This window comes from Salvelinus namaycush, chromosome 5 (genome assembly GCF_016432855.1).
Source record: "Salvelinus namaycush isolate Seneca chromosome 5, SaNama_1.0, whole genome shotgun sequence".
Classification (NCBI taxonomy): domain Eukaryota; kingdom Metazoa; phylum Chordata; class Actinopteri; order Salmoniformes; family Salmonidae; genus Salvelinus; species Salvelinus namaycush.
In genome coordinates, this window is record NC_052311.1 from 610,932 (window position 1) to 683,020 (window position 72,089).

Genomic DNA, 72,089 nt, shown 5'->3' on the forward strand with positions numbered 1-72,089 from the left:
CAGTGCCTATGGGGCTCTGGTTAAAAGTAGTACACTATATAGGGAATAGGGCTCTGGTCTAAAGTAGTACACTATATAGGGAATAGGGCTCTGGTTAAAAGTAGTACACTATTAGGGAATAGGGCTCTGGTCTAAAGTAGTACACTATAATAGGGAATAGGGCTCTGGTCTAAAGTAGTGCACTATATAGGGAATAGGGCTCTGGTCTAAAGTAGTGCCCTATATAGGGAGGGAATAAGGTGCCATTTGGGAGGGAATGGTGGGTAGGCCGACAGGTCTAGGATCAGCTTCTCCCTCCCCCCAATCCTAACCGTAGACGTTAGTGGGGGGAAATGCTAAACTGACCCAAGATCAGCGTCTATGGACAGCTTCACCCAACTGTGTGGAACTCCATCATGGTGTTAAGACTTTTTAAGACTACGAAAGTATCGGTCACAAAAACAGCCAGATGGAAACCATAACGAGTCATTTCTGGAGACATGGACCAGTCTCTTGTACTAGCTCCCGATTAAAAAGGACAAGACCCGAGCGACACCGACCGTGCACAGTAGACCACCTGCTGGGTGGGACTGGTGTTGTCCTGTCCTTATTGCTGCCGCATGCCTCCAACAATAACAGTTACTCAGTTGACGCTCTGTGACGTACGATACAACATCTGTAGTGGCCGTACAGCGTCTACTGCAGAAGTCAAGAGCAAAACGTACTTTTTTTTTTTTTGCGTTTCGCAGAGCTGCTGTGAAGGAAGTGAGTTTGTGTTAATACAGGACCCCCCCCCCCCGCTTACCGTCAACCAATCATGTCAACGCGGAGCTATACAGAGCTCTCTGCATTGTTACAACATTTGAGAGGCGCATGGCGATGCGTTACAGAGTTTGATTTAGACTGCATGCCTCCGGAAGCGCCGTAATTGCGTCATACGAAGCCTCCGGACCACATTTCCAAATTAAGCTTGAACGGTCCATGCCCTAGCTCAGTCACACCTAGTGGAGCAACATTTCCAAATCAAGCTTGAACGGTCCATGCCCTAGCTCAGTCACACCTAGTGGAGCAACATTACCAAAGCATTTACAAAATTCCAGAAATGTTCCAGAAATTCTGGTTGGAGGATTTCAGATTTCCTGCTTATTACCTGGAATCTTCCAACTGGTATCTCTGGAAAAACTTGGAATTTTGGAAAAGTTACCGGAATTTTGCAACCCTAATCACAGATCTGGGATCAGATTCCCCTACCTCCAAATGTAATCATTAAGGGGGGTGAATAAGATCTGACTCTGGACAAGCAGTTAGGGCCAAAAAGATCTGGGTTCAAATACTATTCAACATTTTTATTTATTTACTTTTTGTAATTGCTTGAGTCTGCCTGGAGTGCCAAATGAGCAGGGGTTTTCAGTATTCTATTGGTTCCATTGTGCCAGGCATACTTAAAATCGATCCCAGATAAAGTACTTGAAATTATTCCTGAATAGTCTTTGAATCCAGGCAGGTCTGACATGGGCCAATGTCTACTTCCTCCCACTGGCACCTCAGGCTCCAGGATAAAGTTTCTAGGAAGACATTTAGGATCAGATTCCCCTGCCCCCAATCCTAATCTTAACCATATCAGCATCTAGGGGAAACTTCACCCTACACTGGCAGCTCAGACATACTGTTGTTTCTTGTGAGCCTGTGAGGCCAGGTCTTTAGCTTTCTCTTTAGCTGCCAGAGCCGTCTCCCTGGCCCTCTCTGTAGCATGCTCAGCCATGGTCCTGGAGGGGGCCTCACCTGGAGGAGAGAGGAAACGTGGTTAGAGGTTAGAGGAGAGAGGAAACGTGGTTAGAGGTTAGAGGAGAGAGGAAACGTGGTTAGAGGTTAGAAGAGAGAGGAAACGTGGTTAGAGGTTAGAAGAGAGAGGAAACGTGGTTAGAGGAGAGAGGAAACGTGGTTAGAGGTTAGAGGAGAGAGGAAACGTGGTTAGAGGTTAGAGGAGAGAGGAAACGTGGTTAGAGGTTAGAGGAGAGAGGAAACGTGGTTAGAGGTTAGAGGAGAGAGGAAACGTGGTTAGAGGTTAGAGGAGAGAGGAAACGTGGTTAGAGGTTAGAGGAGAGAGGAAACGTGGTTAGAGGTTAGAGGAGAGAGGAAACGTGGTTAGAGGTTAGAGGAGAGAGGAAACGTGGTTAGAGGTTAGAGGAGAGAGGAAACGTGGTTAGAGGTTAGAAGAGAGAGGAAACGTGGTTAGAGGTTAGAGGAGAGAGGAAACGTGGTTAGAGGTTAGAGGAGAGAGGAAACGTGGTTAGAGGTTAGAGGAGAGAGGAAACGTGGTTAGAGGTTAGAGGAGAGAGGAAACGTGGTTAGAGGTTAGAGGAGAGAGGAAACGTGGTTAGAGGTTAGAGGAGAGAGGAAACGTGGTTAGAGGTTAGAAGAGAGAGGAAACGTGGTTAGAGGTTAGAGGAGAGAGGAAACGTGGTTAGAGGTTAGAGGAGAGAGGAAACGTGGTTAGAGGTTAGAGGAGAGAGGAAACGTGGTTAGAGGTTAGAAGAGAGAGGAAACGTGGTTAGAGGTTAGAGGAGAGAGGAAACGTGGTTAGAGGTTAGAGGAGAGAGGAAACGTGGTTAGAGGTTAGAGGAGAGAGGAAACGTGGTTAGAGGTTAGAGGAGAGAGGAAACGTGGTTAGAGGTTAGAGGAGAGAGGAAACGTGGTTAGAGGTTAGAGGAGAGAGGAAACGTGGTTAGAGGTTAGAGGAGAGAGGAAACGTGGTTAGAGGAGAGAGGAAACGTGGTTAGAGGAGAGAGGAAACGTGGTTAGAGGAGAGAGGAGAGAGGAAACGTGGTTAGGCTAGAGGAGAGAGGAAACGTGGTTAGGTTAGAGGAGAGAGGAAACGTGGTTAGAGGTTAGAGGAGAGAGGAAACGTGGTTAGAGGTTAGAGGAGAGAGGAAACGTGGTTAGAGGTTAGAGGAGAGAGGAAACGTGGTTAGAGGTTAGAAGAGAGAGGAAACGTGGTTAGAGGTTAGAGGAGAGAGGAAACGTGGTTAGAGGTTAGAGGAGAGAGGAAACGTGGTTAGGTTAGAGGAGAGAGGAAACGTGGTTAGGTTAGAGGAGAGAGGAAACGTGGTTAGGTTAGAGGAGAGAGGAAACGTGGTTAGAGGAGAGAGGAAACGTGGTTAGAGGAGAGAGGAAACGGGGTTAGAGGAGAGAGGAAACGTGGTTAGAGGAGAGAGGAGAGAGGAAACGTGGTTAGGCTAGAGGAGAGAGGAAACGTGGATAGGCTAGAGGAGAGAGGAAACGTGGTTAGGCTAGAGGAGACGTGGTTAGGCTAGAGGAGAGAGGAAACGTGGTTAGGCTAGAGGAGAGAGGAAACGTGGTTAGGTTAGAGGAGAGAGGAAACGTGGTTAGGTTAGAGGAGAGAGGAAACGTGGTTAGGCTAGAGGACAGAGGAAACGTGGTTAGGCTAGAGGACAGAGGAAACGTGGTTAGGCTAGAGGACAGAGGAAACGTGGTTAGGCTAGAGGACAGAGGAAACGTGGTTAGGCTAGAGGACAGAGGAAACGTGGTTAGGCTAGAGTAGAGAGGAAACGTGGTTAGGTTAGAGGAGAGAGGAAACGTGGTTAGGTTAGAGAAGAGAGAGCGAGGAAACATGGTGGTTAGAACATGGTTGGAGGTAAGGAGTCTAAATCCCTCAAATTCAAAGGTCTTGAAAAAGAAGGGTCAACACTGCAAATATTGACTCTTTGTATCAACTTTATATAATTATCAATAAAAGCCTTTGACACTTATAAAATGCTTGTAATTATACTTCAGTATTCCATAGTAACATCTGACAAAAATATCTAAAGACACTGAAGCAGCAAACTGTGGAAATTAATATTTGTGTCATTCTCAAAACTTTTGGCCACGACTGAACTGAACCGTTTCTACCGCTCCGTTTCTACCGCTCCCCCGCAACACCGCGCCGTTCCTACCGCAACACCGTGCCGTTTCTACCGCAGCACCGCGCCGTTTCTACCGCAGCACCGCGCCGTTTCTACCGCAGCACCGCGCCGTTTCTACCGCAGCACCGCGCCGTTTCTACCGCAGCACCGCGCCGTTTCTACCGCAGCACCGCGCCGTTTCTACCGCAGCACCGCGCCGTTTCTACCGCAGCACCGCGCCGTTTCTACCGCAGCACCGCGCCGTTTCTACCGCAGCACCGCGCCGTTTCTACCGCAGCACCGCGCCGTTTCTACCGCAGCACCGCGCCGTTCCTACCGCAGCACCGCGCCGTTTCTACCGCAGCACCGCGCCGTTTCTACCGCAGCACCGCGCCGTTTCTACCGCAGCACCGCGCCGTTTCTACCGCAGCACCGCGCCGTTTCTACCGCAGCACCGCGCCGTTTCTACCGCAGCACCGCGCCGTTTCTACCGCAGCACCGCGCCGTTTCTACCGCAGCACCGCGCCGTTTCTACCGCAGCACCGCGCCGTTTCTACCGCAGCACCGCGCCGTTTCTACCGCAGCACCGCGCCGTTTCTACCGCAGCACCGCGCCGTTTCTACCGCAGCACCGCGCCGTTTCTACCGCAGCACCGCGCCGTTTCTACCGCAGCACCGCGCCGTTTCTACCGCAGCACCGCGCCGTTTCTACCGCAGCACCGCGCCGTTTCTACCGCAGCACCGCGCCGTTCCTACCGCAGCACCGCGCCGTTCCTACCGCAGCACCGCGCCGTTTCTACCGCAGCACCGCGCCGTTTCTACCGCAGCACCGTGCCGTTTCTACCGCAGCACCGCGCCGTTTCTACCGCAGCACCGTGCCGTTTCTACCGCAGCACCGTGCCGTTTCTACCGCAGCACCGCGCCGTTTCTACCGCAGCACCGCGCCGTTTCTACCGCAGCACCGCGCCGTTTCTACCGCAGCACCGCGCCGTTTCTACCGCAGCACCGCGCCGTTTCTACCGCAGCACCGCGCCGTTTCTACCGCAGCACCGTGCCGTTTCTACCGCAGCACCGCGCCGTTTCTACCGCAGCACCGTGCCGTTTCTACCGCAGCACCGTGCCGTTTCTACCGCAGCACCGTGCCGTTTCTACCGCAGCACCGGGCCGTTTCTACCGCAGCACCGCGCCGTTTCTACCGCAGCACCGCGCCGTTTCTACCGCAGCACCGCGCCGTTTCTACCGCAGCACCGCGCCGTTTCTACCGCAGCACCGCGCCGTTTCTACCGCAGCACCGCGCCGTTTCTACCGCAGCACCGCGCCGTTTCTACCGCAGCACCGCGCCGTTTCTACCGCAGCACCGCGCCGTTTCTACCGCAGCACCGTGCCGTTTCTACCGCAGCACCGTGCCGTTTCTACCGCAGCACCGTGCCGTTTCTACCGCTCCCCCACAACACCGTGCCGTTTCTACCGCAACACCGTGCCGTTTCTACCGCTCCCCCACAACACCGTGCCGTTTCTACCGCAACACCGTGCCGTTTCTACCGCCCCACCACAACACAGTACTGTTTCTACTGCTCCACTGCACATAGTACAACTAATAATAAGGAACTGAATTGATAGCCCCACCTTATTTTACAGCGTAATAAAACAACTGGCCTTCATCTTACCTTGCATTTTGGCCAGGACGTATTCAAACCCTTTCATGGTCTTTGCAACACTGGTCTTGAACCGGGCAAGGCCGAATTCCTGTAAAGTGAGGCCATACATTAATGATGGTTAGCGTATGACAGGGAATGCTGGTCTTGTTGTGTGGTATGACTGACAGTGATGTTAGTTCCTGTGGTGGTATTTGTATTTATTATGAATCCCCATTAGTTCCTGCCAAGGCAGCAGCTACTCTTCCTGGGGTTTATTATGGATCCCCATTAGTTCCTGCCAAGGCAGCAGCTACTCTTCCTGGGGTTTATTATGGATCCCCATTAGTTCCTGCCAAGGCAGCAGCTACTCTTCCTGGGGTTTATTATGGATCCCCATTAGTTCCTGCCAAGGCAGCAGCTACTCTTCCTGGGGTTTATTATGGATCCCCATTAGTTCCTGCCAAGGCAGCAGCTACTCTTCCTGGGGTTTATTATGGATCCCCATTAGTTCCTGTCAAGGCAGCAGCTACTCTTCCTGGGGTTTATTATGGATCCCCATTAGTTCCTGCCAAGGCAGCAGCTACTCTTCCTGGGGTCCAGCAAAATTAAGGCAGTTATGAATGTAATGTTTTTAAAATTGTATAGCAGAATTCACTACACACGAAGTATGTGCCCTCAGGCCTATACTCTACTACCACATATCTATAACACAAAATCCGTGTGTCTGTGTTTGTGTCTCTTCTCAGTCCCCGCTGTTCCATAAGGTGTATTTTTTACCTGTTTTAAAAAAATCTGTTTCTCCTGCTGCATCAGTTACTTGATGTGGAATAGAGTTACATGTAGTCATGGCTCTATGTAGTACTGTGCACCTCCCATAGTCTGTTCTGGACTTGGGGATTGTGAAGAGACCTCTGGTGGCATGTCGTGGTGTATTTAAAAAATATATATTATCAAACCTTTATTTAACTTGGCAAGTCAGTTAAGAACAAATTCTTATTTACAATGACGGCCTAGGAACAGTGCCTTGTTCAGGAGCAGAACGACAGATTTTTACCTTGTCAGCTTGGGGATTCGATTTAGCAACCTTTCGGTTACTGGTCCAACGCTCTAACCACTAGGCTACCTGCCGGTATGCATAGGTGTCTTTCAACATACATCTCTCATAAATACCAGTAGTGATGAAGTCAATCTCTCCTCCACTTTGAGCCAGGAGAGATTGACATGCATATTATTGTTAGCTCTCTGTGTACATCCAAGGGCCAGCCGTGCTGCCCTGTTCTGAGACAATTGCAATTTTTTAAAGTCCTTATGTGTCACCTGACCACACGACTGAACAGTAGTCCAGGTGCGACAAAACTAGGGCCTGTAGGACCTGCCTTGTTGATAGTGTTGTTAAGGTAGAAACTAGGGCCTGTAGGACCTGCCTTGTTGATAGTGTTGTTAAGAAGGTAGAAACTAGGGCCTGTAGGACCTGCCTTGTTGATAGTGTTGTTAAGAAGGTAGAAACTAGGGCCTGTAGGACCTGCCTTGTTGATAGTGTTGTTATGAAGGCAGAGCATCGCTTTATTATGGACAGACTTCTCCCCATCTTAGCTACTGTTGTGTCAATATGTTTTGACCATGACAGTTTACAATCCAGGGTTACTCCAAGCAGTTTAGTCACCTCAACTTGCTCAATTTCCACATTATTTATTAAAGGATTTAGTTGAGGTTTATGGTTTAGTGAATGGCGTATGTCGCAGGTCACTACTTCACAGGAGAGCCGTTTGAACGCAATGCGTTTTTTGGGGCAGAAATACCTTCTCGAACATGTGAACTTTCATGTGCCTCAATAACAAACTTGTATGCCGTCTGTAAATACTAAGAACATTCGTTCAATTACGAGCCTAGTTGATTTTAGCCACAGAAAGAGACAGCAACCTTCCCGCTAGCCATGGTAGGCTGAGATATTGAGTGGGCTGGACATGCCGAGAGATGAGTTTGGATTGGTCTGCCATATAGCAGGCTTCTGTCTATTTGACCTGGTCAGTATGTCTAGGTAATCATGTCTAACGCGTTTTTTTAAATGTATCTTGTTTTGAAAAAAATCTGTGGAATTAGAGTATTATAACTAAGGAGATGGAGAAAACACCTGTCTCCGGATTACATCTTCAAACTAAAAGGCAACCATGGCATCCGACAGGAGACACGTCCAACCATGAATGATGTATATGGGCAAGATACTCCAGCTAGCTACATTTTCAGATATTTTAAATTGACTGAAAAAGCCATTTGCTTGGCTAGCTATAGCCAAATGTTAACAGCTAACCTGGTTGCTTAGCTACCTGCTGATTCATGCAGGGTAGTGACGTCATGAGTTGGGATTATGGTTCACCTACCTACAGGTCTTAACAAAAGGATGCAAGTAACCATTTCGGGTGTGTTCGTAAATTCAGTCTGGCCATCTACTCCGATTTCAGAACACTCTCGTCTGACTGTGCCAGAATGCAGAATAACTGATGAATTTACGAATGCGCAACATCCGTTGAATATGGCCGGTGTCAGTAAACGTCGGGCAAAAAAAGCGTAATTGTTGCCAGCGGCACAGTTACAAGTCACCAACGCTCTGGATAACCAGCTCTGCTAGGGCGAGTATAATGGTCAGAGTTGGGTGTTCTCTCATTATGTGTTTGGAAGTAGTTAGCCAATGTTAGCCAGTTAGCTTGGGTGCTTGACTGCCGTTGTAAGGTCAGAACGTTCGGATCAACCCTACTCCTCGTCCAGAGTGCGCTCTAAATGCTCCGAGAGCGACACGTTTTGAATTTACGAACGGACAATCTGACAGCACAGTTGCAGTCATCAATGCTCTGGATAACATAAAAACAGCCTAACCCGCTCCGCTAGGGCGAGTAATGTTCAGTGAGCTGTTCTCTCATTTGTGTCTGGAAGTAGCTAGCAAGTTAGCCAACGTTAGCAAGTTGTGCTTGAACACTCAGATCAACCCTTAAAGAGATGGGTGTGGCTAAAGCTTAAGAGGGTGTGAATGATGCGGAATGGGTGGGCTCTCCAGTAGTAGCAAAAACATTCAAAGGGCCATTTTTTTCAAAAGTGAGTTTAAAAGTTTGTCAACTTTCAAAGCATAATTACCCATTGTTCCTCAACTGTAGTGCATGATGTACCATTTCATACCTCTGAGTCTTGACTTATCCAATGTAATTTTGCTACATAAGATCGTTTTGAGCCGGTCAGTCACATTATAGCAGGGCGTGTAAAGCCATAACACATATGTACATCTAACAAGACAGCCCACCCCAATAATTTTATCATCAATTTCTCTTAGCCAATCATCAGTCATTTGTGTAAGTGCTGTGCTTGTTGTTCATTTTAATTTGTTTACTGTAAAATAGCATTGTATCTGGTCAAACACCATATTTTCCAAAACTTTACTATGGGTTGGTAACAGGTCAGCTATTTGAGCCAGTAAAGTTTTTTTTTTACTATTCTTAAATAGCGGAATGACTTTAGCTTCCCTTCAGGTCTGAGGGCACATACTTTCTGGTAGGCTTAAAATTTAAGATATGACAAATAGGAGTGGCAATATCGTCCGCTATTATCCTCAGTAATTTTCCATCCAGATTGTCAGACCCCAGTGGCTTGTCATTGTTGATAGACAACAATTTTCTCACCTCTTCCACACTCCCTTTATCGGGAACTCAAAATTACAATGCTTGTCTTTCATAATTTGGTCAGATATACTTGGATGTGTAGTGACAGCATTTGTCGCTGGCATGTCATGCCTAAATTTGCTAATCTTGCCAATGAAAACAATCATTAAAAGTAGATGGCAATATCAGTCGGTTTTGTAATGAATGTGCTGAGTTTTTCCCCCCAACATTTAAGAACCTCCAAAGCTTTTTACTATCATTCTTTATGTCATTTATTTGTTTCATAGTATATTATATTTTTTATTTAGTCACATGATTTCTCCATTTGCAGGACGTTTGCTAATCGGTTGTGCAGCCAGACTTATTTGCCATTCCTTTTGCCTCATCCCTCTCAACCATACAATTGTTCAATTCCTCATCAATCCACTGGGATTTAAGTTTACAGTTATTTTCTTAATGGGGGCATGCTTATTGGTAACTGAAATAAGTAATTTCATAAATGTGTCAAGTGCAGTGTCTAGTTTCTTCTCATTACACACCACGGACCAACAAATATTCTTTACATCAGCAACATATGAATCACTACAAAACTTATTGTATGACCTCTTATACACTATATTAGGCCCAGCCTTTGGAACTGTGGTTTTACTAGATATGGCTACTATATTGTGATCACTACATCTGATGAATCTGGATACTGCTTTCAAGCACAATTTCTGCAGCATTAGTGAAGATGTGATCAATACATGTTGATGATTTAACTCCTGTGCTGTTTGTAATGACCCTGGTAGGTTGACTGATGACCTGAATCAGGTTCAAGGCACTGGTTACAGTTTGAAGCTTTTTGTTGAGTGGGCAGCTTGATGAGAGCTAGTCAATATTTAAAATCACCCAGAAAATATACTTCTCTGTTGATATCACATACATTATCAAGCATTTCACAGATATTATCCAGATACTGACTGTTAACACTTGGTGGTCTATAGCAGCTTCCCACCAGAATGGGCTTTAGGTGAGGCAGATGAACCTGTAGCCATATTACTTCAACAGTATTTAACATGAGATCCCCTCTAAGCTTTACAGGAATGTGGCTCTGAATATAAACAGCAACACCTCCACTGGCATTTCAGTAGATGTTATAACCATGTATTGCTACCACTATCATCAAAGGTATTATCTAAGTGAGTTTCAGAGATAGTCAGAATATGAATGTCATCTGTTACTAGCAAATTATTAATTTCATGAACCTTGTTTCTTAAGCTGCCGGCTATTTTTAACACTTTTCTGGGATGCTTGCTTGTTTTTTATTGCTTTACTGGGAAGCAGAAGTAGATATTTTCATATTATTTATGTTTGTGTAGTGATGTTAGTATAGACATGTCTAAACTGATTCCCGTTGTCACTAACTTTCACAAGGCTCTGTAAACCCGACTGGACAGTTTAATAGCCAACACACCAGCTGAGGGTTTATCAAAGTCAGATAACAGACAGTAAATCAACAACTTCTACACAGGCTGAAACAGGCAAACTGCCAGCTTGTGGTTCCTTTACGACAGTCTTTCTGTAACTCATACATGGCTCCATATCTACATCCTATACATGGCTCCATATCTACATCCTATACATGGCTCCATATCTACATCCTATACATGGCTCCATATCTACGTACTATACATGGCTCCATATCTACATCCTATACATGGCTCCATATCTACATCCTATACATGGCTCCATATCTACATCCTATACATGGCTCCATATCTACATCCTATACATGGCTCCATATCTACATCCTATACATGGCTCCATATCTACATCCTATAGATGGCTCCATATCTACATCCTATAGATGGCTCCATATCTACATCCTATACATGGCTCCATATCTACATCCTATACATGGCTCCATATCTACATCCTATAGATGGCTCCATATCTACATCCTATAGATGGCTCCATATCTACATCCTATAGATGGCTCCATATCTACATCCTATACATGGCTCCATATCTACATCCTATAGATGGCTCCATATCTACATCCTATAGATGGCTCCATATCTACATCCTATAGATGGCTCCATATCTACGTCCTATACATGGCTCCATATCTACGTCCTATACATGGCTCCATATCTACGTACTATACATGGCTCCATATCTACGTACTATACATGGCTCCATATCTACGTACTATACATGGCTCCATATCTACGTACTATACATGGCTCCATATCTACGTACTATACATGGCTCCATATCTACGTACTATACATGGCTCCATATCTACGTACTATACATGGCTCCATATCTACGTCCTATACATGGCTCCATATCTACATCCTATAGATGGCTCCATATCTACATCCTATACATGGCTCCATATCTACATCCTATACATGGCTCCATATCTACATCCTATACATGGCTCCATATCTACATCCTATAGATGGCTCCATATCTACATCCTATACATGGCTCCATATCTACATCCTATAGATGGCTCCATACTATCCATAGATGGCTCCATATCTACATCCTATAGATGGCTCCATATCTACATCCTATAGATGGCTCCATATCTACATCCTATAGATGGCTCATCTACATCATAAGGCTCCATATCTACATCTATAGATGGCTCCATATCTACATCATAGATGGCTCCATATCTACATCCTATAGATGGCTCCATATCTCATCCTATAGATGGCTCCATATTACATCTATAGATGGCTCCATATCTACATCCTATAGATGGCTCCATATCTACATCCTATAGTGGTCCATATCTACATCCTATAGAAGGCTCCATATCAATCCTATAGATGGCTCCATATCTACATCCTATAGATGGCTCCATATCTACATCCTATACATGGCTCCATACTACATCCTATACATGGCTCCATATCTATCCTATACATGGCTCCATATCTACACCCTATACATGGCTCCATATCACATCCTATAATGGCTCCATACTACATCCTATATGGCTCCATATCTACATCCTATACATGGCTCCATATCTACATCCTATACATGGCTCCATATCTACATCCTATAGATGGCTCCATATCTACATCCTATACATGGCGGTAGAAAGATTGTCAAGTCAGGGACTTTCTAGGGACCCCACCCTTACAGCACCACTTAGTTCCCACTGGCCCTTTAACCTTTAACCCCACCGACCTGTATAAACACACACCTGTATAGCTCTGGAGAGCCCGTAGAGGTTAACCCCACCAACATGTATAAACACACACCTGTATAGCTCTGGAGAGCCCGTAGAGGTTAACCCCACCAACATGTATAAACACACACCTGTATAGCTCTGGAGAGCCCGTAGAGGTTAACCCCACCAACCTGTATAAAACACCAACCTGTATAGCTCTGGAGAGCCCGTAGAGGTTAACCCCACCAACCTGTATAAACACACACCTGTATAGCTCTGGAGAGCCCGTAGAGGTTAACCCCACCAACCTGTATAAACACACACCTGTATAGCTCTGGAGAGCCCGTAGAGGTTAGACGAGATCCAGGCCTCTCTGTTAATCTCCGTCCAGCTGGTGTTGTCAGGGTTAATTCTGTACTCACAACGCTCCTCCACAGACTGACAGGGGAATCAAAACATAGACCTTATTAGGACTAAAAGTAAATATAGTGCATTCAGAAAGTATAACGTTACAGCCTTATTCTAAAATGGATTCAATTAATTGTTTTCCTCATCAATCTACACACAATGACAAAGCGAAAAACAGGTGGACATTTTTGCTAAAATATTAAAAATAGAAAACAGAAATCAACCAATCAATCAAATGTATTTATAAAGCCCTTTTTTTACATCAGCTGATATCTCAAAGTGCTGTACAGAAACCCAGCCTAAAACCCCAAACAGCAAGCAATGCAGATGTAGAAGAAATAACTTTACATAAATGTTCAGACCCTTGAGAGGATCTGCAGAGAAGAATGGGAGAAACTACACAAATACAGATGAGCCGAGCTTATAGCGTCATACCCAAGAAGACTCGAGGCTGTAATCGCTGCCAAAGGTGTTTCAACAAAGGTCTGAATACTTATGTAAAAGTGATCGTTTTTTTTACTTGAAATACATTTGTAACCATTTCTAAAAACCTGCTTTTGCTTTGTCATTATGGAGGTATTGTGTGTAGATTGATGTGAGGGGGGGGGGGGGGGACACAATTTAATCGATTTTAGAATAAGGCTGTAACAAAATGTGGAAAACGTCAAAGGGGCCTGAATACTTTTCCAATGCTGGAGTAGGAGATAGTCAGTCATTTTTATTAGGATCCCCATTCGCTAACGCCAGCTAATCTTCCTGGGGTCCACATTGTATTAAGAGCTGGTTCATGTCTTCATAGTGACTTCAGGGGAACTCCCACCAGAGAAATACTGCTCAAATTCATATACACAAAAGTATGTGGACACTCCTTCAAATTAGTAGATTTGGCCGTTTCAGCCAAACACGTTGCCGACAGGTGTATATATATATATTTAAAAAAAAATCGAGCACACAGCCATGCAATCTCCATAGACAAACATTGTCAGTAGAATGGCCTTACTGAAGAGCTTAGTGATTTTCAACGTGGCACCGTCATAGGATGCCACCTTTCCAACAAGTCAGTTCGTCAAATTTCTGCCCTGCTAGAGCTGCCCCCGGTCAACTGTAAGTGCTGTTATTGTGATGTGGAAACGTCTAGGAACAACAACGGCTCAGCCATGAAGTGGTAGGCCACACAAGCTCACAGAACGGAATCGACGAGTGCTGAATTGCGTAAAAATTGTCTGTCCTCGTTTGCAACACTCACTACTGAGTTCCAAACTGCCTCTGGAAGCAACGTCAGCACAACTGTTCATCGGGAGCTTCATGAAATGGGTTTCCATGGCTGAGCAGCCGCACACAAGCCTAAGATAACCATGCACAATGCCAAGCATCGAGTGGTATAAAGCTCACCGCCATTGGACTCTCGAGCAGTGGTTCTCTCGAGTGATGAATCATGCTTCACCATCTGGCAGTCCGACGGACGAATCTGGGGTTTGGAGGATGCCAGGAGAACGCTACCTGCCCCAATGCATAGTGCCAACTGTAAAGTTTGGTGGAAGAGGAATATTGGTCTGGGTCTGTTTTTCATGGTTCGGGCCCCTTAGTTCCAGTGAAGGGAAATCTTAACACTACATCATACAACAGCATTCTAGACAATTCTGTCCTCCCAACTTTGTGGCAACAGTTTGGGGAAGGCCCTTTCCTGTTTCAGCATGACAATGCTCCCGTGCACAAAGCGAGGTCCATACAGAAATGGTTTGACAAGTTATGTGTGGAAGAACTTGACTGGCCTGCACAGAGCCCTGACCTCAACCCCATCGAATACCTTTGGGATGAATTGGAACACCGACTGCGAGCCAGGCCTAATCGCCCAACATCAGTGCCCGACCTCACTAATGCTCTTGTGGCTGAATGGAAGCAAGTCCCAGCAGCAATGTTCCAACATCTAGTGGAAAGCTTTCCCAGAAGAATGGAGGCTGTTATAACAGCAAAGGGGGGGGGACCAACTTTATATTAATTCCCATGATTTTGTAATGAGATGTTCGACGAGAAGGTGTCCACATACTTTTGGTCATGTAGTGTAGATTCAAAAGATAAAGACTTGCGTTACCTCCCTGAGCTAATAACAAGGCTTTAGCTCAGCAGGCTAGCACAGTCACGGTTCGAATCCCAGTCGGTCACACGTACCATCATACGTGCGTGGCTGATGTTCCAAGTCAGCGTTGTCATGGTTCTGTTCTGGGGGTCCACGATGGAATCCTCGATGATGTAGGCGTGCCTGGCCACGGTAACCGGCAGGTACTTCTCCATCCAGCGAGGGGCGCGGTTAGTTTTGGTCAGCAGTCGCCTAGAGACCAGACGGTTACCGGGAGTTACGTCCCTGAAGATGATGTCCTCCGTCAGGACATGGTTACTGTGGGGGAGAGAAGAGAGGAGAGTTCATTGTAATATTATATTACAGTTAGAGATATGCTGGGGAGAAAGGAGATGGGAGGGGTGAATGTGTGATTCAGAGACACTTTACAGCTTAAAAGGATACCAAAAGATTAGAGGTCGAAACGTTGTATCTGTCAATGGCGCTGCCCGTGCCCTCACATAATGGGACAGCTACAACGTTACGCCGTCTATCCGTCTCTATGCTACGCCGTTACGCCGTCTATCCGTCTCTATGCTACGCCGTCTATCCGTCTCTATGCTACGCCGTCTATCCGTCTCTATGCTACGCCGTCTATCCGTCTCTATGCTACGACGTTACGCCGTCTCTATGCTACGCCGTCTATCCGTCTCTATGCTACGCCGTCTATCCGTCTCTATGCTACGCCGTCTATCCGTCTCTATGCTACGACGTCTATCCGTCTCTATGCTACGACGTCTATCCGTCTCTATGCTACGACGTCTATCCGTCTCTATGCTACGACGTCTATCCGTCTCTATGCTACGACGTCTATCGTATCATGCTACGACGTCATCCGTCTCTATGCTACGACGTCTATCCGTCTCTATGCTACGAGTCTATCCGTCTCTATGCTACGACGTCTATCCGTCTCTATGCTAGACGTTATCCGTCTCTATGCTAGACTCTTCGTTCTATGCTACGACGTCTATCCGTCTCTATGCTACGACGTCTATCCGTCTCTATGCTACGACGTCTATCCGTCTCTATGCTACAACGTTACGACGTCTATCCGTCTATGCTACAACGTTACGACGTCTATCCGTCTCTATGCTACAACGTTACGACGTCTATCCGTCTCTATGCTACAACGTTACGACGTCTATCCGTCTCTATGCTACAACGTTACGACGTCTATCCGTCTCTATGCTACAACGTTACGACGTCTATCCGTCTCTATGCTACAACGTTACGACGTCTATCCGTCTCTATGCTACAACGTTACGACGTCTATCCGTCTCTATGCTACGACGTCTATCCGTCTCTATGCTACAACGTTACGACGTCTATCCGTCTATGCTACAACGTTACGACGTCTATCCGTCTCTATGCTACAACGTCTATCCGTCTCTATGCTACAACGTTACGACGTCTATCCGTCTCTATGCTACGACGTCTATCCGTCTCTATGCTACAACGTTACGACGTCTATCCGTCTCTATGCTACAACGTTACGACGTCTATCCGTCTCTATGCTACAACGTTACGACGTCTATCCGTCTCTATGCTACAACGTTACGACGTCTATCCGTCTCTATGCTACAACGTTACGACGTCTATCCGTCTCTATGCTACAACGTTCGACGTCTATCCGTCTCTATGCTCAAACGTTACGACGTCTATCCGTCTCTATGCTACAACGTTACGACGTCTATCCGTCTCTATGTACAACGTTACGACGTCTATCCGTCTCTATGCTACAACGTTACGACGTCTATCCGTCTCAGTTACACGTCTATCCGTCTCTATGCTACAACGTTACGACGTCTATCCGTCTCTATGTTACGACGTCTATCCGTCTCTATGCTACAACGTTACGACGTCTATACGTCTCTATGCTACAACGGGGGTAAGAATGAGGAAGTGGATAGAATGTCATTTCTTATGATTATCAGTGAAATGAACATGATAAAATAGATACTATCACGACACCACAACAACAACAGGTGTATTAACCAAAGTCCCAGAATAGCCCTTGATCCAGACAGGTAAACTCAGCTACTGCTCTGTTCATATCATTGGGCATCTTTTGAGGTCAGTATCATTATTTAAATACATCAAAACAATTCAAAAGACAGCCATGTATGCATTAATGAATAAATTATAAAAATCATGCACTCAGAACCCTTCACTTTTTACACCTTTTGGTTAAGTTACAGCCTTATTCTAAAATGGATTGAATTAAATATTTTCCTCATCAATCAACAAACAAAACCCCATAATGACAAAGTGAAAAGGTTTTTAGAATTTTTGCAAATGTATAACAGAAATACCTTATTTACGTAAGTATTCAGACCTTTTGCTATGAGACTCGAAATTGAGCTCAGGTGCATCCTGTTTCCATTGATTATCCTTGAGATGTTTCTACAACTTGATTGGAGTCCATCTGTGTTAAATTCAATTGATTGGACATGATTTGGAAAGGCACACACCTGTCTATATAAAGGTCCCACAATTGACAGTGCACGTCACAGCAAAAACCAAGCCATGAGGTCAAAGGAATTGTCCGTAGAGCTCCGAGACAGGATTGTGTCGAGGCACAGTTCTGGGGAAGGGTACCAAAACATTTCTGTAACATTGAAGGTCCCCAAAAACACCGTGGCCTCCACCATTCTTAAATGGAAGATGTTTGGAACCACCAAGACTCTTCCTGGAGCTGGCCGCCCGGCCAAACTGAGCAATCGGGGGAGAAGGGCCTTGGTCAGGGAGGTGACCAAGAACCCGATGGTCAATCTGACAGAGCTCCAGAGTTCTTCTGTGGAGATGGGAGAACCTTCCATAAGGACAACCATCTCTGCAGCAGTGAAAGGCACACGACAGCCCGCTAGGAGTTTGCCAAAAGGCACCTAAAGGACTCTCAGACCATTTGAAACCAAGATTTAATTATTTGGCCTAAATGCCAAGCGTCACGTCAGGAGGAACCCAGGCAACACTCATCACCTGGACAATACCATCCCTACGGTGAAGCATGGTGGTGGCACCATCCCTACGGTGAAGCATGGTGGTGGCACCATCATGCTGTGGGGATGTTTTTCAGCGGCAGGGACTGGGAGACTAGTCAGGATCGAAGTACAGGGAGATCCTTGATTAAAACCTGCTTCAGAGCGCTCAGGACCTCAGCTACCTCCGCCTTTGTGCAAGGAGGTGCACTGCCAGAGCCCTGCAAAATGACCTCCAGCAGGCCACAAATGTGCATGTGTCAGCATATGGTCTCACAAGGGGTCTGAGGATCTCATCTCGGTACCTAATGGCAGTCAGGCTACCTCTGGCGAGCACATGGAGGGCTGTGCGGCCCCACAAAGAAATGCCACCCCACACATGACTGACCCACCGCCAAACCGGTCATGCTGGAGGATGTTGCAGGCAGCAGAACGTTCTCCACGGCGTCTCCAGACTCTGTCACGTCTGTCACATGTGCTCATGTGCTCAGTGTGAACCTGCTTTCATCTGTGAAGAGCACAGGGCACCAGTGGCGAATTTGCCAATCTTGGTGTTCTCTGGCAAATGCCAAACGTCCTGCACGGTGTTGGGCTGTAAGCACAACCCCCACCTGTGGACATCGGCCCTCATACCACCCTCATGGAGTCTGTTTCTGACCGTTTGAGCAGACACATGCACATTTGTGGCCTGCTGGAGGTCATTTTGCGGGCTCTGGCAGTGCACCTCCTTGCACAAAGGCGGAGGTAGCGGTCCTGCTGCTGGGTTGTTGCCCTCCTACGGCCTCCTCCACGTCTCCTGTGTACTGGCCTGTCTCCTGGTAGCGCCTCCATGCTCTGGACACTACGCTGACAGACACAGCAAACCTTTTTGCCACAGCTCGCATTGATGTGCCATCCTGGATGAACTGCACTACCTGAGCCATTGTGTGGGTTGTAGACTCCGTCTCATGCTACCACTAGAGTGAAAGCACCGCCAGCATTCAAAAGTGACCAAAACATCAGCCAGGAGCATAGGAACTGAGAAGTGGTCTGTGGTCACCACCTGCAGAACCATTCCTTTATTGGGGGTGTCTTGCTAATTGCCTTAATTTCCACCTTTTGTCTATTCATTTGCACAACAGCATGTGAAATTTATTGTCAATCAGTGTTGCTTCCTAAGTGGACAGTTTGATTTCACAGAAGTATGATTGACTTGGAGTTACATTGTGTTGTTTAAGTGTTCCCTTTATTTTTTTGAGCAGTGTATATTATTCAATAGGTCTAGTCACAATACAGGTAATATATATTATTCAATAGGTCTAGTCACAATACAGGTAATATATATATATTATTCAATAGGTCTAGTCACAATACAGGTAATATATATTATTCAATAGGTCTAGTCACAATACAGGTAATATATATATATATATATATATTATTCAATAGGTCTAGTCACAATACAGGTAATATATATATATTATTCAATAGGTCTAGTCACAATACAGGTAATATATATATATATTATTCAATAGGTCTAGTCACAACACAGGTAATATATATATATTATTCAATAGGTCTAGTCACAATACAGGTAATATATATATATATTATTCAATAGGTCTAGTCACAATACAGGTAATATATATTATTCAATAGGTCTAGTCACAACACAGGTAATATATATATATTATTCAATAGGTCTAGTCACAATACAGGTAATATATATATATTATTCAATAGGTCTAGTCACAATACAGGTAATATATATATATTATTCAATAGGTCTAGTCACAATACAGGTAATATATATATATTATTCAATAGGTCTAGTCACAATACAGGTAATATATATATTATTCAATAGGTCTAGTCACAACACAGGTAATATATATATATTATTCAATAGGTCTAGTCACAATACAGGTAATATATATATATATTATTCAATAGGTCTAGTCACAATACAGGTAATATATATATATATTATTCAATAGGTCTAGTCACAATACAGGTAATATATATTATTCAATAGGTCTAGTCACAACACAGGTAATATATATATATTATTCAATAGGTCTAGTCACAATACAGGTAATATATATATATTATTCAATAGGTCTAGTCACAATACAGGTAATATATATATATTATTCAATAGGTCTAGTCACAATACAGGTAATATATATATATTATTCAATAGGTCTAGTCACAATACAGGTAATATATATATATTATTCAATAGGTCTAGTCACAATACAGGTAATATATATATATTATTCAATAGGTCTAGTCACAATACAGGTAATATATATATATATTATTCAATAGGTCTAGTCACAATACAGGTAATATATATATATATTATTCAATAGGTCTAGTCACAACACAGGTAATATATATATATTATTCAATAGGTCTAGTCACAATACAGGTAATATATATATATTATTCAATAGGTCTAGTCACAATACAGGTAATATATATATATTATTCAATAGGTCTAGTCACAATACAGGTAATATATATATATTATTCAATAGGTCTAGTCACAATACAGGTAATATATATATATTATTCAATAGGTCTAGTCACAATACAGGTAATATATATATATTATTCAATAGGTCTAGTCACAATACAGGTAATATATATATATTATTCAATAGGTCTAGTCACAATACAGGTAATATATATATATTATTCAATAGGTCTAGTCACAATACAGGTAATATATATATATATTATTCAATAGGTCTAGTCACAATACAGGTAATATATATATATATTATTCAATAGGTCTAGTCACAATACAGGTAATATATATATATATTATTCAATAGGTCTAGTCACAATACAGGTAATATATATTATTCAATAGGTCTAGTCACAATACAGGTAATATATATTATTCAATAGGTCTAGTCACAACACAGGTAATATATATATATTATTCAATAGGTCTAGTCACAATACAGGTAATATATATATATTATTCAATAGGTCTAGTCACAATACAGGTAATATATATATATATTATTCAATAGGTCTAGTCACAATACAGGTAATATATATATATTATTCAATAGGTCTAGTTACAATACAGGTAATATATATTATTCAATAGGTCTAGTTACAATACAGGTAATATATATTATTCAATAGGTCTAGTCACAATACAGGTGAATATATATTATTCAATAGGTCTAGTCACAATACAGGTGAATATATATTATTCAATAGGTCTAGTTACAATACAGGTAATATATATTATTCAATAGGTCTAGTTACAATACAGGTAATATATATTATTCAATAGGTCTAGTCACAATACAGGTGAATATATAATATTTTTCAATAGGAGTGAGTCATGCATTGAGTTGAGCTGGTTGTAGCTGATTTCACGGGGCGACAGATGACAGTCTGTTTTTCCATTTGGGACTTATTTTAATTGTACTGATCAACAACATTTACATAGAAGTAGCTTATTTTATAAAAATGCTCGCTCTCTCTTTTACCAGTAATGACATCATTCATGAGGCAAGAGGTGGGCGGCCTGTCGAGAGCAGTCAGTTCGCTGAGGCAATAGATCATCTTTGGTGGAGACGTGCGAGAGATACCGAATAAGTGAATTGATAAAGTTTTGGTGGCTATCAGCTTTGAAAATCTGCATATTTTGCTTTATGGTTTGCATATTATCACAAAAGTACCAGGGTGGTGAATGAATGTTAGCTTCAGCTGTCAGCTAGCTAGGAAAGTTATCCTACAAAGATGGAAGATACCGGTATCTTCTTGCATTGTAAAGGGTTCTAGCCTGTAGGACATTGTTTTGCGAACAGTAACGAACAGTTTCAACATTTCTACATGCCGTGTTAGCTCTCCACTCATGCTGCACAGAAGTTAACAAGTGCGCTATAAAAAGGGGGACATCTGCTGCGCTGATAGACCGGTTTGATCCGTGAGACACATTTGACGTTAGTACCGAAAGTTAAAAATAAATCTAGTGCCAAAACCAGTGGAGGCCGGCACATAATAATGCCTTGACATTTAGTCAATGGTATGAAACATGTGGTTGTTACCATTCCATTGACTCCATTCTAGGCATGACTATGAGCCGTCCTCCCCTCAGCAGCCTCCCCTGCACCAAACCATTTTTCATGTTCTAGTACCGGGAGATTAACAGTAATTGCGCTAAGCTAACGATATGCTAATTTCAATCATTTCCAAACTGCACGCAGACACAGAAAAATGGTTTCCATGAGTTCGTCTGACTGGGTAAGTATCTTGCAGTAACCCTTGAATCACTGACAGTGAATGTTTTGCCAGGTGTGTGTGTGCACTAACAATGCTTCAACTTCACTATGGCTTTAGTGATACAGCAAATAACCTGATTTACAGGTTGGGCATTTATATGGGTTTGTCTAGGACTATTTATAGTACAGCCTAGTCACATTAGGGTTAGTCAAGGTCTATTTATAGTACAGCCTAGTCACATTAGGGTTAGTCAAGGTCTATTTATAGTATAGCCTAGTCACATTAGGGTTAGTCTAGGACTATTTATAGTACAGCCTAGTCACATTAGGAGGGTTAGTCAAGGTCTATTTATAAACTGGGTAGTTTAAGCCCTGAATGCTTATTGGCTGACAGCTGTGGTATATCAGACTGCATACCACAGGTATGACAAAAAAAAATATTTTTACTGCTCTGATTACATTGCCCGGACGGTATATGGTTCTCTCTGCTTCTATTTTCAATCACTTGATGCATTCACACCTGATGCACACTACGTAAACGAAAGCCAAACGTAACCGTGAAAATACACCCCGGAAATACAGAGCTACAGATAATTATATAGACCAGCGTTCTGGAAGTCAGTTTAATAACACTTGCCTGTGGATATTTTGTCTCGTATTTCCACCCGACTAAGGATGAAATCAGCAGACAACAGGTGGAGTAAGTTCAAATTAAGTTTTATTCAACATTGACTTGAAATGGGACTTTTGGGGGATTGATGAACATATAGATGGGGCAGGGGTGGAAAAAGTACCCAACTGTCACACTTCAGTAAAAGTATAAATACATTAATAGAAAGTTGCTCAAGTGAAAGTCACCCAGTAAAATACTACTTGAGTAAAAGTCCAAAAGTATTTGGTTTTAAATATACTTAAGTATCAAAAGTAAAAGTATTAATCATTTCAACTTTCTTATAGTAAGCAAAGCAGATGGCAACGTTTAAAAAAATTGACAGATAGCCAGGGACACACTCCAACACTGACATTATTTACAGATAGACAGGGGCACACTCCAACACTCAGACATTATTTACAGATAGACAGGGGCACACTCCAACACTCAGACATTATTTACAGATAGACAGGGGCACACTCCAACACTCAGACATTATTTACAGATAGACAGGGGCACACTCCAACACTCAGACATTATTTACAGATAGCCAGGGACACACTCCAACACTCAGACATTATTTACAGATAGCCAGGGACACACTCCAACACTCAGACATTATTTACAGATAGCCAGGGACACACTCCAACACTCAGACATTATTTACAGATAGCCAGGGGCACACTCCAACACTCAGACATTATTTACAGATAGCCAGGGGCACATTCCAACACTCAGACATCATTTACAGATAGCCAGGGACACACTCCAACACTCAGACATTATTTACAGATAGCCAGGGACACACTCCAACACTCAGACATTATTTACAGATAGCCAGGGACACACTCCAACACTCAGACATTATTTACAGATAGCCAGGGGCACACTCCAACACTCAGACATTATTTACAGATAGCCAGGGGCACACTCCAACACTCAGACATTATTTACAGATAGCCAGGGGCACACTCCAACACTCAGACATTATTTACAGATAGCCAGGGACACACTCCAACACTCAGACATCATTTACAGATAGCCAGGGACACACTCCAACACTCAGACATTATTTATAGATAGCCAGGGGAACACTCCAACACTCAGACATTATTTACAGATAGCCAGGGGCACATTCCAACACTCAGACATAATTTACAGATAGCCAGGGACACACTCCAACACTCAGACATTATTTACAGATAGCCAGGGGCACACTCAAACATTACAGATAGCCAGGGGCACATTCCAACACTCAGACATTATTTACAAAAGATGCATTTATGTTTAGTGAGTCCGCCAGAACAGAGGTCGTAGGGATGACCACGTGTTCTCTTGATAAGTGCGTGAATTTCACAATTTTCCTGTCCTACTCAGCATTCAAAATGAGTACTTTGGGTTGTGAGGGAAAATGTATGGAGTAAAAGTGAAATATTTTCTTCAGGAATGTAGTGAAGTAAAAGTTGTCAAATATAAATAGTAAAGTACAGATACCCCCAAAAAACTACTTAAGGTACTTTTACACCACTGTAGACAGGTTGGTTGTTTAGCAACGAAACCAACACATGCAGAACTATGGGGCAGAACAGACAGGATTGGCATAGAGTGTTGACAACATGTTAAATATATTTAGTCTCCAATGTTTATTGAAAACATACATTTCCACAATGAGCACTTGTTATACATCGTTACAGTTGTTGGTTAGCTAGCTAGCTAATATTAGCATAGAGGTGACGTCAGTCAAAACAAGTCATAGTATCAAGAACATGATAAAACAAGCTATCTGGCAGCAGCTTGTCATTGTTGGTCGCTATCTGGCAGCAGCTTGTCATTGTTGGTCGCTATCTGGCAGCAGCTTGTCATTGTTGGTCGCTATCTGGCAGCAGCTTGTCATTGTTGGTCGCTATCTGGCAGCAGCTTGTCATTGTTGGTCGCTATCTGGCAGCAGCTTGTCATTGTTGGTCGCTATCTGGCAGCAGCTTGTCATTGTTGGTCGCTATCTGGCAGCAGCTTGTCATTGTTGGTCGCTATCTGGCAGCAGCTTGTCATTGTTGGTCGCTATCTGGCAGCAGCTTGTCATTGTTGGTCGCTATCTGGCAGCAGCTTGTCATTGTTGGTCGCTATCTGGCAGCAGCTTGTCATTGTTGGTCGCTATCTGGCAGCAGCTTGTCATTGTTGGTCGCTATCTGGCAGCAGCTTGTCATTGTTGGTCGCTATCTGGCAGCAGCTTGTCATTGTTGGTCGCTATCTGGCAGTAGCTTGTCATTGTTGGTCGCTATCTGGCAGTAGCTTGTCATTGTTGGTCGCTATCTGGCAGCAGCTTGTCATTGTTGGTCGCTATCTGGCCATCCAAAACCACAACAACAAGACGGACTTCTGCCCCACTGAGGCGCACGCATCATTTTCATGATGTCAGCTAACACATCTATAAATGCGTGGCGTTGTCCTCATAATTTGAATGCGTCACACGTTCCGTGGCTAGGGTTGTGGTATCTTTCTTACCTGTAGAGGCTAGTCCTTCATCATAACTCAGTTCCATAGGGTTAGGGTTCCCACACGAACATAATTATATACTACAGCGCTTGTATACAGATGGAAGACAGAGTGGATTACCTGTGCTATTGTCACTGAAAATTACTGCTAGCTGCAACTGTGTACAATAAATGTGACTTTTTACATTTGTGAAATAATTTATGTGATATGAAAGTAGCGATATGTTTCTAGGACCATACCGCAATTGAGTATCGATTCACATTTAGATTCACATTTAGATTCACATTTAGATGGAGTATTTGTCTGTTTTGGCTTCCAGAGCCAATCCGCCCTATAAACAGAACGTGTAAGGTCCTTGGTCAAAGGCAGCGTTTCCCAAACGCCAAGGGGTGTACGTTTGGATTTTTGCCCTAACACTACACAGCTGATTCAAATAACGAACTCATCATCAAGGAGTAAGGAGTAAGGTGAGGCTCCTTTTGTCCAATATTGGGCTAGGGTATCTTTCTTACCTGTAGGGGTATCTTCCTTACCTGTAGGGGTATCTTCCTTACCTGTAGGGGTATCTTCCTTACCTGTAGGGGTTGGGGTATCGCTCCCAGAAAGCGATGCAGACTTGGTCCCAGGAACTTTTCAGAAGACCCACACAGGCAAAGTACTTCACCATTGTTCCCGTAAAAAGACGACTTTATATGTACACTTTGGTAAATACCTGTTAGAAGAATAGTACACGTGAGTAAGATCAAATTAGCTAGTATATTATCAATTACATGCACATTTGCCCAATTAATCGTGAAATTAGAAGGCTGCAACAAAAAGCGAAACTCCTAGGCAAAGCATAGAAAGTGGAACGTTGCGCTTTAAAATGACAGCTGTCAATCAACTTTGGTTAAATTAAAAACAGTTAACGTGCGCACAAGCCATAGTTAGCTAAGTTAACGTTTACCCGTATGTCCATATTATCGCTATATGCATGTCCATATACCGCTCGATATGCAACCCAGTTCTGCTAACGACATCGCTAGTGACAGTTTGACAGGAAACGGTCACGTCTGCACTCAGTCCCTCGAGTCTTACTAGAATGCTAAGGTAACGAGCTAGTTAGCTAGCATAGAGTGGGTGGTCAACGCCATCAATTAATTAGCTACATAGCTAAAGTGACCCATTTTCATATGAGGAAAAAAAAAAAATCTACACATCTTTCCGCTTGAATATGAAACGGTAAGAAAGCCACTTACCTCGTTGGCAATACCATTTACAGCGGAGATAAGTGCATTTTCTACTACTTTTAGAAGAATGTAGCTTGCAGCTACACGACAGACTGATTCCGGCCAATTGAAAGGGAAGGTCAAGAATAACGACATATCCGGTGAGACCAAGACCAGAGAGGAAGCGGTGAAGCGAGAGCAATCCAAAATCTGGCTTCTCCACAGCAGGTGGCGTTGTTTCGGGGGAAGGAGGGTGGTGGAAGCAGAGAAGGCGCTTGAATCTGATTGCGGTGGAAATAAGGATGAATGGACGTTTGTCCAAAATGATGAAAAATTAAGTAAAATGATTGTGGGAAAGGAATCGTCTAGTGTTGGTTTTACCCCTTTGTATCTGGTAGGAGTTGGTTTTCTGGGAGTATTGGGGCTGTTCTTATATCACAGTGATTGGGGCCTGATTTGGTAGATCAGGGAGAGTGTCCAAAATGGTGAAAAAAGCCTTGGGTAAAGTAGTCAGTGAAATACAAGAGGAGGGTGCTTGCATTGATTTTGTGTGTTTCAGCTGATCAGAAGGAACATTTGTTGGCCTCACTCAAGTGAATTATTATCCTGTGTCGTGTTTTTAGCTACAGAGCAGGGAACCCGTCAAAGGAATAACGCTAAAGAAAATTCCTGGAGTGGTTCATAGGATGAATTGTGTGGTTGATTGAAGGAAGGAGAAGAGTTTGTCTATTCTGTTTTTCGATGTGGAGTCCTAAACCGAGTGCAGCTGTGATATGTGTACTACTCTGTCTTTTGTATCAAATCAAATCTAATTGTATTTGTCACATGCGCCGAATACAACAAGTGTAGACTTTACCGTGAAATGCTTACTTACAAGCCCTTAACCGACAGTGTAGTTCAAGCAGAAGAAAATATTTACCAAGTAGAATAGAATACAAAGTAATAATAAAAGTAACACAATAACAATAGCGAGGCTATATACAGGGTATTACGGTACAGAGTCAATGTGGAGGCTATATACAGGGTATTACGGTACAGAGTCAATGTGGAGGCTATATACAGGGTATTACGGTACAGAGTCAATGTGGAGGCTATATACAGGGTATTACGGTACAGAGTCAATGTGGAGGCTATATAGAGGGTATTACGGTACAGAGTCAATGCGGAGGCTATATACAGGGTATTACGGTACAGAGTCAATGTGGAGGCTATATACAGGGTATTACGGTACAGCGTCAATGTGGAGGCTATATACAGGGTTTTATGGTACAGAGTCAATGTGGAGGCTATATACAGGGTATTACGGCACAGAGTCAATGTGGAGGCTATATACAGGGTATTACGGTACAGAGTCAATGTGGAGGCTATATACAGGGTATTACGGTACAGAGTCAATGTGGAGGCTATATACAGGGTATTACGGTACAGAGTCAATGTGGAGGCTATATACAGGGGGTACCGATACAGAGTCGATGTGGAGGCTATATACAGGGGGTACAGGTACAGAGTCAATGTGGAGGATATATACAGGGGGTACCGATACAGAGTCAATGTGGAGGCTATATACAGGGGGTACCGGTACAGAGTCAATGTGGAGGATATATACAGGGGGTACCGGTACAGAGTCAATGTGGAGGCTATATACAGGGGGCACCGGTACCGAGTCAATGTGGAGGGGTACAGGCTAGTTGAGGTAATCTGTACATGTAAGTGGGGGCGAAGTGACTATGCATACAAACAGTGAGTGTACAAAAGGGAGGGGGGTCAATGTAAATTGTCCGGTGGCGATTTTATGAATTGTTCAGCAGTCTTATGGCTTGGGGGTAGAAGCTGTTGAGGAGCCTTTTGGTCCTAGACTTGGTGCTCCGGTACCGCTTGCCATGCGGTAGCAGAGAAAACAGTCTATGTGTCTGGAGTCTAACAATTTTATAGGCTTTCCTCTGACACGCCTATTATATAGGTCCTGGATGGCAGGAAGCTTGGCCTAAGTGATGTATAGGGCCGTTCGCACTACCCTCTGTGTCGCCTTACGGTCAGATGCCGAGCAGTTGCCATACCAGGCGGTGATGCAACCGGTCAGGAGGCTCTCGATGGTGCAGCTGTAGAACCTTTTGAGGATCTGGGGACACATGCCAAATCTTTTCAGTCTCCTGAGGGGGAAAAGGTTTTGTCGTGCCCTCTTCACGACTGTCTTGGTATGTTTGGACCATGATAGTTCATTGGTGATGTGGACACCAAGGAACTTGAGACTCTCGACCCGCTACATTACAGCACCGTCGATGTTAATGGGGGCGTGTTCGGCCTGCCTTTTCCTGTAGTCCATGATCAGCTCCTTAGTCTTGCTCACGTTGAGGGAGAGGTTGTTGTCCTGGCACCACACTGCCAGTTCTCTGACCTCCTCCCTATAGGCCGTCTCATTGTTGTCGGTGATCAGGCCTACCACTGTTGTGTTGTCAGAAAACTTAATGATGGTGTTGGAGTCGTGTTTGGCCACGCAGTTGTGGGTGAACAGGGAGTACAGGAGGGGACTAAGTACACACCCCTGAGGGGCCCCAGTGTTAAGGATCAGCGTGGCAGACGTGTTGTTGCCTACTCTTACCACCTGGGGGCGGCCCGTCAGGAAGTCCAGGATCCAGTTGCAAAGGGTGGTGTTTAGTCCCAGAGTCCTTAGCTTAGTGATGAGCTTCTTGGGCACTATGGTGTTGAACACTGAGCTGTAGTCAATGAACAGCATTCTCACATAGGTGTTCCTTTTGTCCAGGTGAGAAAGGGCAGTGTGGAGTGCGATTTGAGATTGCATCATCTGTGGATCTGTTGGGGCGGTATGCGAATTGGAGTGGGTCTAAGTGTCCGGGAGGATGCTGTTGATGTGAGCCATGACCAGCCTTTCAAAGCACTTCATGGCTACTGACGTGAGTGCCACAGGGCTTTAATCATTTAGGCAGGTTACCTTCGCTTCCTTGGGCACAGGGACTATTGTGGTCTGTTTGAAACATGTAGGTATTACAGACTCAGTCAGGGAAAGGTTGAAAATGTCAGTGAAGACACTTGCCAGTTGGTCCGCGCATGCTTTGAGTACGCGTCCTGGTAATCCGTCTGGCCCAGCTGCTTTGTGAATGTTGACCTGTTTAAAGGTTTTGTTCACATCGGCTACCGAGAGCTTTATCACACAGTCATCCAGAACAGCTGGTGCTCTCGTGCATGCTTCAGTGTTGCTTGCCTCGAAGTGAGCATAAAAGGCATTTAGCTCGTCTGGTAGGCTCACGTCACTGGGCAGCTCGCGTCTGGGTTTCCCTTTGTACTCCGTAAAAGTTTCCAGGCCATTGCAGTGTAAGAGATGTGAACATTTGGGCCATGTAGAGAGTGTCTGCAGATGGAAGGAGCCCAGATTCGGGACATGTGGGGAAGATCACTTTAATGGAGATTGTATAGAAGAAGAGAATTTGCAAATGAATAAAGTGTTGTATTTGTGGAGGAGAACCCGAGGCAACATCTTTGGAATGCCCAAATAAGGTGAAAGAGATGGAGGTTGCCAAAATCTGTCTCCTATTATCTATGCGGAGGCAGTAGAAAGAGCAGAAGGCCCGATGGTAGTGAATAACAGGGGAGCTATACAGCAACATGCATCCAGGCCTGCTTGTCACCAGCAGGATCACGACATGTGAAGAAAGTGGACTTTGTTGCTTTTATAGCAATGGTGGTAAATGCATGGCGCAAGTAAAAATAGATAAAAAGTTAAGAAAGATTAACATTATTGTTTCTGCAATGGGGATGAACATATTTAACATCTGAGGAGCTATATGGATTACTGCCTCATACAGCCCCACCCTCTCAGGCCCCAGAGCCTGAAGAGGGGATTTGAGCTTTTAAATGACTGAAGGAGGGGGAATATATATATTAATGTACATTTTTTTCATAGTTTGTGTGGATTAATGTTCATTTTCTCTTCCCCGTAGTGGAATTTACTTTTATTTTAGTACATTTTTTCACCCAGTTGGTGGCGACAATTGTTTCGTTAACCAAGCTAGGTTGCTAGGTTGCCAGGTTGCTTTTTTTGTATGGATGTCAATGAGAGGGTTGAATTCGATCAACAACAAAAATGTATAGCTTTTGTGCTACTTGAGGCTTGTTTGATCGAATAAACGTCTCGGAATGCTGAAGTTGTCACGAGTGTGTTGTCATAAGTAGGACACGCGACACACCGGCAACTTTGAGAAAAAACACATATAGGAGTTGAGCCAGAGATCCTTTTGCTAATATCTCTGATTGTGCCTGTTCTCCACATGCGTATCTGCCCTCTAATTGTCTAGAATGGTCTCACCTGACCTTGCCTCCCGACCTCCTTCCATTTCTGAAGACATTTCATTTAATTGTTAGAGCGGTCTCTTAACTGGGTTATCGATGTGGGTACACAGACCCACGAGCCACTGCAGCTCCTAAGGATGAGTTTCGTTTTGTGTGTGGCCCTCACCCCCATTAAAGTTGTCCATCCCTGGTGTAGAGAATCGTTGTACCATCTAAACCCCTGTGAAATATATTTTCCATAACCAAAAATATTGTATTTTCAGCTGTTTTAAGCTGGTGAACAAAACCGAAAGTAAAAGACGCACAAACGAAACTTAAGAACGGGAAGCAGAGAAATAGAGCAACGTAGAACAGATCTACAGCTTTTTAGACTGGCTTTCAATGAGAATGACAGATCTACTGCTTCTTAGACGTTTCTATGCGAATATTACAGTATTAAAATGCTTTTGCCTGGTCAATATAATGCATAATCTGTGGCAAAAGCCATCCCTGTGCATCCTCATATTGACAGCCAGGTGGCAGTATACGACCATGTTAACATCTATTATCCTCATATTGACAGTCAGGTGACTGTATAAGACCTGTTAACATCTATTATCCTCACATTGACAGCCAGGTGACTGTATAAGACCTGTTAACATCTATTATCCTCATATTGACAGTCAGGTGACTGTATAAGACCTGTTAACATCTATTATCCTCACATTGACAGCCAGGTGACAGTATAAGACCTGTTAACGTCTATTATCCTCACATTGACAGCCAGGTGACTGTATGTTAACATCTATTATCCTCATATTGACAGCCAGGTGACTGTATAAGACCTGTTAACATCTATTATCCTCACAGTGACAGTCAGGTGACTGTATAAGACCTGTTAACATCTATTATCCTCACATTGACAGCCAGGTGACAGTATAAGACCTGTTAACGTCTATTATCCTCACATTGACAGCCAGGTGACTGTATGTTAACATCTATTATCCTCATATTGACAGCCAGGTGACTGTATGTTAACATCTATTATCCTCAGTGACAGTCAGGTGACAGTATATGACCGTGTTAACATCTATTATCCTCATAGTGACAGTCAGGTGACTGTTAATGACCTGTTAACGTTTCAGAAACGCAACACTTTTTTTTCAGAACGACTGAGTCGTGAATACAAAATGTCGAACAATTTCTATTTATTTTGGGGTTTATACCTAATAAGGAAATCTATTTAATCTCACAGCCTATTAGACCATTTTCCTATTACAACAACAATGGTTTGGTTTTGAAATGTACCTCAACAAGCATTTTATTGGAGAGAAATAGACGAGACCTACGTTACCTGGGTGTGTACAGATCAATCATTCAAGGTGTTGTGAAAGATCCACCTCTAGAGTTCAGTGACCTAGCTGTCTTACCTGTCTAATTAAAGGTTTAAGATATGACCGTGCAATATAACAATGAGTCAGGATCATCCTCCACAACCGTATAAACCTCTCTTACTCGATGTAGCTACCTCAGTTCAGAATAAAAATATTTACCTCTTCCTTGTCTGCTTGTGTCAAACTGTGTGTGGAATGTTGGGCTAGTTAAAACTGTTAGTTGAATCTTCACTTTATTGTTGAAGTATGTTGTATAGTTGATGTGACTAGCAACATTAAAGAGGACAACTACATTTGACCACCACACCATCTCAGAATGTCTCTTTATCTGTGACAGATGCACTACACATTAGACATGGACTGGCGTGCTTGTTCCTCTTAGCCTGGTCCCAGCTCGGTTAGTGCTATCATGCAGATAGTTCCCTGATCTCTATTATTCCAAATTCCCAGAACATCCAGCAGATACTGCATTGCACTGAGTTCAATGAATGAAAGCCTAGATGTATCTGATGACTTAATCCAATAATATTAATTCATTCTTCATATTTGCAATGCCAGAGACGTCAGCCTGCCATTGTGAGAGAATCCCCACAGTGAGGATTGAGGGCTCGTTTCTCTGCTTTAAATACAAAAGAAGCCTACGACGCTGGAGGCCCCCGACGCTGGAGGCCCCCGACGCTGGAGGCCCCCGACGCTGGAGGCCCACAACGCTGGAGGTTGCGACTCTGAAGGCCCCCGACGCTGGAGGCCCCCGACGCTGGAGGCCCCCGACGCTGGAGGCCCACGACGCTGAAGGCCCCCGACGCTGGAGGCCCCCGACGCTGGAGGCCCCCGACGCTGAAGGCCCACGACGCTGGAGGCCCCCGACGCTGGAGGCCCCCGACGCTGAAGGCCCCCGACGCTGGAGGCCCACGACGCTGGAGGCCCACGACGCTGGAGGCCCACGACGCTGGAGGCCCCTGACGCTGAAGGCCCACGACGCTGGAGGCCCCCGACGCTGGAGGCCCCCGACGCTGAAGGCCCACGACGCTGGAGGCCCCCGACGCTGGAGGCCCCCGACGCTGGAGGCCCCCGACGCTGGAGGCCCACGACGCTGGAGGCCCCCGACGCTGGAGGCCCCCGACGCTGGAGGCCCACGACGCTGGAGGCCCCCGACGCTGGAGGCCCACGACGCTGGAGGCCCCCGACGCTGGAGGCCCCCGACGCTGGAGGCCCCCGACGCTGGAGGCCCACGACGCTGAAGGCCCCCGACGCTGGAGGCCCCCGACGCTGGAGGCCCCCGACGCTGGAGGCCCCCGACGCTGGAGGCCCACAACGCTGGAGGCCCACAACGCTGGAGGCCCACGACGCTGGCTAATATATGAGCCACATCCTGTTGTGAAGTGAACGTTGTAGAGCGTTGACACTGGCTGAGTGTCAAATGACACGCTATTCCCTTTCTAGTGCACTACTAATGACCAGGCTCTGATCTAAAGAAGTACACTATATAGGGAACAGGGTGCCGTGTGGGACTCACACACAGTGAATAGCAAATCAACTTCATTATGCTGCCAATTATATCCCTTTGTCTAACGATCCACTTCAACTAGAGTAGGCGTGAACATTTTTACTGTGTGTCCCTTAGCGAACAGTGACAGGGTCTACCTCCAAAATGACGCCCTACTCTATATATAGTCCACTACCTTAGCCCATAGGACTATGGTCAACAGTAGTGCACTGTATAGGGAATAGGGAGCCATTTTGGACGCAGTCACTGATTTAAACAAGTCTATTGTTCCGTGAATGTAAATAACCATGTGTTCTCTCTACCTCATCCTGTTATAGTCAGTTTTAATGAGTTCTGTTGCAACCAAAGATAACGGCTTGATCAATCAACGTGTCTTTGAATTCATTGGACAAGAGTAGTTAATTATTTAGAAGTACCATAGACAGTTAGATGAAGTAGCGAAACATAAAACATTTACACATGCAATGCCTTCTTTCAACTTTGAACCTCAGTCAGTCAGTAATCTCAAGGTAGATATTCAAGGTTAGGTCATTCGATTCAGACAGTTTCACCAGAACCTTATTAAGGTCCTTGTAAAGTCTCATATTAATAATCCTCAAATAGGACCAGGAGTTTTTCCTGATCCACACCACATGATCTGACCAAGGCTATATAACTAGGACCCAGAGTTCATCTTAGTTATCCCACACGGTCAGGTAACTGTAGGGTCCAGAGTTTATCCTAGTTATCCCACACGGTCAGGTAACTGTAGGGTCCAGAGTTTATCCCAGTTATCCCACACGGTCAGGTAACTGTAGGGTCCAGAGTTTATCCTAGTTATCCCACACGGTCAGGTAACTGTAGGGTCCAGAGTTTATCCTAGTTATCCCACACGGTCAGGTAACTGTAGGGTCCAGAGTTCATCCTAGTTATCCCACACGGTCAGGTAACTGTAGGGTCCAGAGTTTATCCTAGTTATCCCACACGGTCAGGTAACTATAGGGTCCAGAGTTTTTCTTGCTCAGGTCGGTTGTGAGGTCAGGAAAAACTCCTGGTCCTAGTCATCATCATTGAAGAGATGCTTTAACAATAATAAGTGCAGCAATTCCCGATTTCCTTTCTGTTGGCACTAATATCACTCCATACAGCAGTATAACGTCCTGTCCAGGGGGTGTACTCCATACAGCAGTATAGTGTCCTGTCCAGGGGGTGTACTCCATACATCAATATATTATATTAACAGACGCTTTAATCCAAAGTGATTTATGGGCCGTTCTGGTTCACTCTACAGAAACAGGAGATGGACTCCTGCCCTACGGGCCGTTCTGGTTCACTCTACAGAAACAGGAGATGGACTCCTGCCCTACGGGCCGTTCTGGTTCACTCTACAGAAACAGGAGATGTACTCCTGCCCTATGGGCCGTTCTGGTTCACAAGGCTTATTTTTGATTTTTTTACAGCAGCCTCAGATTCTCTTTCTAATGGTGCTAATATCATTCCATACAGCAGCCTCAATCAGACGGCAGATCAATCAACCAATCAGACGGCAGATCAATCAACCAATCAGACGGCAGATCAATCAACCAATCAGACGGCAAATCAATCAACCAATCAGACGGCAGTAGGAGGGTGTCCTCCGTTCCTCCTGTTCAGAGACATCCTTCTTAGTGACCGGGTCCTAAAGGATCCCTCAGGGTGAATACTGTCTGGTTTATCCTCACACCTGAACACCATGAGGAACCCATTCCTGTAGTTCTTATTCATCCAGCCGTACAGGAGCGGGTTGGCGAAGGTGGAGCACATGGCTACAATGTGGAAGAGGGTATAGATGAGCTTGTATTGTCTTAAGCTGAGCACCAGGTCTAGGTCACTGGCTAGTTGAAACACGTGGAAGGGTAGCCAGCATGTGGCGAAGACTACAACCACCATAACCAGCATCTTGGTGGTCTTCTTCCTGCGCTGGACGGCGTCGACGCGGCTCGCTGGACTCATGTGGTTCTTCAGCTTCACCCAGATGCAGATGTAGGCATAACTGATGATGGAGAGTGGCAGCACGTACTGCAGCAGTAACATAGACAGGCTGTAAATGACTCCATCTCTGCTGCTGCCGTAAGGCCACTTCTCATAGCAGACTGAGATCCTCAGGTTGATGGACGGGATCTCCTCCTGACGGTACTCTCTGAAGATGGCGAGCGGGCTGGCCAGCATGGAGGACAGCGTCCAGGTGAGAGCCATGATGAGCAGGCTGCTTCGCCAGGTGAGGCGCTGGCCCAGGTGGAACACGATACACCTGTAGCGCTCCAGAGCGATGACGGTCAGCGTCAGGATCGATACGTGAACGCTCAGCGCTTGGGCGAACGGGACCATGTGACACAGCACCGCGCCAAACTTCCACTCGTCGAGCAAGGTATAAACCAGTGTGAACGGTAAGCACAACGTATCCACCAGCAGGTCGGCCAGGGCCAGGTTAGCTATGAAGAAGTTAGTGACTGTCCTCATGTTCCGGAAGCGGATGATCATGTAGATGACTAGGGCGTTGCCTACTAGGCCCAGTAAGATGATCAGACTATACGCCGTGATCAAAGCAGCCTGGACTCCTACATGCTTGGTGATGTCAGAGTGGAACCCCGGCCGGTCGAGGTGGAGGCTGAGACTGTCGTTACCCAGGATGCCTTGCTGCCAGTGGGTGGAGGTGGTGTCCATGTGGACTGGCTGTTGGAGGGGTCTGGGTTTAAAGGGTCTGAGGGGTCATGTTTTCTGCTGGGAGGTAAGGAGGGAGGATCACTGGAGCTGGTCAGTCAGTCCAAATACAGTTTATATAGTCCAATACTGATGGTAACACTGCAAAGTCCAGTCACTGAAGCCAACTAGTCCCTGGTCCAGTCCAGATACACTGGGAGCACTGCCTGGTCTGGTCTGGTCTGGTCTGGTCTGGTTATTCAGTCTACTGGTAGGGAAGACAACACTGCCTGGTCTCTCAGTCAGCTGGGAAGTCCAGATACCTGCAGTAGGAGAAACAACAGATGGAACATTCTCAGTGATAACACAGAGGAGAGGGGTCAGGGGTCAGGTGAAAGACAAATTCTACAACCACCAGAGTAAAACATGAGCAAAATATGGGTTGTTAGCTCTCTGAGTCTGGAGGAGGGGACAACTAACTTAGGGAGGTTCATAGATAGCTCTGGAGGAGGGGACAGCTAAATTAGGGAGGTTCATAGATAGCTCTGGAGGAGGGGACAACTAACTTAGGGAGGTTCCTAGATAGCTCTGGAGGAGGGGACAACTAACTTAGGGAGGTTCATAGATAGCTATGGAGGAGGCTACAACTAAATTAGGGAGGTTCATAGATAGCTCTGGAGGAGGGGACAACTAACTTATGAAGGTTCCTAGATAGCTCTGGAGGAGGGGACAACTAAATTAGGGAGGTTCATAGATAGCTCTGGAGGAGGGGACAGCTAACTTAGGGAGGTTCCTAGATAGCTCTGGAGGAGGGGACAACTAAATTAGGGAGGTTCATAGATAGCTCTGGAGGAGGGGACAACTAACTTAGGGAGGTTCCTAGATAGCTCTGGAGGAGGGGAAAACTAACTTAGGGAGGTTCATAGATAGCTCTGGAGGAGGCTACAACTAAATTAGGGAGGTTCATAGATAGCTCTGGAGAGGGGAAAACTAACTTAGGGAGGTTCCTAGATAGCTCTGGAGGAGGGGACAACTAAATTAGGGAGGTTCAAAGATAGCTCTGGAGGAGGGGACAACTAACTTAGGGAGGTTCATAGATAGCTCTGGAGGAGGGGAAAACTAACTTGGGGAGGTTCATAGATAGCTCTGGAGGAGGTGGGACAACTAACTTAGGGAGGTTCATAGATAGCTCTGGAGGAGGGGACAACTAACTTAGGGAGGTTCATAGATAGCTCTGGAGGAGGGGACAACTAACTTAGGGAGGTTCATAGATAGCTCTGGAGGAGGGGACAACTAAATTAGGGCGGTTCATAGATAGCTCTGGAGGAGGGGACAGCTAACTTAGGGAGGTTCATAGATAGCTCTGGAGGAGGCTACAACTAAATTAGGGAGGTTCATAGATAGCTCTGGAGGAGGCTACAACTAACTTAGGGAGGTTCATAGATAGCTCTGGAGGAGGCTACAACTAACTTAGGGAGGTTCATTGATAGCTCTGGAGGAGGCTACAACTAACTTAGGGAGGTTCATAGATAGCTCTGGAGGAGGTGGGACAACTAACTTAGGGAGGTTCATAGATAGCTCTGGAGGAGGGGACAACTAACTTAGCGAGGTTCATAGATAGCTCTGGAGGAGGGGACAACTAAATTAGGGAGGTTCATAGATAGCTCTGGAGGAGGCTACAACTAACTTAGGGAGGTTCATAGATAGCTCTGGAGGAGGGGACAACTAAATTAGGGAGGTTCATAGATAGCTCTGGAGGAGGCTACAACTAACTTAGGGAGGTTCATAGATAGCCTGGTGCTCTGGAGGGGACAACTAACTTAGGGCGGTTCCTAGATAGCCTGGTCCTCTGGAGGAGGGGACAGCTAACTTAGGGAGGTTCATAGATAGCCTGGTGCTCTGGAGGAGGGGACAACTAACTTAGGGAGGTTCATAGATAGCCTGGTCCTCTGGAGGAGGGGACAACTAACTTAGGGAGGTTCATAGATAGCCCGGTCCTCTGGAGGAGGGGACAGCTAACTTAGGGAGGTTCATAGATAGCCTGGTCCTCTGGAGGAGGGGGTAGCTAACTTAGGGAGGTTCATATATAGCCTGGTCCTCTGGAGGAGGGGACAGCTAACTTAGGGAGGTTCCTAGTTATCCTGGTCCTCTGGAGGAGGGGACAGCTAACTTAGGGAGGTTCATAGATAGCTCTGGAGGAGGGGACAACTAAATTAGGGCGGTTCATAGATAGCTCTGGAGGAGGGGACAGCTAACTTAGGGAGGTTCATAGATAGCTCTGGAGGAGGCTACAACTAAATTAGGGAGGTTCATAGATAGCTCTGGAGGAGGCTACAACTAACTTAGGGAGGTTCATAGATAGCTCTGGAGGAGGCTACAACTAACTTAGGGAGGTTCATTGATAGCTCTGGAGGAGGCTACAACTAACTTAGGGAGGTTCATAGATAGCTCCGGAGGAGGTGGGACAACTAACTTAGGGAGGTTCATAGATAGCTCTGGAGGAGGGGACAACTAACTTAGGGAGGTTCATAGATAGCTCTGGAGGAGGGGACAACTAAATTAGGGAGGTTCATAGATAGCTCTGGAGGAGGCTACAACTAACTTAGGGAGGTTCATAGATAGCTCTGGAGGAGGGGACAACTAAATTAGGGAGGTTCATAGATAGCTCTGGAGGAGGCTACAACTAAATTAGGGAGGTTCATAGATAGCTCTGGAGAGGGGAAAACTAACTTAGGGAGGTTCCTAGATAGCTCTGGAGGAGGGGACAACTAAATTAGGGAGGTTCAAAGATAGCTCTGGAGGAGGGGACAACTAACTTAGGGAGGTTCATAGATAGCTCTGGAGGAGGGGAAAACTAACTTGGGGAGGTTCATAGATAGCTCTGGAGGAGGTGGGACAACTAACTTAGGGAGGTTCATAGATAGCTCTGGAGGAGGGGACAACTAACTTAGGGAGGTTCATAGATAGCTCTGGAGGAGGGGACAACTAACTTAGGGAGGTTCATAGATAGCTCTGGAGGAGGCTACAACTAAATTAGGGAGGTTCATAGATAGCTCTGGAGGAGGCTACAACTAACTTAGGGAGGTTCATAGATAGCTCTGGAGGAGGCTACAACTAACTTAGGGAGGTTCATTGATAGCTCTGGAGGAGGCTACAACTAACTTAGGGAGGTTCATAGATAGCTCTGGAGGAGGTGGGACAACTAACTTAGGGAGGTTCATAGATAGCTCTGGAGGAGGGGACAACTAACTTAGGGAGGTTCATAGATAGCTCTGGAGGAGGGGACAACTAAATTAGGGAGGTTCATAGATAGCTCTGGAGGAGGCTACAACTAACTTAGGGAGGTTCATAGATAGCTCTGGAGGAGGGGACAACTAAATTAGGGAGGTTCATAGATAGCTCTGGAGGAGGCTACAACTAACTTAGGGAGGTTCATAGATAGCCTGGTGCTCTGGAGGGGACAACTAACTTAGGGCGGTTCCTAGATAGCCTGGTCCTCTGGAGGAGGGGACAGCTAACTTAGGGAGGTTCATAGATAGCCTGGTGCTCTGGAGGAGGGGACAACTAACTTAGGGAGGTTCATAGATAGCCTGGTCCTCTGGAGGAGGGGACAACTAACTTAGGGAGGTTCATAGATAGCCCGGTCCTCTGGAGGAGGGGACAGCTAACTTAGGGAGGTTCATAGATAGCCTGGTCCTCTGGAGGAGGGGGTAGCTAACTTAGGGAGGTTCATATATAGCCTGGTCCTCTGGAGGAGGGGACAGCTAACTTAGGGAGGTTCCTAGTTATCCTGGTCCTCTGGAGGAGGGGACAGCTAACTCAGGGAGGTTCATAGATAGCCTGGTCCTCTGGAGGAGGGGACAGCTAACTTAGGGAGGTTCATAGATAGCCTGGTCCTCTGGAGGAGGGGACAACTAACTTAGGGAGGTTCCTAGTTATCCTGGTCCTCTGGAGGAGGGGACAGCTAACTTAGGGAGGTTCATAGATTGCCTGGTCCTCTGGAGGAGGGGGCAGCTAACTTAGGGAGGTTCATAGATAGCCTGGTCCTCTGGAGGAGGGGACAGCTAACTTAGGGAGGTTCATAGATAGCCTGGTCCTCTGGAGGAGGGGACAGCTAACTTAGGGAGGTTCATAGATAGTCTTGTCCTCTGGAGGAGGGGGCAGCTAACTTAGGGAGGTTCCTAGATTGCCCGGTCCTCTGGAGGAGGGGACAGCTAACTTAGGGAGGTTCATAGATTGCCTGGTCCTCTGGAGGAGGGGGCAGCTAACTTAGGGAAGTTCATAGATTGCCTGGTCCTCTGGAGGAGGGGACAACTAACTTAGGGAGGTTCATAGATAGCTCTGGAGGAGGGGAAAACTAACTTGGGGAGGTTCATAGATAGCTCTGGAGGAGGTGGGACAACTAACTTAGGGAGGTTCATAGATAGCTCTGGAGGAGGGGACAACTAACTTAGGGAGGTTCATAGATAGCTCTGGAGGAGGGGACAACTAAATTAGGGCGGTTCATAGATAGCTCTGGAGGAGGGGACAGCTAACTTAGGGAGGTTCATAGATAGCTCTGGAGGAGGCTACAACTAAATTAGGGAGGTTCATAGATAGCTCTGGAGGAGGCTACAACTAACTTAGGGAGGTTCATAGATAGCTCTGGAGGAGGCTACAACTAACTTAGGGAGGTTCATAGATAGCTCTGGAGGAGGTGGGACAACTAACTTAGGGAGGTTCATAGATAGCTCTGGAGGAGGGGACAACTAACTTAGGGAGGTTCATAGATAGCTCTGGAGGAGGGGACAACTAAATTAGGGAGGTTCATAGATAGCTCTGGAGGAGGCTACAACTAACTTAGGGAGGTTCATAGATAACTCTGGAGGAGGGGACAACTAAATTAGGGAGGTTCATAGATAGCTCTGGAGGAGGCTACAACTAACTTAGGGAGGTTCATAGATAGCTCTGGAGGAGGGGACAACTAAATTAGGGAGGTTCATAGATAGCTCTGGAGGAGGCTACAACTAACTTAGGGAGGTTCATAGATAGCCTGGTGCTCTGGAGGGGACAACTAACTTAGGGCGGTTCCTAGATAGCCTGGTCCTCTGGAGGAGGGGACAGCTAACTTAGGGAGGTTCATAGATAGCCTGGTGCTCTGGAGGAGGGGACAACTAACTTAGGGAGGTTCATAGATAGCCTGGTCCTCTGGAGGAGGGGACAACTAACTTAGGGAGGTTCATAGATAGCCCGGTCCTCTGGAGGAGGGGACAGCTAACTTAGGGAGGTTCATAGATAGCCTGGTCCTCTGGAGGAGGGGGTAGCTAACTTAGGGAGGTTCATATATAGCCTGGTCCTCTGGAGGAGGGGACAGCTAACTTAGGGAGGTTCCTAGTTATCCTGGTCCTCTGGAGGAGGGGACAGCTAACTTAGGGAGGTTCATAGATAGCCTGGTCCTCTGGAGGAGGGGACAGCTAACTTAGGGAGGTTCATAGATAGCTCTGGAGGAGGGGACAACTAAATTAGGGCGGTTCATAGATAGCTCTGGAGGAGGGGACAGCTAACTTAGGGAGGTTCATAGATAGCTCTGGAGGAGGCTACAACTAAATTAGGGAGGTTCATAGATAGCTCTGGAGGAGGCTACAACTAACTTAGGGAGGTTCATAGATAGCTCTGGAGGAGGCTACAACTAACTTAGGGAGGTTCATTGATAGCTCTGGAGGAGGCTACAACTAACTTAGGGAGGTTCATAGATAGCTCTGGAGGAGGTGGGACAACTAACTTAGGGAGGTTCATAGATAGCTCTGGAGGAGGGGACAACTAACTTAGGGAGGTTCATAGATAGCTCTGGAGGAGGGGACAACTAAATTAGGGAGGTTCATAGATAGCTCTGGAGGAGGCTACAACTAACTTAGGGAGGTTCATAGATAGCTCTGGAGGAGGGGACAACTAAATTAGGGAGGTTCATAGATAGCTCTGGAGGAGGCTACAACTAACTTAGGGAGGTTCATAGATAGCCTGGTGCTCTGGAGGGGACAACTAACTTAGGGCGGTTCCTAGATAGCCTGGTCCTCTGGAGGAGGGGACAGCTAACTTAGGGAGGTTCATAGATAGCCTGGTGCTCTGGAGGAGGGGACAGCTAACTTAGGGAGGTTCATAGATAGCCTGGTGCTCTGGAGGAGGGGACAACTAACTTAGGGAGGTTCATAGATAGCCCGGTCCTCTGGAGAAGGGGACAACTAACTTAGGGAGGTTCATAGATAGCCCGGTCCTCTGGAGGAGGGGACAGCTAACTTAGGGAGGTTCATAGATAGCCTGGTCCTCTGGAGGAGGGGGTAGCTAACTTAGGGAGGTTCATATATAGCCTGGTCCTCTGGAGGAGGGGACAGCTAACTTAGGGAGGTTCCTAGTTATCCTGGTCCTCTGGAGGAGGGGACAGCTAACTTAGGGAGGTTCATAGATAGCCTGGTCCTCTGGAGGAGGGGACAGCTAACTTAGGGAGGTTCATAGATAGCCTGGTCCTCTGGAGGAGGGGACAACTAACTTAGGGAGGTTCCTAGTTATCCTGGTCCTCTGGAGGAGGGGACAGCTAACTTAGGGAGGTTCATAGATTGCCTGGTCCTCTGGAGGAGGGGGCAGCTAACTTAGGGAGGTTCATAGATAGCCTGGTCCTCTGGAGGAGGGGACAGCTAACTTAGGGAGGTTCATAGATAGCCTGGTCCTCTGGAGGAGGGGACAGCTAACTTAGGGAGGTTCATAGATAATCTTGTCCTCTGGAGGAGGGGGCAGCTAACTTAGGGAGGTTCCTAGATTGCCCGGTCCTCTGGAGGAGGGGACAGCTAACTTAGGGAGGTTCATAGATTGCCTGGTCCTCTGGAGGAGGGGGCAGCTAACTTAGGGAAGTTCATAGATTGCCTGGTCCTCTGGAGGAGGGGACAACTAACTTAGGGAGGTTCATAGATAGCTCTGGAGGAGGGGACAACTAACTTAGGGAGGTTCATAGATAGCTCTGGAGGAGGGGACAACTAACTTAGGGAGGTTCATAGATAGCTCTGGAGGAGGGGACAACTAAATTAGGGCGGTTCATAGATAGCTCTGGAGGAGGGGACAGCTAACTTAGGGAGGTTCATAGATAGCTCTGGAGGAGGCTACAACTAAATTAGGGAGGTTCATAGATAGCTCTGGAGGAGGCTACAACTAACTTAGGGAGGTTCATAGATAGCTCTGGAGGAGGCTACAACTAACTTAGGGAGGTTCATTGATAGCTCTGGAGGAGGCTACAACTAACTTAGGGAGGTTCATAGATAGCTCTGGAGGAGGTGGGACAACTAACTTAGGGAGGTTCATAGATAGCTCTGGAGGAGGGGACAACTAACTTAGGGAGGTTCATAGATAGCTCTGGAGGAGGGGACAACTAAATTAGGGAGGTTCATAGATAGCTCTGGAGGAGGCTACAACTAACTTAGGGAGGTTCATAGATAGCTCTGGAGGAGGGGACAACTAAATTAGGGAGGTTCATAGATAGCTCTGGAGGAGGCTACAACTAACTTAGGGAGGTTCATAGATAGCCTGGTGCTCTGGAGGGGACAACTAACTTAGGGCGGTTCCTAGATAGCCTGGTCCTCTGGAGGAGGGGACAGCTAACTTAGGGAGGTTCATAGATAGCCTGGTGCTCTGGAGGAGGGGACAACTAACTTAGGGAGGTTCATAGATAGCCTGGTCCTCTGGAGGAGGGGACAACTAACTTAGGGAGGTTCATAGATAGCCCGGTCCTCTGGAGGAGGGGACAGCTAACTTAGGGAGGTTCATAGATAGCCTGGTCCTCTGGAGGAGGGGGTAGCTAACTTAGGGAGGTTCATATATAGCCTGGTCCTCTGGAGGAGGGGACAGCTAACTTAGGGAGGTTCCTAGTTATCCTGGTCCTCTGGAGGAGGGGACAGCTAACTTAGGGAGGTTCATAGATAGCCTGGTCCTCTGGAGGAGGGGACAGCTAACTTAGGGAGGTTCATAGATAGCCTGGTCCTCTGGAGGAGGGGACAACTAACTTAGGGAGGTTCCTAGTTATCCTGGTCCTCTGGAGGAGGGGACAGCTAACTTAGGGAGGTTCATAGATTGCCTGGTCCTCTGGAGGAGGGGGCAGCTAACTTAGGGAGGTTCATAGATAGCCTGGTCCTCTGGAGGAGGGGACAGCTAACTTAGGGAGGTTCATAGATAGCCTGGTCCTCTGGAGGAGGGGACAGCTAACTTAGGGAGGTTCATAGATAGTCTTGTCCTCTGGAGGAGGGGGCAGCTAACTTAGGGAGGTTCCTAGATTGCCCGGTCCTCTGGAGGAGGGGACAGCTAACTTAGGGAGGTTCATAGATTGCCTGGTCCTCTGGAGGAGGGGGCAGCTAACTTAGGGAAGTTCATAGATTGCCTGGTCCTCTGGAGGAGGGGACAACTAACTTAGGGAGGTTCATAGATAGCTCTGGAGGAGGGGAAAACTAACTTGGGGAGGTTCATAGATAGCTCTGGAGGAGGTGGGACAACTAACTTAGGGAGGTTCATAGATAGCTCTGGAGGAGGGGACAACTAACTTAGGGAGGTTCATAGATAGCTCTGGAGGAGGGGACAACTAACTTAGGGAGGTTCATAGATAGCTCTGGAGGAGGGGACAACTAAATTAGGGCGGTTCATAGATAGCTCTGGAGGAGGGGACAGCTAACTTAGGGAGGTTCATAGATAGCTCTGGAGGAGGCTACAACTAAATTAGGGAGGTTCATAGATAGCTCTGGAGGAGGCTACAACTAACTTAGGGAGGTTCATAGATAGCTCTGGAGGAGGCTACAACTAACTTAGGGAGGTTCATAGATAGCTCTGGAGGAGGTGGGACAACTAACTTAGGGAGGTTCATAGATAGCTCTGGAGGAGGGGACAACTAACTTAGGGAGGTTCATAGATAGCTCTGGAGGAGGGGACAACTAAATTAGGGAGGTTCATAGATAGCTCTGGAGGAGGCTACAACTAACTTAGGGAGGTTCATAGATAGCTCTGGAGGAGGGGACAACTAAATTAGGGAGGTTCATAGATAGCTCTGGAGGAGGCTACAACTAACTTAGGGAGGTTCATAGATAGCTCTGGAGGAGGGGACAACTAAATTAGGGAGGTTCATAGATAGCTCTGGAGGAGGCTACAACTAACTTAGGGAGGTTCATAGATAGCCTGGTGCTCTGGAGGGGACAACTAACTTAGGGCGGTTCCTAGATAGCCTGGTCCTCTGGAGGAGGGGACAGCTAACTTAGGGAGGTTCATAGATAGCCTGGTGCTCTGGAGGAGGGGACAACTAACTTAGGGAGGTTCATAGATAGCCTGGTCCTCTGGAGGAGGGGACAACTAACTTAGGGAGGTTCATAGATAGCCCGGTCCTCTGGAGGAGGGGACAGCTAACTTAGGGAGGTTCATAGATAGCCTGGTCCTCTGGAGGAGGGGGTAGCTAACTTAGGGAGGTTCATATATAGCCTGGTCCTCTGGAGGAGGGGACAGCTAACTTAGGGAGGTTCCTAGTTATCCTGGTCCTCTGGAGGAGGGGACAGCTAACTTAGGGAGGTTCATAGATAGCCTGGTCCTCTGGAGGAGGGGACAGCTAACTTAGGGAGGTTCATAGATAGCTCTGGAGGAGGGGACAACTAAATTAGGGCGGTTCATAGATAGCTCTGGAGGAGGGGACAGCTAACTTAGGGAGGTTCATAGATAGCTCTGGAGGAGGCTACAACTAAATTAGGGAGGTTCATAGATAGCTCTGGAGGAGGCTACAACTAACTTAGGGAGGTTCATAGATAGCTCTGGAGGAGGCTACAACTAACTTAGGGAGGTTCATTGATAGCTCTGGAGGAGGCTACAACTAACTTAGGGAGGTTCATAGATAGCTCTGGAGGAGGTGGGACAACTAACTTAGGGAGGTTCATAGATAGCTCTGGAGGAGGGGACAACTAACTTAGGGAGGTTCATAGATAGCTCTGGAGGAGGGGACAACTAAATTAGGGAGGTTCATAGATAGCTCTGGAGGAGGCTACAACTAACTTAGGGAGGTTCATAGATAGCTCTGGAGGAGGGGACAACTAAATTAGGGAGGTTCATAGATAGCTCTGGAGGAGGCTACAACTAACTTAGGGAGGTTCATAGATAGCCTGGTGCTCTGGAGGGGACAACTAACTTAGGGCGGTTCCTAGATAGCCTGGTCCTCTGGAGGAGGGGACAGCTAACTTAGGGAGGTTCATAGATAGCCTGGTGCTCTGGAGGAGGGGACAACTAACTTAGGGAGGTTCATAGATAGCCTGGTCCTCTGGAGGAGGGGACAACTAACTTAGGGAGGTTCATAGATAGCCCGGTCCTCTGGAGGAGGGGACAGCTAACTTAGGGAGGTTCATAGATAGCCTGGTCCTCTGGAGGAGGGGGTAGCTAACTTAGGGAGGTTCATATATAGCCTGGTCCTCTGGAGGAGGGGACAGCTAACTTAGGGAGGTTCCTAGTTATCCTGGTCCTCTGGAGGAGGGGACAGCTAACTTAGGGAGGTTCATAGATAGCCTGGTCCTCTGGAGGAGGGGACAGCTAACTTAGGGAGGTTCATAGATAGCCTGGTCCTCTGGAGGAGGGGACAACTAACTTAGGGAGGTTCCTAGTTATCCTGGTCCTCTGGAGGAGGGGACAGCTAACTTAGGGAGGTTCATAGATTGCCTGGTCCTCTGGAGGAGGGGGCAGCTAACTTAGGGAGGTTCATAGATAGCCTGGTCCTCTGGAGGAGGGGACAGCTAACTTAGGGAGGTTCATAGATAGCCTGGTCCTCTGGAGGAGGGGACAGCTAACTTAGGGAGGTTCATAGATAGTCTTGTCCTCTGGAGGAGGGGGCAGCTAACTTAGGGAGGTTCCTAGATTGCCCGGTCCTCTGGAGGAGGGGACAGCTAACTTAGGGAGGTTCATAGATTGCCTGGTCCTCTGGAGGAGGGGGCAGCTAACTTAGGGAAGTTCATAGATTGCCTGGTCCTCTGGAGGAGGGGACAACTAACTTAGGGAGGTTCATAGATAGCTCTGGAGGAGGGGAAAACTAACTTGGGGAGGTTCATAGATAGCTCTGGAGGAGGTGGGACAACTAACTTAGGGAGGTTCATAGATAGCTCTGGAGGAGGGGACAACTAACTTAGGGAGGTTCATAGATAGCTCTGGAGGAGGGGACAACTAACTTAGGGAGGTTCATAGATAGCTCTGGAGGAGGGGACAACTAAATTAGGGCGGTTCATAGATAGCTCTGGAGGAGGGGACAGCTAACTTAGGGAGGTTCATAGATAGCTCTGGAGGAGGCTACAACTAAATTAGGGAGGTTCATAGATAGCTCTGGAGGAGGCTACAACTAACTTAGGGAGGTTCATAGATAGCTCTGGAGGAGGCTACAACTAACTTAGGGAGGTTCATAGATAGCTCTGGAGGAGGTGGGACAACTAACTTAGGGAGGTTCATAGATAGCTCTGGAGGAGGGGACAACTAACTTAGGGAGGTTCATAGATAGCTCTGGAGGAGGGGACAACTAAATTAGGGAGGTTCATAGATAGCTCTGGAGGAGGCTACAACTAACTTAGGGAGGTTCATAGATAGCTCTGGAGGAGGGGACAACTAAATTAGGGAGGTTCATAGATAGCTCTGGAGGAGGCTACAACTAACTTAGGGAGGTTCATAGATAGCTCTGGAGGAGGGGACAACTAAATTAGGGAGGTTCATAGATAGCTCTGGAGGAGGCTACAACTAACTTAGGGAGGTTCATAGATAGCCTGGTGCTCTGGAGGGGACAACTAACTTAGGGCGGTTCCTAGATAGCCTGGTCCTCTGGAGGAGGGGACAGCTAACTTAGGGAGGTTCATAGATAGCCTGGTGCTCTGGAGGAGGGGACAACTAACTTAGGGAGGTTCATAGATAGCCTGGTCCTCTGGAGGAGGGGACAACTAACTTAGGGAGGTTCATAGATAGCCCGGTCCTCTGGAGGAGGGGACAGCTAACTTAGGGAGGTTCATAGATAGCCTGGTCCTCTGGAGGAGGGGGTAGCTAACTTAGGGAGGTTCATATATAGCCTGGTCCTCTGGAGGAGGGGACAGCTAACTTAGGGAGGTTCCTAGTTATCCTGGTCCTCTGGAGGAGGGGACAGCTAACTTAGGGAGGTTCATAGATAGCCTGGTCCTCTGGAGGAGGGGACAGCTAACTTAGGGAGGTTCATAGATAGCCTGGTCCTCTGGAGGAGGGGACAACTAACTTAGGGAGGTTCCTAGTTATCCTGGTCCTCTGGAGGAGGGGACAGCTAACTTAGGGAGGTTCATAGATTGCCTGGTCCTCTGGAGGAGGGGGCAGCTAACTTAGGGAGGTTCATAGATAGCCTGGTCCTCTGGAGGAGGGGACAGCTAACTTAGGGAGGTTCATAGATAGCCTGGTCCTCTGGAGGAGGGGACAGCTAACTTAGGGAGGTTCATAGATAGCCTGGTCCTCTGGAGGAGGGGGCAGCTAACTTAGGGAGGTTCCTAGATTGCCCGGTCCTCTGGAGGAGGGGACAGCTAACTTAGGGAGGTTCATAGATTGCCTGGTCCTCTGGAGGAGGGGACAACTAACTTAGGGAGGTTCATAGATAGCTCTGGAGGAGGGGAAAACTAACTTGGGGAGGTTCATAGATAGCTCTGGAGGAGGTGGGACAACTAACTTAGGGAGGTTCATAGATAGCTCTGGAGGAGGGGACAACTAACTTAGGGAGGTTCATAGATAGCTCTGGAGGAGGGGACAACTAACTTAGGGAGGTTCATAGATAGCTCTGGAGGAGGGGACAACTAAATTAGGGCGGTTCATAGATAGCTCTGGAGGAGGGGACAGCTAACTTAGGGAGGTTCATAGATAGCTCTGGAGGAGGCTACAACTAAATTAGGGAGGTTCATAGATAGCTCTGGAGGAGGCTACAACTAACTTAGGGAGGTTCATAGATAGCTCTGGAGGAGGCTACAACTAACTTAGGGAGGTTCATTGATAGCTCTGGAGGAGGCTACAACTAACTTAGGGAGGTTCATAGATAGCTCTGGAGGAGGTGGGACAACTAACTTAGGGAGGTTCATAGATAGCTCTGGAGGAGGGGACAACTAACTTAGGGAGGTTCATAGATAGCTCTGGAGGAGGGGACAACTAAATTAGGGAGGTTCATAGATAGCTCTGGAGGAGGCTACAACTAACTTAGGGAGGTTCATAGATAGCTCTGGAGGAGGGGACAACTAAATTAGGGAGGTTCATAGATAGCTCTGGAGGAGGCTACAACTAACTTAGGGAGGTTCATAGATAGCCTGGTGCTCTGGAGGGGACAACTAACTTAGGGCGGTTCCTAGATAGCCTGGTCCTCTGGAGGAGGGGACAGCTAACATAGGGAGGTTCATAGATAGCCTGGTGCTCTGGAGGAGGGGACAACTAACTTAGGGAGGTTCATAGATAGCCTGGTCCTCTGGAGGAGGGGACAACTAACTTAGGGAGGTTCATAGATAGCCCAGTCCTCTGGAGGAGGGGACAGCTAACTTAGGGAGGTTCATAGATAGCCTGGTCCTCTGGAGGAGGGGGCAGCTAACTTAGGGAGGTTCATATATAGCCTGGTCCTCTGGAGGAGGGGACAGCTAACTTAGGGAGGTTCCTAGTTATCCTGGTCCTCTGGAGGAGGGGACAGCTAACTTAGGGAGGTTCATAGATAGCCTGGTCCTCTGGAGGAGGGGGCAGCTAACTTAGGGAGGTTCATAGATAGCCTGGTCCTCTGGAGGAGGGGACAGCTAACTTAGGGAGGTTCATAGATAGCCTGGTCCTCTGGAGGAGGGGGCAGCTAACTTAGGGAGGTTCATAGATAGCCTGGTCCTCTGGAGGAGGGGACAGCTAACTTAGGGAGGTTCCTAGATTGCCTGGTCCTCTGGAGGAGGGGGCAGCTAACTTAGGGAAGTTCATAGATTGCCTGGTCCTCTGGAGGAGGGGACAACTAACTTAGGGAGGTTCCTAGATAGCTCTGGAGGAGGGGACAACTAACTTATGGAGGTCCATAGATAGCTCTGGAGTAGGGGACAACTAACTTAGGGAGGTTCATAGATTGCCTGGTCCTCTGGAGGAGGGGGCAGCTAACTTAGGGAGGTCCATAGATAGCCTGGTCCTCTGGAGGAGGGTACAGCTAACTGGTACAGTTCATAGATATCCCTGGCTCCTCAATATACACCCTGATATACAACATTACTCATCTCCCTCTCTCTGGTCTATCTCTCTGTCTGTTCCAGGTCTGTCTTTTTCTCTCTCTCTCTCTCTCTCTCTCTCTCTCTCTCTCTCTCTCTCTCTCTCTCTCTCTCTCTCTCTCTCTCTCTCTCTCTATCTCTCTCTCTCTCTCTCTCTCTCTCTCTATCTCCATATCTCTCTCTATTTATCTAGCTCTCTCTCTATCTCCATATCTCTCTCTATTTATCTAGCTCTCTCTCTATCTCCATATCTCTCTCTATTTATCTAGCTCTCTCTCTATCTCCATATCTCTCTCTATTTATCTAGCTCTCTCTCTCTCTCTCTCTATTTATCTCTCTCTGTGTACCTACAATATTGTGCTCTTCTTTCTAGGTTGTAATTTGTGGAAGTCTATATAAATCATGATCGGTGGTCATCTCTCCTATAGTTCCCTACCGTCCGGGTTTATAGTCTATGTGTGTGTGTGTGTGTGTGTGTGTTTATAATTCATAATCAGTGGGCATCCCTCCTATCCTTCCTCACTGTGTGTTTATAGGAGAGGGCTTGAGGAGAGAGATATACTGCTGCATGGCGTACACTGTTTACTGTCTCTGTGTCCTGTGTCTCCACCGCAAAACCAGAATACTGTTTACTGTTTACTGTCTCTGTGTCTCCACCACAAAACCAGAAACCTGTTTACTGTCTCTGTGTCCTGTGTCTCCACCACAAAACCAGGACACTGTTTACTGTCTCTGTGTCCTGTGTCTCCACCACAAAACCAGTACACTGTTTACTGTGTGTCCTGTGTCTCCACCACAAAACCAGAAACCTGAAATGACACTAGTGCTGCAAAAACATTTCCCAGGTCCAGAAATCTTGGTTAGTTTGGAAGATTCCTGATTCTCCGGAATCAGAAGGGAGTAAGCATGAAATCCAGAATACTCACATTTCTGGAAAACCTGGGTATTTTAGGAAACCCAAATGACACCCTAATCCCTAAATAGGGCACCTATCCCCTATATAGTGCACCTATCCCCTATATAGTGCACCTATCCCCTATATAGTGCACCTGTCCCCTATATAGTGCACCCATCCCCTATATAGTGCACCCGTCCCCTATATAGTGCACCCATCCCCTATATAGTGCACCTGTCCCCTATACAGTGCACCTGTCCCCTATATAGTGCACCAATTTTGACCAGAGACCCTATATAGGGGATAGGTGTCATGGTTCCACCTGTCACCAGAGGGCAGCAGAGACTGTCCTAGCGACATTAACCACACTCAGGTGTGTCCTATTTACCCATTATATGTCCCTGTTAAAAGAGGTGTGTTTTCTGTTGTCCTTTGCTGAAGCTTGAATTGTTTCCTGAGTGAGGTCGCTTCCTGAGTGAGGTCGCTTCCTGAGTGAGGTCGCTTCCTGAGTGAGCTCCCTTCCTGAGTGAGGTCGCTTCCTGAGTGAGGTCCCTTCCTGAGTGAGGTCCCTTCCTGAGTGAGGTCGCTTCCTGAGTGAGGTCGCTTCCTGAGTGAGGTCCCTTCCTGAGTGAGGTCCCTTCCTGAGTGAGGTCCCTTCCTGAGTGAGGTCGCTTCCTGAGTGAGGTCCCTTCCTGAGTGAGGTCCCTTCCTGAAAGAGGTCGCTTCCTGAGTGAGGTTTTGAGACCAAGCGGTTATCTTTTCGTTATTTAATTAATTGTCTTCCTTATTCTTCTTCTTCCCAATTGTACTGTGATCCCGCGGCTACCGTTTCCCAGTAAAGTATTATGTTAATCCTTAACCACTGATTCCACGTCTCGTCTTTTCTCTGCACCTGGGTAGCAAACCTCACCACGTCAAAATAGGGTGCCATTTGGGACTCACAAAAACACAGCGTGAAGAAAGCTCCTTGATTATTTGCACAAGGGAAAAACTCTGTAGATGGTCTCTAAATAGAGTCTATTAATTGAAATTCAGTGCACACCACACGCATGCTGGTCGACTCTCAGTACAGTGCACTCACCATCCTCCTGCCAGGTAGCTTGCTCAATAGCTGATGATGTCAAATTAAATGTACACGTTAAATTGTGTGCAAGTTTGAGGGTGTTCTTAGACAGTGAGTTTGGGGAAACAGAATCATTACTGCCGCAAAAACAATCAAATACGGATGCGTCCCATATCGTACCCTATACCATGTACACTTCATTCAGTACTCTGGTATGATATAAAAAATAAAAAAAATAAAAAAATATATGATCTGATATGATCTATTATCTGATATTACCTATTATCTGATTTTAGGGGTGAGCTAAGTTATCTACCCTCCCAGCACCTTATCCCTCCCAGCCTCAGCCTCCAACCCTCCCAGCACCTCATCCTTCCCAGCCTCCAACCCTCCCAGCACTTTATCCCTCCCAGCCTCAGCCTCCAACCCTCCCAGCACTTTATCCCTCCCAGCCTCAGCCTCCAACCCTCCCAGCACCTTATCCCTCCCAGCCTCAGTCTCCAACCCTCCCAGCACCTGATCCCTCCTAGCCTCAGCCTCCAACCCTCCCAGCACCTCATCCTTCTCAGCCTCCAACCCTCCTAGCACCTCATCCTTCTCAGCCTCCAACCCTCCCAGCACCTCATCCTTCCCAGCCTCCAACCCTCCTAGCACCTCATCCCTCCCAGCCTCCAACCCTCCTAGCACCTCATCCCTCCCAGCCTCAGTCTCCAACCCTCCCAGCACCTGATCCCTCCTAGCCTCAGCCTCCAACCCTCCCAGCACCTCATCCTTCTCAGCCTCCAACCCTCCCAGCACCTCATCCTTCCCAGCCTCCAACCCTCCCAGCACTTTATCCCTCCCAGCCTCAGCCTCCAACCCTCCCAGCACTTTATCCCTCCCAGCCTCAGCCTCCAACCCTCCCAGCACCTTATCCCTCCCAGCCTCAGTCTCCAACCCTCCCAGCACCTGATCCCTCCTAGCCTCAGCCTCCAACCCTCCCAGCACCTCATCCTTCTCAGCCTCCAACCCTCCTAGCACCTCATCCTTCTCAGCCTCCAACCCTCCCAGCACCTCATCCTTCCCAGCCTCCAACCCTCCTAGCACCTCATCCCTCCCAGCCTCAGTCTCCAACCCTCCCAGTACCTGATCCCTCCTAGCCTCAGCCTCCAACCCTCCCAGCACCTCATCCTTCACAGCCTCAGTCTCCAACCCTCCCAGCACCTGATCCCTCCTAGCCTCAGTCAGCAACACTCCCAGCAATTCAGCTCCAGGGGAGACAAACACAGATACAATGGCAGGCCAGAAGGAATTCAGACTGAAATATGGAATCAGAAGCATACTGCATGTGTCTGGGTCAGAAATAAGACTTGTCGATTAATACATCTATCTGGGTTGGTGGGTTTGTGTTTATTATGCAGGCTATACTAATATTTGGATCAGAACAACTGCCTACCTACACTTAGCATTATAAAACAACCTTCCTTCGTTCTCAGCTCTAATCACTCTTTGTCAATGTGGTGCTGTCAGCAGACATATGGGGATAGCATTCAGACAGACAGACAAGGGGACAGGGGGACAGACAGATAGACAGACAGGGGGATAGACAGACAGACAGACAGGGGGATAGACAGACAGGGGGATAGACAGACAGGGGGATAGACAGACAGATAGACAGACAGACAGACAGACAGACAGACGGACGGACGGACGGACGGACGGACGGACGGACGGACGGACGGACGGACGGACGGACGGACGGACGGACGGACGGACGGACGGACGGACAGGGGGATGGACAGACAGACAGGGGGATAGACAGGGGGATAGACAGACAGACAGACAGACAGACAGACAGACAGGGGGATAGACAGGGGGATAGACAGGGGGATAGACGGGGATAGACAGACAGAGGGATAGACAGGGGGGAGACAGGGGGACAGACAGACAGACAGGGGGACAGACAGACAGGCGGACGGACGGACAGACAGGGGGATAGACAGACAGACAGACAGACAGGGGGATAGACAGGGGGATAGACAGACAGAGGGATAGACAGGGGGGAGACAGGGGGACAGACAGGGGACAGACAGACAGGGGACAGACAGACAGGGGGACAGACGGTCAGACAGACAGACGGTCAGACAGACAGACAGACAGACAGGCAGACAGACAGACAGGGGGATAGAGAATGGGTGCAGTTTATCTGAAGTATTAGGTGCTTAGTAATTGTCTCCAGGGCTTTCTAAAAAGCAGGCATTTGTCTGCAATAAGCTGTAACCTGCTGTGAACCAACACAAACAGAACCAACTAGTGAAATGTATGCTACAGACTTTACTATCGATATGTCAATCTCACGATTTAAATACGACACTAAAGTAAACTCACCATCGTAGACCTCTATTCATGATCTGATGACAACGTCTGCTATTGTGTGTTAGGCTTTAGGCTACATGGTTGTTATTTCGTTATGTCTCAGTAGCCTCTATTTACCAAAGACAGTGCTGATACATTTAATCAGAATCCATCTGTATCAGGGAAATGAGAGGTGACGAAAGTGAATTGCATTAAGCTACGGATGTAACTTTTGATCCTAAACTATTAACCGTGATATATATATATATACAGTCACAAATCAGTTATATATTATTGTACAGGTAAACTGTATACATCTTCAGTAACCTATCCAATCATTCAATTACTCACCTTTCCCCCTCTTAGTCGCAGGCTATAGCTCCTTGGTAAACGAGTCTTCAAATGAGATGTTGCACGGAACAAGTGAAAATCCTGAAGCTCCTCCTAAGCAGAGTGGAGCGCACATATGCTGCGTGTGCTCTCTCCCTCTCTCCTTTTATTTATTTATCTCTCTCCTTTTATTTCTCTCTCTCTCTCCTTTTATTTCTCTCTCTCTCTCCTTTTATTTCTCTCTCTCTCTCCTTTTATTTATTTATCTCTCTCTCTCCTTTTATTTATTTATTTATCTCTCTCTCTCCCTCCTTTTATTTATTTATCTCTCTCCTTTTATTTATTTATCTCTCTCTCCTTTTATTTCTCTCTCTTTCTCTCTCTTTTTATTTCTCTCTCTCTCGCTCTTTTTATTTCTCTCTCTCTCTCTCTCCTTTTATTTCTCTCTCTCTCTCTCTCCTTTTATTTCTCTCTCTTTCTCTCTCCTTTTATTTCTCTTTCTCTCTCCTTTTATTTCTCTTTCTCTCTCCTTTTATTTCTCTCTCTCTCTCTCCTTTTATTTCTCTCTCTCTCTCTCTCCTTTTATTTCTCTCTCTCTCTCTCTCCTTTTATTTCTCTCTCTCTCTTTCTCCTTTTATTTCTCTCTCTCTCTCTCTCCTTTTATTTCTCTCTCTCTCTCTCTCCTTTTATTTCTCTCTCTCTCTCTCTTTTTATTTCTCTCTCTCTCTCTCTTTTTATTTCTCTCTCTCTCTCTCTTTATTTCTCTCTCTCTCTTTTTTATTTCTCTCTCTCTCTCTCCTTTTATTTCTCTCTCCCTCTCCTTTTATTTCTCTCTCCCTCTCCTTTTATTTCTCTCTCTCTCCTTTTATTTCTCTCTCTCTCCTTTTCTTTCTTTCTCTCTCTCTTTCTTTCTCTCTCTCCTTTTCTTTCTTTCTTTCTTTCTTTCTTTCTTTCTTTCTTTCTTTCTTTCTTTCTTTCTCTCTCTCTCTCTCTCTCTCTCTCTCTCTCTCTCTCTCTCTCTCTCCTTTTATTTCTTTCTCTTTCTCTCTCTTTCTCCTTTTATTTATCTCTCTCTCCTTTTATTTCTCTCTCTCTCCCTCTCTCTCCTTTTATTTCTCTCCCTCTCTCTCCTTTTTTTCTCTCTCTCTCTCTCCTTTTCTGTATCTCTCTCTCCCTCTCACAGACCTCATATATAGTGGATAGATCCTGACTATATAACAATAATATATTATTTTCCTATTGATTTTAAATATGAACCAAAGCAATGCATGTCAAATCAAATTGTGCCAAATGTTTCTTTCAGTGCTAGTTCTCTCTCTCTCTCCCTCGCGTTTGACCTTGCTGGCGTTTTCATCATGTCAGTGTCACGCCCTGGCCACAGAGAGGTTTTTATTCTCTATGTTGGTTAGGTCAGGGTGTGACTAGGGTGGGCATTCTAGTTTCTTTATTTCTATGTTAGTGTGGTTCCCAATCAGAGGCAGCTGTCTATCGTTGTTTCTGATTGGGGATCATATATAAGTGGTCATTTTCCGTTTGGGTTTTGTGGGATGATGTTTTCTGTTTAGTGTTTTTTTCCTGACAGAACTGTTGGCTTTCGTTTTCTCCTTTTGTTATTTTGTTTGAGTGTTTTTTGAGAACATTAAATCATGAACACTTTCCACGCTGCGCTTTGGTCTCATTCCGACGACAGCCGTTACAGTCAGATCCAGAAGGAAACACCAAAGTGGTGTTTTTTTCCATTACTGTGGTTGATGCAGCATTGAACCTACCAATCAGGCAGCATATCTCAAGAACTCTTCTTCTTCAGGTTTCTGGGTCCACAGTGTTACTGCACACAGACAGACACAGTGTCACGACTTCCGCCGAAGTTGGCTCCCGTGCCTGTTCGGGCGGTGCTCGGCGGTCGTCGTCACCGGCCTACTAGCCGCCACCGATCCCTTTTTTCGTTGTCTGTTTGTTTTGTCTTATTAGTTGCACCTGTGTCTATTTGTGTGCTTGATGGGCTTCCTTATTTAAAGTACGTTTACCCGCCCTTGTTTTGTGCGGGATTATTCTTGTGTTACGTGTGTGCGTTATTTAGGTGTGTGCGTTATTTAGGTGTGTGCGTTATTTAGGTGTGTGCGGTATTTAGGTGTGTGCGTTATTTAGGTGTGTGCGTTATTTAGGTGTGTGCGGTATTTAGGTGTGTGCGGTATTTAGGTGTGTGCGGTATTTAGGTGTGTGCGGTATTTAGGTGTGTGCGGTATTTAGGTGTGTGCGTTATTTAGGTGTGTGCGGTATTTAGGTGTGTGCGGTATTTAGGTGTGTGCGGTATTTAGGTGTGTGCGGTATTTAGGTGTGTGCGGTATTTAGGTGTGTGCGGTATTTAGGTGTGTGCGGTATTTAGGTGTGTGCGTGTTCCAGACCTGGTACCCTGTGTTCTGGGGGGTCCATTTATATCCGCGCCCTGTTGTTGTGGGCTTGCTTTTGTGCCGTATTAAAGTGCACTTTTTCCCTGTGGAACTCTCTGCTCTCTGCGCCTGATTCTTCCTCACACACCTAGTCCCGCGTGACATACAGTGTATTTGTTACCTTGCTGGTCATTTACTATACCAAGGACTGTGCCCCTGTTGTGTAAAGTGGATCGTTTCTACAATTGTTTGTGTCACCAAAGCTAGGGAATCTCGACCCTGCAAATCTCTGAACAAAATAGTCACTAGACCAGTACATTGGAATATAAGAATATCATAAAGACATCGTGAGCTCTGAGAAGATCACGAAGACAGAGTAAGCTCTCAGGAGATCACGAAGACAGAGTAAGCTCTCAGGAGATCACGAAGACATCGTGAGCTCTCAGGAGATCACGAAGACAGAGTAAGCTCTCAGGAGATCACGAAGACAGAGTAAGCTCTCAGGAGATCATGAAGACAGAGTAAGCCACATAAAAAGAGAAAGATACATTGATTAATGAGCATGAATCCTACATGGCACCTTATTATCTCTATAGTGCAGAGCCCTGGTCAAAAGTAGTGCACTAGATGGGGAATAGGGTGCATTTGGGAGACAGTAAATATCAGATGCTGGTGTTATCCACCTCACCTTCACATATTCAGAATGGGTCCTCTGTCTACATCACATGCGTGGGTGTTTAATTCCCTGAAACAAGGCTGCACCTAGTGTACTGAGATCTAATAACAGCCCTTGGTGGAATCACTACGTTGCATGTTCCAAATGGCACCCTATTCCCTGTGGGCCCTGGTCAAATGGCACCCTATTCCCTGTGGGCCCTGGTCAAATGGCACCCTATTCCCTGTGGGCCCTGGTCAAATGGCACCCTATTCCCTGTGGGCCCTGGTCAAATGGCACCCTATTCCCTGTGGGCCCTGGTCAAATGGCACCCTATTCCCTATGAGCTCTGGTCAAATGGTACCCTATTCCCTATGGGCCCCGGTCAAATGGCACCCTATTCCCTATGAGCCCTGGTCAAATGGCACCCTATTCCCTATGAGCTCTGGTCAAATGGCACCCTATTCCCTATGGGCCCTGGTCAAATGGCACCCTATTCCCTATGGGCCCTGGTCAAATGGATCCCTATTCCCTATGAGCCCTGGTCAAATGGCACCCTATTCCCTATGAGCTCTGGTCAAATGGCACCCTATTCCCTATGGGCCCTGGTCAAATGGCACCCTATTCCCTATGAGCTCTGGTCAAATGGCACCCTATTCCCTATGGGCCCTGGTCAAATGGATCCCTATTCCCTATGGGCCCTGGTCAAATGGCACCCTATTCCCTATGGGATCTGGTCAAATGGCACCCTATTCCCTATGGGATCTGGTCAAATGGCACCCTATTCCAGTTTGTTATCCATTGATTGCACGTTGGCTAATAGGACGGATGGTAGAGGCAGATTACCCACTCACCGTCGGATCCTTACAAAGCACCCCGACCTACGTCCCCGATATCTCTGTCTCCTCTTCATGCGAATGACGGGGAATGGGGCCTTGTCTGGTTAAGAGCCCGTAAAACAGCAGCCATCTCCTCCGGCGCCGTTGTATTCGTACTTGCACAACTCAAATCGCTGTTTGAAAACTGTTTTCTGCCCCTCCCAAAATATGTAATTTGTGGATAATTGGCCCTCTTTCTGGGACTCCCCCACAAACAGGACCAAGCCTGGCCTGCTGAGGAGTGATGGACTCCATTCTAGCTGGAGGGGTGCTCTCATCTTATCTACCAACATAGACAGGGCTCTGACTCCTCTAGCTCCACAATGAGATAGGGTGGAGGCTAGGCAGCAGGCTGTCAGCCAGACTGTTAGCCAGCCTGCCAGCTTAGTGGAATTTGCCCCTAGCACAGTCAGTGTAGTCAGCTCAGTTTTCCCAATCAAATGAAATCAAATGATACAACCCCTCCCAAAAAAATCTATTTTAATTCCAGGTTGTAAGGCAACAAAATAGGAAAAGGGGGTTGAATACCTTCGCAAGCCACTGTATGTTGAACATAATAAACTTCTCCCTATCTTCTGGATGTGTACCAAACTCACTAAAAGTGGCAATAATAAAGCCTCTCTTGAAAAAGCCAAACCTTGACCCGGAAAAAAATAAAAAAATACACTACCGTTCAAAAGTTTTAGAACACCTACTCATTCAAGGATATTTCTTTATTTTTACTATTTTCTACATTGTAGAATAATAGTGAAGACATCAAAACTATGACATAACACATATGGAATCATGTAGTAACCAAAGAAAAGTGTTAAACAAATCTAAATATATTTTATATTTGAGATTCTTTAAATAGCCCGCCATTGCCTCTGACAGCTTTGCACATTCTTGGCATTCTCTCATTCTTGGCCCAGGGATGTGAAGGTAAACGGCAAGGCAATGGAGTGATGAACCACCCCTTGCGGTCTCTGCCTGGCCTGCTCCCCTCTCTCCACTGGAATTATCTGACCCTATTACGGGAGATGAGTCACTGGCTTGCTAGTGCTCTCCCATGCCATCCCTAGGAGTCGTGCATCACGTCGTGCCAGGCTTTTCTTCTGATATAGTCAACCTGAGGGTTCAGTCACTGACGTGATCTCCCTTTCTGTCCTTGTGCTGTGGAGAAGATCTTTGTGGGCTGTACTCGGCCTTGTCTCAGGGTAGTAAGTTAGTGGTCTGTAATATCCCTTTGGTGTGGTCTTTGGAAAAGTAACTTTGGACGAGGCACAGTGTTACCTGATCCCCCCCGTCTCATCCTCCAGTATATATGCAGCAATAGTCTATGTTCCGGGGGACTGGGGTCAGTCTGTCCTATCTGGTATAAATATCCTATCTTATCTGGTGTCCTGTGTGATCTTATGTATGCTCCCTCTAATTCTCCTCTCTCTCCCTCCCCATGCCTCAGGACTACCTGGCCTGATGACTCCTTGGTGTCTCCAGTCCACCTAGTCGTGCTGCTGATCCAGTTTCAACTGTTCTGCCTGCGGCTATGGAACCCTGACCTGTTCACCGGACGTGCTACCTTGTCCCAGACCTGCTGTTCTCTCACAATCTCTCACTCTCTCTCACTTCTGTGGTGCTGACCTGTTGCACCCTCTATAACCACTGTGATTATTATTTGACCCTGCTGGTCATCAATGAACGTTTGAACATCTTGTAGAACGATCTGGCCTTAATGTCCATGTCCACATACAATCTCCACCCGGCACAGCCAGAACAGGACTGGTTCCTCTCTAGGTTTCTTCATAGGTTCCAGCATTTCTAGGGAGTTTTTTTAGCCACCGTGCTTCTATATCTGCATTGCTTGCTCTCTGTGGTTTTAGGCTGGGTTTCTGTATAAGCACTTTGTGACAACCAATACATTTGATTAATTGATTGAGAGCACCAGCTGTTCCGGATGACTGTGTGATCACGCTCTCCATAGCCGATGTGAGTAAGACCTTTAAACAGGTCAACATTCACAAGGCTGCGGGGCCAGATGGATTACCAGGACGAGTATTGAGCATGCTCTGACTAGCTGGCAAGTGTCTTCACTGACATTTTCAACCTCTCCCGGACCCAGTTTGTTACACCTACATGTTTTAAGCAGACCACCATACCTCCATCTATAGCTATGAAATGTTTTGAAAGGCTGGTCATGGCTCACATCAATACCATCATCCCAGACTCCCTGGACCCACACCAATTCGCATACCGCCCCAACAGATCCACAGATGACGCAATCTCTATTGCACTCCACACTGTCCTTTCCCACCTGGACAAAAGGAATACCTACGTGAGAATGCTTTTCATTGACTACAGCTCAGCGTTTAACAACATAGTGCCCTCCATCACTAAGCTAAGGACCCTGGGATTGAACACCTCCCTCTGCAACTGAATCCAGGACATCCTGACGAGCCATCCCCAGGTGGTGAGGGTAGGCAGCAACACATCCGCCACACTGACCCTCAACACGGGGGCCCCTCAGGGGTGCGTGCTTAGTCCCCTCCCCTCCCCTCCTTTACTCCCTGTTCACCCACGCGTGGCCGCACACGACTCCGACACCATCATTAAGTTTGCTGACGACACGAAAGTGGTAGGCCTGATCACCAACGACGATGAGACAGCCTATAGGGAGGAGGTCAGAGACCTGGCAGTGTGGTGCCAGGACAACAACCAACAAACAAAAAGGAAAACTTGGCTCCATCATTCATTGAATCAGATGCCTCATTCATCACAAAGCCCGCTGATACTGCCAACTACTTTAATGACTTTTACATTGGCAAGATAAACAAACTTAAGGATGACATGCCAGCAACAAACGCTGACACTACACATCCAAGTATATCGGACCAAAGTATGAAAAACAAGAATTGTACTTTTGAATTCCGTAAAGTGAGTGTGGAAGAGGTGAAAAAATAGTTGTCTATAAACAATGACAAGCCACCGGGGTCTGACAACTTGGATGGAAAATTACTGAGGATAATAGCGGACAATATTGCCACTCCTATTTGCCATATCTTCAATTTAAACCTACTAGAGAGCGTGTGCCCTCAGGCTTGGAGGGAAGCTAAAGTCATTCTGCTACCAAAGAATAGTATAGCCCCCTTTACTGGCTCAACTAGCCCACCAATCAGCCTGTTACCAATCCTTAGTAAACTTCTGGAAAAAATACAGATACAATGACCAGAAAATGGTTTGACCAGATACAATGCCATTTCACAGTAAACAAATTGACAACAGACTTTCAGCTTATAGGGAAGGACATTCAACAAGCACAGCACTTACACAAATGACTGATGATTGGCTGAGAGAAACTGATGACAAAGTGATTGTGGGGGCTGTCTTGTTAGACTTCAGTGCGGCTTTTGACATTATCAATCATAGTCAGCTTCAGAAAAAAACGTATGTGTTATGGCTTTACATCCATGCTATAAAGTGGATAAAGAGTTATCTGTCTAACAGAACACAGAGGGTGTTCTTCAATGGAAGCCTCTCCAACATAATCCAGGTAGAATCAGGAATTCCCCAGGGGAGCTGTCTAGGGCCCTTACTTTTTAAAATCTTATCTAATGACATGCCACTGGCTTTGAGTAAAGCCAGTGTATTTATGTATGCGGATGGGTCAACACTATACACGTCAACTACTACAGTGACTGAAATGACTGCAATACTTATCAAAGAGCTGCAGTTAGTTTCAGAATGGGTGGCAAGGAATAAGTTAGTCCTAAATATTTCAAACTTAAAGCATTGTATTTAGGACAAAGCATTCACTAAACCCTAAATCTCAACTAAATCTTGTAATAAATAATGTGGAAATTGAGCAAGTTGAGGTGACTAAACTGCTTGGAGTAACCCTAGATTGTAAACTGTCATGGTTAAAACATATTGATGCAGTAGTAGCTAAGATGGGGAGAAGTCTGTCCATAATAAAGCGCTGCTCTACCTTCTTAACAACACTGTCAACAACGCAGGTCCTACAGGCCCTAGTTTCTACCTTCTTAACAACACTATCAACAAGGCAGGTCCTACAGGCCCTAGTTTCTACCTTCTTAACAACACTATCAACAAGGCAGGTCCTACAGGCCCTAGTTTCTACCTTCTTAACAACACTATCAACAAGGCAGGTCCTACAGGCCCTAGTTTCTACCTTCTTAACAACACTATCAACAAGGCAGGTCCTACAGGCCCTAGTTTCTACCTTCTTAACAACACTATCAACAAGGCAGGTCCTACAGGCCCTAGTTTCTACCTTCTTAACAACACTATCAACAAGGCAGGTCCTACAGGCCCTAGTTTCTACCTTCTTAACAACACTATCAACAAGGCAGGTCCTACAGGCCCTAGTTTCTACCTTCTTAACAACACTATCAACAAGGCAGGTCCTACAGGCCCTAGTTTCTGCCTTCATAACAACACTATCAACAAGGCAGGTCCTACAGGCCCTAGTTTCTACCTTCTTAACAACACTATCAACAAGGCAGGTCCTACAGGCCCTAGTTTCTACCTTCTTAACAACACTATCAACAAGGCAGGTCCTACAGGCCCTAGTTTCTACCTTAACAACACTATCAACAAGGCAGGTCCTACAGGCCCTAGTTTCTACCTTCTTAACAACACTATCAACAAGGCAGGTCCTACAGGCCCTAGTTTCTACCTTCTTAACAACACTATCAACAAGGCAGGTCCTACAGGCCCTAGTTTCTACCTTCTTAACAACACTATCAACAAGGCAGGTCCTACAGGCCCTAGTTTCTACCTTCTTAACAACACTATCAACAAGGCAGGTCCTACAGGCCCTAGTTTCTACCTTCTTAACAACACTATCAACAAGGCAGGTCCTACAGGCCCTAGTTTCTACCTTCTTAACAACACTATCAACAAGGCAGGTCCTACAGGCCCTAGTTTCTACCTTCTTAACAACACTATCAACAAGGCAGGTCCTACAGGCCCTAGTTTCTACCTTCTTAACAACACTATCAACAAGGCAGGTCCTACAGGCCCTAGTTTCTACCTTCTTAACAACACTATCAACAAGGCAGGTCCTACAGGCCCTAGTTTCTACCTTCTTAACAACACTATCAACAAGGCAGGTCCTACAGGCCCTAGTTTCTACCTTCTTAACAACACTATCAACAAGGCAGGTCCTACAGGCCCTAGTTTCTACCTTCTTAACAACACTATCAACAAGGCAGGTCCTACAGGCCCTAGTTTCTACCTTCTTAACAACACTATCAACAAGGCAGGTCCTACAGGCCCTAGTTTCTACCTTCTTAACAACACTATCAACAAGGCAGGTCCTACAGACCCTAGTTTCTACCTTCTTAACAACACTATCAACAAGGCAGGTCCTACAGGCCCTAGTTTCTACCTTCTTAACAACACTATCAACAAGGCAGGTCCTACAGGCCCTAGTTTCTACCTTCTTAACAACACTATCAACAAGGCAGGTCCTACAGGCCCTAGTTTCTACCTTCTTAACAACACTATCAACAAGGCAGGTCCTACATGCCCTAGTTTCTACCTTCTTAACAACACTATCAACAAGGCAGGTCCTACAGGCTCTAGTTTCTACCTTAACAACACTATCAACAAGGCAGGTCCTACAGGCCCTAGTTTCTACCTTCTTAACAGCACTATCAACAAGGCAGGTCCTACAGGCCCTAGTTTCTACCTTCTTAACAGCACTATCAACAAGGCAGGTCCTACAGGCCCTAGTTTCTACATTCTTAACAACACTATCAACAAGGCAGGTCCTACAGGCCCTAGTTTCTACCTTAACAACACTATCAACAAGGCAGGTCCTACAGACCCTAGTTTCTACCTTCTTAACAACACTATCAACAAGGCAGGTCCTACAGGCCCTAGTTTCTACCTTCTTAACAACACTATCAACAAGGCAGGTCCTACAGGCCCTAGTTTCTACCTTAACAACACTATCAACAAGGCAGGTCCTACAGGCCCTAGTTTCTACCTTCTTAACAACACTATCAACAAGGCAGGTCCTACAGGCCCTAGTTTCTACCTTCTTAACAACACTATCAACAAGGCAGGTCCTACAGGCCCTAGTTTCTACCTTCTTAACAACACTATCAACAAGGCAGGTCCTACAGGCCCTAGTTTCTACCTTCTTAACAGCACTATCAACAAGGCAGGTCCTACAGGCCCTAGTTTCTACATTCTTAACAACACTATCAACAAGGCAGGTCCTACAGGCCCTAGTTTCTACCTTAACAACACTATCAACAAGGCAGGTCCTACAGGCCCTAGTTTCTACCTTAACAACACTATCAACAAGGCAGGTCCTACAGGCCCTAGTTTCTACCTTAACAACACTATCAACAAGGCAGGTCATACAGGCCCTAGTTTTTTCACTACTGTTCAGTGGTGTAGTCAGGTGCCACAAAGAGGGACTTTTTACAATTGTCTCAGAACAGGGCAGCACGGCTGGCCCTTGGATGAACACAGAGAGCTAATATTATTAATATGCATGTCAATCTCTCCTGGCTCAAAGTGGAATAGAGATTGACTTCATCACTAGTTGTTTTTGTTAAAAGTGTTGACAAACTGAATGTACTAAGCTGTCTGTTTAAACTACTAGCACACAGCTTACCCCACAAGACATGCCACCAGAGGTCTCTTCACAATCCCCAAGTCCAGAACAGACTAGCGCTAGCACACGCACTCTACACACACGTACATTGTGATATTTTGTATGATGGTATTATACATTTTGTATTATACAGAGCATTCAGAAAGTATTCAGACCCCTTCACTTTTTCCACATTTTGTTACGTTACTAATACTAATATAATATTACTAATATGGATTAAATTGTTTTTCCCCTCCCCTCATCAATCTACACACAATACCCCATAATGACAAAGCAAAAACAGGTATTTAGAAATTTTTGCAAATATATAAATCCCCAAAAACTTAAATACTGGTGTGGTCCCTCACTATAGGTGCACTTCTCCACATGGCCAGACTTCTGGTGGTCTTCTCCACATGGCCAGACTTCTGGTGGTCTTCTCCACATGGCCAGACTTCTGGTGGTCTTCTCCACATGGCCAGACTTCTAGTGGTCTTCTCCACATGGCCAGACTTCTAGTGGTCTTCTCCACATGGCCAGACTCCTAGTGGTCTTCTCCACATGGCCAGACTTCTGGTGGTCTTCTCCACATGGCCAGACTCCTAGTGGTCTTCTCCACATGGCCAGACTTCTGGTGGTCTTCTCCACATGGCCAGACTTCTAGTGGTCTTCTCCACATGGCCAGACTCCTAGTGGTCTTCTCCACATGGCCAGACTTCTGGTGGTCTTCTCCACATGGCCAGACTTCTAGTGGTCTTCTCCACATGGCCAGACTTCTAGTGGTCTTCTCCACATGGCCAGACTTCTAGTGGTCTTCTCCACGTGGCCGGTCTTCTAGTGTTCTTCTCCACATGGCCAGACTTCTAGTGGTCTTCTCCACATGGCCAGACTTCTAGTGGTCTTCTCCACATGGCCAGACTTCTAGTGGTCTTCTCCACATGGCCAGACTTCTAGTGGTCTTCTCCACATGGCCAGACTTCTAGTGGTCTTCTCCACGTGGCCAGACTTCTAGTGGTCTTCTCCACGTGGCCGGTCTTCTAGTGTTCTTCTCCACATGGCCAGACTTCTAGTGGTCTTCTCCACATGGCCAGACTTCTAGTGGTCTCCTCTCCTTTTAATGCCATGTGGTCTAAAATAGACACCAAAAGTCAACATACTGTACATTTCAATATTGCCATTTTGAATGATAGCAACATTCAAATCTGCCTTATGGAATGACGTTGACATCACGGTCACAAATACTAGGACTGAAATGGCTAAGAAAACACCACCCATACCAGTATCTACAGCAGGAGTTGTGTGAATTAATGAACACATTTATCGCTGTCTGTCCTGTATGTTTGCGATGCGTCAATTCAGCCAACTTAGGCTATTAATGTATCACCACCAGCCAATCACATCACACCAGAACTATTTCACACCATTCAAACTTCCCGCCACACACAAATCAAATCAACATTTTATTTGTCACATACACATGGTTAGCAGATGTTAATGCGAGTGTAGCGAAATGCTTGTGCTTCTAGTTCCGACAATGCAGTAATAACCAACGAGTAATCTAACCTAACAATTCCACAACTACTACCTTATACACACAAGTGTAAAGGGATAAAGAATATGTACATAAAGATATGAATGAGTGATGGTACAGAACGGCATAGGCAAGATGCAGTAGATGGTATAGAGTACAGTATATACATATGAGATGAGTAATATAGGGTATGTAAACATAAAAGTGCATAGTTTAAAGTGGCTAGTGATACATGTATTACATAAAGATGGCAAGATGCAGTAGATGATATAGAGTACAGTATATACATATACATTATATTAAGTGGCATTGTTTAAAGTGGCTAGTGATACATTTTTGATCAATTTCCATCAATTCCATTATTAAAGTGAGCTGGAGTTGAGTCAGTATGTTGGCAGCAGCCACTCGATGTTAGTGGTGGCTGTTTAACAGTCTGATGGCCTTGAGATAGAAGCTGTTTTTCAGTTTCTCGGTCCCAGCTTTGATGCACCTGTACTGACCTCGCCTTCTGGATGATAGCGGGGTGAACAGGCAGTGGCTCGGGTGGTTGTTGTCCTTGATGATCTTTATGGCCTTCCTGTGACATCGGGTGGTGTAGGTGTCCTGGGGGGCAGGTAGTTTGCCCCCGGTGATGCGTTGTGCAGACCTCACTACCCTCTGGAGAGCCCTGCGGTTGTGGGCGGAGCAGTTGCCGCACCAAGCGGTGATACAGCCCGACAGGATGCTCTCGATTGTGCATCTGTAGAAGTTTGTGAGTGCTTTTGGTGACAAGCCGAATTTCTTCAGCCTCCTGAGGTTGAAGAGGCGCTGCTGCGCCTTCTTCACAACGCTGTCTGTGTGGGTGGACCAATTCAGTTTGTCCGTGATGTGTACGCCGAGGAACTTAAAACTTACTACCCTCTCCACTACTGTCCCGTCGATGTGGATAGGGGGGTGCTCCCTCTGCTGTTTCCTGAAGTCCACGATCATCTCCTTTGTTTTGTTGACGTTGAGTGTCAGGTTAAAAAAAGGTGCCATGCCGTGTTTGTGGTGTAACCGGACCAATGTAACAGGAACAAACATAACCTTTTGCAAGGTTAATCGTCTTTATTGCGATCGGACAACACACTGGCTTTAGAAGAGGTAATATAGCTCCTGTCGTAATCTTCTATTTAGATAGCCGCCATATTTAAAGTGCTCTACCTTCGAACAATATAACTATTTACAGCTAACTGTTGTCAATGCAATAGACCATGCAGCTACAGGTGAACTTTGGTTTATTATGCCAGTATTAATGATTACACTCTTCACAGACTTATCATATAGGTCAAAAACAGTCTTGCACAAGTCCTACAGGCTCTCTTTGTAGGCCATATTTAATAATATCTTCAGTTTATCATAGTCACAATTGTAACCTAGATAACTTAGAAACTAAAAAAAAAGAAACGTCCTCTCACTGTCAACTGCGTTTATTTTCAGCAAACTTAATATGTATAAATATTTGTATGAACATAAGATTCAACAACTGAGACATAAACTGAACAAGTTTCACAGACATGTAACTAACAGAAATGGAATAATGTGTCCCTGAACAAAGCGGGAGGCAAAATCAAAAGTAACAGTCAGTATCTGGTGTGGCCACCAGCTGCATTAAGTACTGCAGTGCATCTCCTCCTCATGGACTGCACCAGATTTGCCAGTTATTGCTGTGAGATGTTACCCCACGCTTCCACCAAGGCACCTGCAAGTTCCCAGACATTTCTGGGGGGAATGGCCCTAGCCCTCACCCTCCGATCCAACAGGTCCCAGACGTGCTCAATGGGATTGAGATCCGGGCTCTTCGCTGGCCATGGCAGAACACTGACATTTCTGTCTTGCAGGAAATCACGCACAGAACAAGCAGTATGGCTGGTGGCATTGTCATGCTGGAGGGTCATGTCAGGATGAGCCTGCAGGAAGGGTACCACATGAGGGAGGAGGATGTCTTCCCTGTAACGAACAGCGTTGAGATTGCCTGCAATGACAACAAGCTCAGTCCGATGATGCTGTGACACACCGCCCCAGACCATGACGGACCCTCCACCTCCAAATCGATCCCGCTCCAGAGTACAGGCCTCGGTGTAACGCTCATTCCTTCGACGATAAATGCGAATCCGACCATCACATCTGGTGAGACAAAACCGTGACTCGTCAGAGAAGAGCACTTTTTGCCAGTCCTGTCTGGTCCAGCGACGGTGGGTTTGTGCCCATAGGCGACGTTGTTGCCGGTGACGTCTGGTGAGGACCTGCCTTACAACAGGCCTACAAGCCCTCAGTCCAGCCTCTCTCAGCCTATTGGCGACAGTCTGAGCACTGATGGATGGATTGTGCGTTCCTGTTGTGACTCAGTTGTCTCCATCCTGTACCTGTCCCGCAGGTGTGATGTTCGGATGTACCGATCCTGCGCAGGTGTTGTTACACGTGGTCTGCCACTGTGAGGATGATCAGTGAACAAGCATGGGAAACAGTGTTTAAACTCTTTACAATGAAGATCTGTGAAATTATTAGGATTTGTACGAATGATCTTTGAAAGACAGGGTCCTGAAAAAGGGTCTACATAGTTAGTTTTTTTCCTTGAAAATGAATAAAGCTCATTTCATGTGGCACATACACAATGTTTACCACTGCAATGTGTTACATAATGCATGACAATCTCAGATAATTAAACATTACTTTCCTTTTGTTTAAGGTCACTGTCACAACTACTTCTGGTACAAAGTCACGGATACTTAGAAGTCCTTTGGAAATAATTGTTACATGTCTTCAAGGCAAGAACTGTGAACAGCATGAGCTCCTCACAAAAGACCTCATCCAACATCAAGGGTCCATTTCCAGTTTGACATCACACAAAGTCAGCAGAAACTTTGGAGAGCAGACAGACGTCATGCAGCGATTTGATCAAGACTGTGAGCTGAAGCCAGAGTTCTGGAAAGCACTCAATCTCAAGTAGATCTGAGAACATTAAGTAGTAAGTGTGCATCTTGATCAGAAGGTGTTTGTTTGGACAGCTGGCAGGTTCTACGCAAGATTCCAGAACTTCCAAATAAACCTGTTGCATAAATTGGATATGAGGAACATCAGCATCCACAAACTGAATTTACACAATAAAACAAAAAACCGACCTGTTCGTTTTGCACGCAGACAGAGGCAAAAACTTTGACAGTTGATTTCAGCTGTAGTGCTGAGACCCTAGATTGGAAATCTTATCTTGAATGCCACAGTGAGAGAAGTAATTAGGGCTCCCAAGGCACTGCATCTCAGTGAAAGAGGTGTCACTACAGTCCCTGGTTCGATTCCAGGCTGTATCACATCCGGCAGTGATTGAGAGTCCCATAGGGCGGCGCACAATTGGCCCAGCGTCGTCCTGGTTTGGCCGGGGTAAGCCATCATTGTAAATAATAATTTGTTCTTAACTGACTTGCCTAGTTAAATAAAATAAAAAATATAAACAATGTAAGAAAGGGGAAAGAACACATAGAACTGTAACCGATGACAACGTAGAATCCCAACATATGTGTATTTACTTGTAGAACATTCAATTCCTTGTTGCATTTATTTATTTTAACTGAAAATATTTTGTGTACCTGTTTTTTTATAGAATTTATTGTAATTACTTTTATATACAACATTATGTCCCGTTAACATTCTTCCAGTTTTTTCCGTCTGAAACGTTGTATAGAAATAGGTTTTATGGGCTGTGATGTGTACACGGTACCAACTGCTACAGCCGAGCATTTCCCCATTTCTCTGGCCAACACCGTGTCTGAGCTGTAACAACACCGTGTCTGAGCTGTAACAACACCGTGTCGGAGCTGTAACAACACCGTGTCTGAGCTGTAACAACACCGTGTCTGAGCTGTAACAACACCGTGTCTGAGCTGTAACAACACCGTGTCGGAGCTGTAACAACACCGTGTCGGAGCTGTAACAACACCGTGTCGGAGCAGTAACAACACCGTGTCTGAGCTGTAACAACACCGTGTCTGAGCTGTAACAACACCGTGTCTGAGCAGTAACAACACCGTGTCTGAGCTGTAACAACATCGTGTCGGAGCTGTAACAACACCGTGTCTGAGCTGTAACAACACCGTGTCGGAGCTGTAACAACACCGTGTCTGAGCTGTAACAACACCGTGTCTGAGCTGTAACAACACCGTGTCTGAGCAGTAACAACACCGTGTCTGAGCTGTAACAACACCGTGTCTGAGCTGTAACAACACCGTGTCTGAGCTGTAACAACACCGTGTCTGAGCTGTAACAACACCGTGTCTGAGCAGTAACAACACCGTGTCTGAGCTGTAACAACACCGTGTCTGAGCTGTAACAACACCGTGTCTGAGCTGTAACAACACCGTGTCTGAGCTGTAACAACACCGTGTCTGAGCTGTAACAACACCGTGTCTGAGCTGTAACAACACCGTGTCTGAGCTGTAACAACACCGTGTCTGAGCTGTAACAACACCGTGTCTGAGCTGTAACAACACCGTGTCTGAGCTGTAACAACACCGTGTCTGAGCAGTAACAACACCGTGTCTGAGCTGTAACAACACCGTGTCTGAGCTGTAACAACACCGTGTCGGAGCAGTAACAACACCGTGTCGGAGCTGTAACAACACCGTGTCTGAGCTGTAACAACACCGTGTCGGAGCTGTAACAACACCGTGTCGGAGCAGTAACAACACCGTGTCGGAGCTGTAACAACACCGTGTCTGAGCTGTAACAACACCGTGTCTGAGCAGTAACAACACCGTGTCTGAGCTGTAACAACACCGTGTCTGAGCTGTAACAACACCGTGTCTGAGCTGTAACAACACCGTGTCGGAGCTGTAACAACACCGTGTCGGAGCTGTAACAACACCGTGTCGGAGCAGTAACAACACCGTGT

General features: G+C 46.2%; 2 protein-coding genes across 3 annotated transcripts; both read right to left on the reverse strand.

The window, feature by feature from the left end:
- Nucleotides 1–755: 755 nt before the first annotated feature.
- prelid1a (PRELI domain containing 1a) lies at nucleotides 756–26,568 on the reverse strand. Of its 2 annotated transcripts, none has more exons than XM_038993380.1 (6): nucleotides 26,460–26,568; nucleotides 25,797–25,933; nucleotides 14,920–15,145; nucleotides 12,667–12,780; nucleotides 5,551–5,629; nucleotides 756–1,761 (listed from the first exon to the last, which is right to left on the reverse strand). In XM_038993380.1, exons 2-6 carry the CDS (start codon nucleotides 25,886–25,888, stop codon nucleotides 1,637–1,639), a joined length of 636 nt encoding a protein of 211 aa, XP_038849308.1. In that variant the 5' UTR covers nucleotides 25,889–25,933; nucleotides 26,460–26,568; the 3' UTR covers nucleotides 756–1,636. The 2 variants fall into 2 exon arrangements, with proteins under 2 accessions (XP_038849308.1, XP_038849309.1); XM_038993381.1 differs by lacking the exon at nucleotides 26,460–26,568 and adding an exon at nucleotides 26,168–26,258.
- Nucleotides 26,569–34,974: 8,406 nt separating this feature from the next.
- Nucleotides 34,975–55,229, reverse strand: LOC120047360 (neuropeptide Y receptor type 2-like). Its single transcript, XM_038992885.1, has 2 exons — nucleotides 55,147–55,229; nucleotides 34,975–36,595 (listed from the first exon to the last, which is right to left on the reverse strand). Exon 2 carries the CDS (start codon nucleotides 36,294–36,296, stop codon nucleotides 35,205–35,207), a length of 1,092 nt encoding a protein of 363 aa, XP_038848813.1. The 5' UTR covers nucleotides 36,297–36,595; nucleotides 55,147–55,229; the 3' UTR covers nucleotides 34,975–35,204.
- Between the last annotated feature and the right edge of the window lie 16,860 nt (nucleotides 55,230–72,089).

Bases quoted from the DNA above. Each gene is read 5' to 3' on its own strand.
- prelid1a (XM_038993380.1), bottom strand. From the start codon at position 25,888: ATGGTGAAGTACTTTGCCTGTGTGGGTCTTCTGAAAAGTTCCTGGGAC. The intron at 15,146-25,796 runs GTAAGGAAGATA...TCTCCCCCACAG, and splicing joins CGATACCCCAACCCCTACAG to TAACCATGTCCTGACGGAGG. The intron at 12,781-14,919 runs GTACGTGTGACC...TTCCCCTGTCAG, and splicing joins TCAGCCACGCACGTATGATG to TCTGTGGAGGAGCGTTGTGA.
- LOC120047360 (XM_038992885.1), bottom strand. From the start codon at position 36,296: ATGGACACCACCTCCACCCACTGGCAGCAAGGCATCCTGGGTAACGAC.